Source organism: Perna viridis, chromosome 13, assembly GCF_037379345.1.
Source record: "Perna viridis isolate PV_CMFRI_1.1 ecotype Kerala chromosome 13, ASM3737934v1, whole genome shotgun sequence".
Taxonomy (NCBI): domain Eukaryota; kingdom Metazoa; phylum Mollusca; class Bivalvia; order Mytilida; family Mytilidae; genus Perna; species Perna viridis.
This window is the reverse complement of record NC_142457.1, coordinates 6955162-7027250: the sequence shown is the minus strand read 5'-3', so window position 1 is coordinate 7027250 and position 72089 is coordinate 6955162. Positions and strand designations below refer to the sequence as shown.

Sequence of the window (72089 nt, the reverse complement as noted above, 5' to 3'; positions counted from 1 at the left end):
TCGGGGGCAGTTTCCATATTTATCATAGACATGACAGGTGCCATGCCTTTCTTTGTCAAGAAAGGGCTGATCGTGTTTACTCTATTTTGATGCATCTTAGATGCAGATTTCATGTACATGGCTTTCCTATATATATATATATATATATATCCTCAATCACCACTTGCCATGGCTGCCTATGCTCTTTCTAGATAAAACGAAAAGTTTCATCATAGCAAGTTTTTGCGAAATACGCGCATTATTGGCATACCTGTTGTAAGATCAGCAGCAGTATGCTGATCAGGAGCTATAGAAGTGACCCTAGCCTATGGTTCTGCACCTAGAATGTTTTGAATCAAATTGTTTATCTGAGAATTCATTTGAATCCCGGAGTCGGAGTTTGTAGTGCCAGCAGATGTTCCCATCCCTTGATTGGGCTGTGCAATAGGTCCAAAATGTTCGGTGAAATGAACATGAGATAAGTCGGCAGAGCTTGCAGAGTTATTAACATTAGTCGAAGCATCAGAATTTCGTTGTTGCCTCAACAGTTCTTTTGCTAATTTAGTGTAGTCAATTTTTATTGGTACAATTGTTTCACTGACTGAAGGCTCGTATTGGGGTTCAGGTGGGGTGACAACAGATATTGATGCTGAAGATGTAGATGGACGGTAATATTTTGAGTTTCTTTTGCGAAATTTTGAACCTTTCCTTTTTGGTCCCATATTCCCACTGTAATTGAGCAGTTCAATTATGTGATCTGTAATAGAATGAAAACAACCATAAATCATTTCATTTTCAATAAAAATGTTATTTTCCCCCCATACGTTGTAAAAAATAAAACATATTTTCAAAATGTTCGAATTTTTTTTATCTACAACATATTTGTCTAGTGTGGTGTACGCGTTTTTCAACAAACAATCGGCCTCCCAACGGGGTCATATTGTGTTTCTCTAATTGCTTACATATTCCTTCATTCTTATAAAGCTGTCTTTATATCTGATCTGATCCAAAAAAAAAAGAATCAGCGTTTAGCCAGATCCATTACGATCAGTTTTGCTATATAGATGACGTATTATCGTTAAACAATCCTAGTTTCATGGATTTGATACATCGCATCTAGCGTAAAGAACTTGGAAGAAAAAAATACTACAGATACTTTGAAGTCAGCATTATATCTTGACCTACACTTAGAAATCTTTGGCAAAGGAAAAATATTGACCAAACTTTAGGACAAATGATATGACTTTTCAAACCGAATTGTCAACTTTTCTGTCATCTATGGCAACATCCCTTCAGCACCTGCGTATGGAGTTTTCATTTCAAAACCCATACTGTATGTAAGAGCTTGCCGTTATTACCCCGACTTTCTGTATCGCGCTAGACTTCTTAAAATTAGGCTGCTGAAACAAGATTATGTTATACAAGATTGAATTCATCACTACAGAGGGTTTATGGTCGTCATCATATACTCGTGGATCGTTACGGTGGATGCATTTGCACCATGATATCTAATTTGTTCAAAGTGTCAAAGGTTACATTTCCTCTTCCGTCTAACCCGGACCTAACTTTTTATGAGCAACTCGGCGGGTATTTCTAGAAAAGCAGAAAACCCTTATCCCCTACCGTCGCACTTAGTCCATGTTTCCAGTTTTTAGTGGAGTCCAAGTTGCTCATGTACTTTTGTTACCTTGCATGCACTATTTTAGTTTATGTTCTTTGTTGTGTTTGTCTGTTTTCCATGTCTGGTCCTTGCCCCTGGATAAAATTCCGCTTCCATCTGGGTTCCCTTAATTACTCTCTTACTTTTAGAAATATATCATGTTTTTTTTTCATAATGATATTATGATATAGAAATATTGTAGTTTAGAAGGAATACCTTGTTTAATTCTTTTTTTTTCAACAGAACAGTTACTACTTGGATTGTTTTCATTTTATCCATAAAATTACTAGAATGTTGTGAAAATCAGACCAATATTTGCCATTATTATCCAACAAAATACAAAATAAAATATGCCAAAATACAGTATGCACCTGTGGTCAAATTGGACAATATTATGGTAATATAGCAATAACGTGCCATGGAGTCCTTAATGGGATACCATTGGACCAGTTCATTTGTGTTCCCTATGTGTAAGTGAAAATCGTTTTTTTAAGTATCAAACCATCTTCCTGTGTTTAATTCCTGTAAGACAAAGCATCAATGAAATAGTACATATCATTCGATGTTGTGGTGGAAATGGGGTCATTAACATAACAAAGTCAACGACAACAAATGTAATAAAAAAAAAGCTGCACGGACTCAATTAAAGTGTATAATCGTATATCTACATGCATAAACTAAATAGTATTTAAAACCAAAACAAAACAAAATAAACAAACAATATCAAACAAACACTATGCTTAAAATGTAACTATGTGTTCAACATCTGTAGCCACTTAAAATAATAAATAAATATAAATTAATCTTAAAATAATTCTATCTATAATACCCGGAATATGGAATATGTTCAATGTTGCACTTAACTTGAATATTGTGTTACTTATCCTTAGACATCCACAATTGTAATATAAGAAATTAGAAATATCAACACTGATAAATATAAAACTGATGAATAAATATTTCTTAAGGAAATAACTAATTACGCCAAACAAACAAACAAACAAACAAATATGCCAATAACAAACTGAGTATTATGGAGTCAAATTAAACTTCCTTGAACTTTATTAAGATCAGTCATCACACAAATGTACAATACATTCTCATTATTTCCATCTCTAGTTTTATTCAGAATAATACTATTTCAACAATAAGGCGAGCAATATTTGTTAACCTTGGTTCAATGAGATTGTAAGTACGAAACTTTTGATTAGACATACGCCCTCTGAATTATAATGGATTAAAAGACCGAACTTGTAACTAAATAAAAAAATAGAAAGGTGACGTGTCAACTATCCAACAAAATAATCGATCACTAATCCGATTCATAATCAAGTCAAGTCCAAAAAAAATCTAGCAAAATGGATATCACACCACCTGAGCAGCTGGCAAATGATGCTCAAACGATGACTCGATGGTTGAAACGAGAAAAGTGCATTTCGAACCACTATAAAACAAATCTAAGTCTTCCATTTACACATCACGACCGTTCTAAACACAACAAACCCGAGTGGAGCGAACGTATATCGAAGTCATAACGAGTTCGATTAAATTACTTTGTGTCTTGGGGAAAAATGCATAAACAGTTATATCGTATACATTATATTTTAATTTTTGTTAGACTTTAACCATCATACGGCTATATCTAGTTAAGTCTTGACGTGTCATATAGCTTTCGGTTTGTCTAAGTATTTCATAGACAAGTATTTGATTTCTCTCTTTGTTTCTGAAGTTCTGCTATACCCGAATTCTCCTACATAGACACGTATTGGTAAACACTGCTAGCATATTTCTGTTTATATATATATATGATATGCAAAAATTTGAATGAAACAAAGAAAAACAGCCTTACTATTTGAATTTTTAAACACTCTGTTATTAGAAGGCACTGATTGTACTGGTGGTGTGTTCACATTACATGTATATTTATATGTGTCCGGAGCAGCTGGTTGTGCAATCAGTTGCCGTTGGCTCGCTTATATGAGTAATTTAAAAGGGTGATAGTGCGTAAGTCTTTCCTACCAGTACATAGGCAGTAAATCGTCAACATACCGTACGGTATCTCTTCGCGATAGTAAATGGGCTGGAATTCTTCCCATGAAGAATCTGAATCGGGATCTCGGAGCAGAAAGGACTTCATAAATGCAGCGAGTAGGCCTGTGAGTTTGTGCCCTAGCACTCATCAACATTTCTAAAACTATGGGTAAATTGCATGGCTAGACATGTGTCCTTCGCCCAGTAAGGAAACCTGATTATGAAAGAAAACTGTAGCGTCCTGGGCGGATTGTGATAGGTAAAACTGATCAGCAACTGATTTATCAGACTGGAACATTGATGCCAAAATCCACTTAGCGACAACACCGGCAATGGAAGAGGTATAGGGTAATATGGTTGTGACGTTATCAATATCAACGGAGAATATCTAGAAGACTTATATGGAAACAGCAATTTATTCACAAATGAGCACCATCTTTCCCCATATGGAAATACGTTAGCTGACATTGATCTCCCACAAAAGATAAGAACAAATATATCAGTATTAGTAAAAAAATTGTACTGACGTACGGATTGTCAGTCAACAAGTACAAACGATTACTCAGAAAATTCAAATAGGTTTGAAGATTCAAAAGACAAGACGAACAAGCAAGATATGTCAAAGAAACACTCATATATTAAAAAAATATAAGATTTAAGATTGAAGGCGAGTGATATTGAGACGTCAGCAAGAAATTAAGACACCAACATATAGGAAAATAAGAAATTTCATGGAACATTCAGACACGGAAGCACAACGTGCAAGTTTAAATCAGAGAATAAGGCCTTTCTTTGAACTTTTTGGTAAAGAGATCTTTCATAAACATGATTAGCTAGGAAAATAGAAACGAAATATTAACCACCTAAGAGAACAACAAACGAAGGCCATGTTCAGGAAGGATTATAATGAGATTGCCAAGATTCCTTCTCTCTATCTTACATTTTATTTGTATTTAATTTGTATTTAGTAAAATTTTAATTGTGGCTTTTGTTCACAATGTTTTGTTATTATTTATATTGTTATCACATTTAGTCATAACAGAGCCACTTAAACATACATAATCTTCCAAAACAAAGCAACCAATAAATTGAAAAGAAGGCATCTGAACTCACTATCCACATGTCAGAAAAAGTCTGACCTGTCTGAACAAACCAAATTGTTAAGACTAATTCAGTCGTTCAGTAGCTGTTCAGTGATATCGGCCGTAACCATTTAAATCTAGTTCAGTCTATTTAAGTCGGTTCTGTCTTTGGTATTCGGTATCGGTTCAGTCACGTTCGGACTATGTCAGACTTTCGCCAACAATGTTGTTACGACGGTTTCAGACCGTTATAATATTTTTTAAGTCTCTAATCCGATCAAATCATTATGTTATTTATATAAAATACTTTTAACTCTTTTCAACCTTGTCCTTTCAAGACTCGTAAGAGTAGTCCAGGACGTTAAAACCCCCTTATTATTAGTACTCTTTTCAATTAAGAGTTATCTGCCTTAAGTTTGCAGGTCAATGTACACTATTTAAACTTTTGTTTTTAAATAAATAAAACATTAATACTTAAATATAATAAAGAATGTTTGGATGTGAATATTACGTATTTAAGCAGCAGTATTTTGAATGTCTTGTAAAGCTGCATAAATTGTTGTGTAAATACATGTGTGTTTAACAATAGATCCACATGTAAAACCAAATCGTGACATAGGAAAAAACGACATTTCACAGTATCAATTTAAAAGAAACATTATGCATCCGACGGTGTACAGACAGATATAGGTGGTAGATTAGAATAAATATATTTCTCTATTTCATTTATTCTTAAAGATGAATTTGTATAAAATTTGAGAAATGTTTGCAAATAGATAGGGCGCTGTGTTTCATTTTTCGCCGAAAGTTTGTATTTCAAGGCACGTAGAATACTGTTGATCAAAGTCAATTTTACACTATGTGAGGATAATTTGTAATTTGCATAATTTTATTGACTGAATTTTTGTATTGATTTTAAAGTAATCTACATTTAACTCCTTGACACGTTTAATAAGTTACAATTATTTTTTGGTCACAAGTCCGATTTTGACTTTATCATTCGTTGACTTTAAAAACAACCCTACCCAAACCCCTACCAAAATATTGTTAAGAACTCACCAAAACACATTAGACGTTACGTCAACAGATCCGTCTAAACACCGCAAAGACCGATTAATTTGCACAAAGACCAATAAGGCCAATAAAAAGACATTTTGATATTGTGTCCACTTCTAGGCACAAAATGATACAGTTCGCCAGGAAAATTGGTAATTGTATGTTCTCGCGAAAATTTCCTTAATCTTGCATATATTTGTTGAATATTTGATGAGCCATCCTTATTATTTCTCCTTTTAATGTTTTGTAAACGTGAGTTTCGCATTCATAGTTTAATATTTTATCGTCATTGATGGTTTGGGGCGCTAATATTGTAATCTGATATATGATACATGTATGCAAGGGTTTATGTAAAATAGCGTCACTCTACACGCAAAGAAGTGGAAAGCTGTAGTGAACAATAATTGTATGTATTTGAATATATTTGACCGTCATTAAAGGAATACAGTGGCAGATCCAGCTGAATCTGGGTTCTGGAGCCCCTCTTGACCCCTTTCAAATTTGTTACATTACCTCATCAAGAAGATCATTAAATCATTAAAAGATCCCTTCAACTGTTTTGTTTTAAATTACGCGATGAATTGAAAATATCATGTTATGATCCGATGAAAATTTACAAAACACATTTCCCCCTTACATGTACTTGACATATTCATTATATTAATAAACACGAAATCTTTCATTTCGATAGCGAGAAATAAAGTTTCAAATCGACTGTTCATATGATAATTACACCGTAAATCATTATAAATTAATTTATTACATTATATGAACATATCGTTCATATCTATTGCTTTGATATGTTTTAAATTAAAGATTGAAGCATGTCACAGCCATTCCTTTCTTAGGGTATATTGCGATATTTAAAAACGTTAAAAGAAAGGTGTTGGGGTACAGGGCGATGTTTAGTAAATACGAATACCTATATAGAGTGAACTCGGCGAATGACTGCTTTGATACTAAATTATTACACGAAGAAAGAATGTTGCCTGAAAAAAGTATAGTGATCTAGTGCATGTCTACTGCCTTCAACTGCAATCAATATGTGTTATAATATACCGAATATCATTAAGTTTGTGATCGGATAAATTCTCAAGAATTTGTACGGATTATTTCTGAAAATCCCATTTTCTCCATCTCTCTCTGTTTGTGTCACAAAGGGGAAAGTAACTTAAATCGTTACATTTCGGGCGAGAAGTATATATGATCTGCATCGGTATAGGGTTATTGTAGTGGAGCGGATATGGCCGATGATTTTCATTTGTAATAAATACTTGATAGTTACCAGAATTATATTAAATAACAGTCACATTGAGACAAGCATTTGCTTTACTTTGTTTTGTTTTGTCTTGGTTTGGTTTGTTTTATTGTTGTTGTTTTTTTTAGTTTTACCTGTTTGTAACTTCCCTGAACACCTCAGTACTTTGATCATTCCCAGAAATTTATTAACGCGAGGAGCGGTCTCAAGATTTCTTGTTAGTGTAAAATGCCAAACAAAACGTGGGAAAATAAATTTGGACATAGAAATCGTGACAAATCAGGATTTTATGCAAATAAGATTATTTTCCCCAATTTAAGGGGGAAAGGGGGGAGTTGACGGCACCAGAATGCAATACATCACACGTGGTCTGTTTAGACTAAATGATTTGCATGCACATGTATATTTAGATATAATATTCATAACTTTGTTTTACACTAAAGTACTAGTATTCAAAAGGAGATTAGCTATAATTAAGCGCATTTTTTTTTATTTAGTTAGTCGTATGCAGACACTTTGCTTTCAGAAAGGTCGAGGTTTAAAACAAGAATTTCGAATTATTTTTGGACAACATGTAATGTAGGAAGCTCGGGATTTAGTCTTACAAACGTGTACATAAAATATCTATAGGACAGTAGCAACTGTAAATGAAAAGAATACCTGAAAAGAAAAAACAATGTAAAAAAAAAGTGTCGTCAAATCAAATGACATTACACATAGTAGTATTTGGTTTTGAAAACATTATTGAACATTCATTTGTATTTAGGAAGTTCTAGCAAGTAACACGTTTTTAGTCGTTCTTCAAATTATAAGTTTGTATTGTTTAAACATGCAGGAACAATATCAATACCATTTTGCAACTCCAATCATATTGTTGAAATGTATACAAAATGTACCCTAAAAACACATTTATTTTCAATACAATATATATAATGCATGTACCGAGATCTTCCTCTTTATTCGTCTGAGTGTTATTGATATGAAGTTTTCGATGAAACACATGCACAGCTTATCGACAATCGCAATATTTATATGATTTAGAATTTTGTGCTGAATAAATCAACAATAATAAATATGGCGAAACGCAATCAAGATGCCACAACGTCTCGACCAAAATTCGACGAGTGCAATAGCCAGCCCTGTAGACTGATTTTCTGATCACGATTAATTATATGTTGTTCATGGAAATTAGTGGAAATATTAATTTGTCATACCTTTTATAATTTATTTACTGAATAAGTTACAACAAATATGGTGTATTTAATATTTTCTTGATCTCAAAACTAGTGAATAAAGGGAATTTGGATTGAAACGATCTCTAAAAGACAATATTTTCGAAGGCTGATTCATACAAAAACCATATTTATTCAATTAGTAAGACATTATCACTTTTCACCAATGAAGAATGGTTAACATTCCATTCACCACTCATTCCCTAGTTGTAGCTTTCTAAATAAGCAGGCTGTGAAAAAAAAATTGTTTTTTAAAACAGTTCTTTCACGCAATGTCATATATTATATATTTGATTCTGATTCCTTATGTGCATGGGTACAGTACCTGTGTGGGATTAACTTCACATTTTATGGAGTATGGGACAATGGGCATGGGGAATGGGACAATAGGGAGTGGGGGACGGGCCAGTGGTGAATGGTGGATTGGGGGATGGGGGATGGGGAACGGGACATTGGGAATGCGGTATATGAATAGGTCAATTGGGAATGGGGCGAGGGAATAATATTGATTGGTCAATCAAAAATATTTTTTTTCGCAAGCAACGTACCTATCATTTTTCTATAACAGCAGTTGTACAGAGTAGCAGTTCATTATCCATTGACAATTTTTATATTCCTGTAGAACATTTGTACAATATTTAATATTTGGTCATCATATAATTGAAAATGTTTGCGCTCATATGATTTCTAAGCATATGTCATTTTTTGAAAATTTGGACTTGTCTTATGTCGGAGACACTCGCAAGATTTTGATCTAAACACATTAAACATACTGAGCAATAAAGAAGATCATTTAAAACATAAAATGCTGATTCCCTTTCAATTGGCAAAAATATGTTATTTGGGGCAACCTCGATAAGGATAATAATATTGCCATTTTTGAAATTTTAAACAACAATTTTGGACCATTTGTGAAATTAAAACTGTTCCCATCTCTACAATCTGCAGAAATATGTCATATTTTGAGAAATTGGATTGAAATTAATGTGTCAAAGATACACATATGATGCGTATTTTGACATTTTAAACAGTATGGTAATTTCAAGTGTTTGCACTCATTTTTTGCAAAAATATCTCATTTTCAAGAATTTAGTTGGAAATATATGTATTAAAACAATCAACAAAAAACTTATCTGGACAATTTTAATATTTCTATAAATAATTTTAGACTAATAGGTATATTAAAAGTGTTCGCACAAATACACAGTGAAGAAAATATGTCGTTTTGAAGATTTTAACTGAAATATGAGTAACGCAACCTCTAACCGGATACTAATATTGCCATTTTTAATAATGTAAACAATAATTTAGGACCATTATAGAAAAAGAAATTGGTTGCACCCTTACAATCTACATAAATATGTCATTTCTGAAAAAAAAATGAACTGAAATTAATGTGTCACAGTCACGCACATGACAATTTTAACATTGCAAATAATAATATAAAACCATTAAGGATATTTCAAGTGTTCACACTCATTTAATTTTCCAAAACATCTCATTTTCAAGAATTTAATCAGAAATATATTTATCGCAGCCATGAACATAATACTAATACAGACAATTTTAACATTTGTTATAATATTTTTTGTGCGTAAAATTACAGATTAGATACTGTGAGCAAGTTCACTTAGAGAAGACCATTGATTGTAATAAAATTTAAAGTCAAGCTCTAAAGCTTGATTATACTAATTTTCAGTATCAAACAATGACTATTTTCTTGTACGCACATCTAAATGATCAAAATGCCTTGATTAATTTAGGATGGTTGCGCATACATGATATGTGGACAACATAACAAAAGAAAATAGAGACAAAAAAGGTTATTCATATACATTTATAACACGAAACATTTTAGTAGGAATCTAATAATATCTTTAAAGAAGGTAAAAAAAACCGTGCCGCTACTTGTCAATGCAACTTGATATTGTTCATTCTTTTTACTTTTCAAAATCAAAAGACTTCATTGACAGAGTCATTGGACGAATCTTTATTTCCCTTCGATCATGATGGTTCAATGTGGTCAGGGAATTATGTTTAGTATTGGAAAAAAACACTATTTAAATTATCATACAAAACAAGACAAAGGAATGATATGGTTAAAGAGAAGGTTCTTAGCATGATTTATAACTTTACACATAAGACGAATCCTGCAGACAGAAAGGAAACTGAGTGAACAATTATTTTTATCGATATTTATAGGGGATTCCAAAATTGCTTGATATCGTTTCGCAGATTTGTCTGTTATGACACCATTTGGATGTTTTCATGTCATAATAGCGTTATTTGTCTTGCTTGATAGTAAGGAGTATTACTTGAACTTCCTATTCAATAATGTGTTTGTCTTTTTGTGAACTGGTTACAATCAAACAATTGGACAGTTATTTGGAATGGAACTTTCGAGGATGCTCCAAACCTGAACCATTTTGTAAGTTTAGTTTACTTTTAATATTTTCAATTAAGTTTCTTCTGACCTACTTAAGTTGAGTATGTTATTCAGCCTTCATACACATTTTTTAAAAACATCGAGTACACATGACTTTTTGTAACACAACAGAAAAGGAAACTGCTCTTCAGCTAATACAGAAAACCGTACGCAATTATATATATCGTTCTGTTCAATATGATTTTTAACTAAGTTGAATTACCTTCTCTCATTTGCCTTTACAATCAATTATCCAGATCACACCCTACTAAGTATCAAACTTGTAAGAATCAGGAAATGACGGATATTTGACGATTATTTTCGTATTGACGTTTTCGTTTATATCTTGTATTGTATTAATTTTTTTCATCGTAAATATGCTTATTTCGTGTATTTGTTTGTCAATAGATGAAAACATTACACATACGTTTACTTCCAGTCGGCTTGATTCAAACAGAATAAAGGTAATAGAGACTGAGGTGTTTGAATATCTGCCATCCCTTAGATATATGTAAGTTAGTAAACTGTTACAATGAATTTTTGACGTTATAGATCATGTGTCCTATTTATCTGATCGGAATTGGTGTAGGGCTAAAAAGAATTCTTTTGGTTATTTGCTATAGTTAAAGTGCAGTGATACTTGGAAAGTTTATAAAGGGTAACAACACAATTACCGAACACTAATCCCCGGTCCAAAATATATCTGACAAAATAGATAGTACACCATCAGAGCAGCTAGTACCACAATAGTCATGTCTTGGTACAGGCATTTCAAACGAAATTGTGGGTTAAATCTAAATTTTACTGCGCACCAAACCTCCTTCTTCCGTTGCGGCTTAAATATTCCGCTGGTGATTGAAAAGCATTTGTATGATTAATTGTCATAATCGGTAAATCAGTGTTTATATCAGTACAACACAAAATTTTATAAAGCAATCATTACTCATTGTTTTAGAAGAAACTGACGCATTTCCTCAAATCCCTGATTCAAGAGGATATTTATGAAATTCAAGGAAATCAGAGTAGTTAGTACTTGCTCTACAGTAGCAAATTAGTTGTGATATATAAACACCATATGCAGGGGATGTATATTGCTGCACAGGTAAGGAAATTTCATAATTTTAAAACTAATATCGTCTTTTTTATCTTAAATCTCAGTACTGAGATGACCACTGTTGTCGAATTGGAGATATAGGTGCAAAAAATGTTGGACAAACTGTGTCTGTAGTCTCCTAGTTGAGCTATAAATTTTTATGTCAATGTGTGTCAAAGAGTTATCAAGGGAACTAAGATTCTAGGGGAAATAAAAGGAATGTGCACAGACAGAAAACACAACAAAGCAAATAAAACAACCAAAATAACACATACAAAGTGACAAAAGTGAATTAGATACTCGGACTCACTCTCTAAAAACAGGGAGCATGGATCATGTTCCTTGGTAAGGTAACAGTCCTCTGCTCTCCTAGAAACACCCTCTGAGTTTCTCATGAAATTCAAATCCAGATAAGACAAAAGAGTAAAGGAAAACCATGATACGTTGAACAAATCAGTTTCCAAAGTGCAGATGGATACGAGGTAACAATCCACGAGTTTATGGTGACGTCCATAAAACTTCTCTAGTGAAGTTACAAATTGCCTGCAAAGTTGAGCAAATTCTGACATTACGTATAAGTTGTGATATGAAAACTTTATTAGTAGGTGCTGAAAGGGTGTTGCCACAGACGAAAGGAAAATTGACAGTACGGTTTGAGAAGTCATCGTATTTGACAGATAGTTTGGTCTAAAGTTTATCCTTAATAATCGATCTCTTAATGTAGTTCAAAATTTGAGACTTCACAGTGTCTGTAGTATACTTTTTATCATGTTCTATGGGGTAGATGCGATGTATAAAATCCCTGAAACTAGGATTGTTTGCTTTTAACACGTCTTATGGATAGTAGAAATTGAGATAAACGGAACTGACTAAACGAAGGTTCTTCCTTCGGATCAGATAAGCTATAAAGTCAGCCTCTAATGAGTTAGCAAGTATATGAGCACAATTTATTCCCGTTTGATAGCCGACCGTTTGTTGAAAAACGATTCCACAACACTGGACAAATATGTTGTAGATAAAAAAATCAGAATTTTGAAAACATTTTTTTTTCGGTAAACGTGGAAGATAATTTTGAAATATTTCAACAAAGTGAGGAATATCTACCATCAACTACATATTTATATTTAGATGTACTTTCTTTGTTTGGAGTAACAACTATGTATAACGTTTTCGATTTGGAATTTTGAAAGAGTATGGTAAATGCATGTAGCAGTAAAAAGAGTTTTAATGCTGTTGTATTAAGATTATGAACTTGAATAGATGGTTTCCAGAAGATCTTTCGAGTTTTTTTCAGGATCCGCATTGAATTAATACCATTACAGAAGCAACAGATGTTGTGGAAGGACTGGAGACCTTTTTTGACAGCTGTGAGTATAGGGGTTCACAATTTTGAAAAAGTTCAGTGGTACTGTATCAATTGCAGATCCAGTTATATAGCGTTGTTTGTATGGATTTTAGTCGAGTTAAGGAATCCAATACATAGACGTTAGATCACAATCATCGTTTATGGTAGAGACCAAAATATGATAGCACAGGTTAATGGTTTTCCGCTATCTCTTGTATGGAGAGTGTAGTGGCAGTATTATTATTATTATATCTGTTTAATTCCTTTTCATATAATTACAATTGAAATTGGTGTGACATCGTTGAAATGACACCAGAAAAAAAACACAAAATTTCAAAAAGTTCTAAAAATCATTTTCTTCTGACATTTTTAAGCATTTCTTTCTTATTGGACAGGGCAAATGATAATTTTAGGAACTTAGAAAATACTGAAATTTGTAAATATGTCTTCCGAACTTTCTTGTTTTGTTTTTGTTTTGTTTTGTTTTTTTCCAACACACAAACGACATACTTTTCCAAAACTTCCAATTTATCTATGTTTGAATATTGGAAGAGCTTTTGAATAAAAATTGAAATTTCGTCTTTACTGCATCACATGTCAAATAAAAATTTGAACAAAAATCATCTGACGTCTGATTTTGGTAAAAGTGTTATTGTTACTAGTGATACTTTAGCTTATGATCTTGACAACTCATTTTAGAATTCAACAAAAAGGGTGGTATCTTTTTTGTATTCGTTATATGGCACTGTCGTATGGTTCGTTCCTATGGATGTTGTCAACGGATACTGAAGACTATTACAGTTTGAGCCATTTCACACCTGCTGGAACATTTCATTTTTTTTCTTTACATTTATCACTAGCATTTGATTTTAATTTACCTGAAAATACGACGGATTTTATAATTAAAGAATGTAAAAATATATACCTTCAATGGAATTAAATAATGTTATACCACTCTTTGATATTTACTCATTCATATTCGCTTGTATACATTGCCATTGTATAAAACATGACAAAAAAGATCAGCAAAAATACGTAAGTCAAATGATTCTGGTTGATCACATGCATTTGTCAGATTACAAATATAAATGTTTCATTGATACTTTGTAGGAAGATTCAAAGGTCCATTTGTAGAACGCAATCAGCGTAAATTCAGAAAAAAAGGTAAAAGAGCAGCAATTATTACATTGATACGAAATGACGTTCATGTGATAGATAAACCTTAGGGAAAAACTAACAGCATAAATGTTGATTTCAATTTTAAACATTGAAAATGGGAACAATACATAGAGAAACTTCAATTCAGTATTCAGCCGCGCAAACTAAAAGCCCAACTTTATTTTTTAAACCGTACTTGGTATACTTTGCAATATAATGCAAGGTGAAATAAAATCCAATGTATATAATATTCAATTTAAATTTTACCATCTTCTGGTGATGTTAAACATATTTAGACGTTTATATATATATAAACGTCTAAATATGTTTAACATCACCAGAAGATGGTAAAATTTAAATTGAATATTTCAGATAACTGATATCCTTCCTCAGCATATTACTCATAAACCTATATGAGCAAAAAACTCACAAAGTCCAAGATCAAAAGAGATTCAGAAGCTGAATCGCGTACGCTGTGGGTTTTTGTACCTTTATCAAAGGCTCACATAAGCAACTGATGAGGAGCCTAAATGAAAATAACAAAGAGGGTCTTTTATCAAAGTTATAATTAACTGTGGAAAACAATTTAAAAAAAACTAAAAAGTCCAAATATAGTAGTACGGCGTATTGATGTATAGCAAGTAGTGCTATACCAGCCTTAGACCAAGACCTAAAAATGAATTATTTTTTCTCGTTAATTCCATCTGGAGAAGTTGTTTGCAATTTCTTCATCCAAAAGCTTTCCCGAGATACTCTTACATTTTGACCAGTTTTTATTATGTTCTATGATCGTCACAATAATGTTGTGGAGATCCTCCTAGGTGTTGCCGGCAGATCTAAGATGGCGACTTAGAGAGAGGTCTGGTTTGCATTTGTAGTCACTGCGATTCATACGCCTGTTGAAAGGTTGTTCTGTTTCGCCAACGTACTGCACACCACATTGGCACTGGAGAAGATATATGGTATTTTCGGTTTTGCAAGTTACGTTTTTTTATCACCAATCTTGTATTGCTATTCGTACAGGAAACATGATGTACGAGGACAAGTCAACGATTCAAATGACATTGATAAGCTTTGATAATAGATGTGTAATTCATAAATGCAAACATCATTAAAGTATAAAAAAAAACATTGAAGTGATCGTCAATAAAAATACAACAGCTCTGTGAGGTAAATACTTTTGATAACGAAAAGTGGCAATGCTCTATCAATCCACCTGTAAATCTTTAAGGAAATTTAAACTTATTTTTGCTGTCCGCTTATGTTATGATATTATATTGCACCAGGTGGAAAGACGCAAATATAGAATTTTGCTTTCGTCTGTCTTCCTTTTTTGTTTTTGTTTTTTGTTTGTTTTTGATTTTGTTTGTTTTTGTTTTTGTTTTTTTTTAACTGAAGATACTGATGCTTGTATAAAAAGCAGAGGACGCTCACCCTACAAAACTTGTATGGTATAAACTAACAACTTATACCTTATACCATCCCCACATCCCAATCCAAATTTATAACTTCCTATTCCCAATAGACAAATCCTCATTCTTTCATGCAATTACAATTGAGTATTTCTTATAAATTATTTACATAATAAAACTTAATTCTATATTTCTTAATTCTTCAGGATTTTAGCGGCTATTTTAAAAAAAATATTACATACACCTCTTCATATCAACACCATATTTCAATACACCTTCACCACCTCCATCCCCATTCCGCATTTCTCTGTATACCAAGAAATGATCATCTTTTCCTATATAAGTTCCGTGCCAGCGCACCTGGACAGTACTCTCGGTTTTATGTGGAGTTGCTCATTTACATACGTTGCTTTGTAAGTTTTGTTATGTATATTCTATTTATTTCATTGACAGTGTTGTGTTGTTTGTGTAGCATTGTATGCGACACTTTTTAAGTATTAGATAGATATTGAATATGCTTCTAAATTTTGCTGATGATAAATGTATTATAATTTTGGATGTTGTATTATTGATCGCAATTATCAAAATTGGAGATGTGACGTTCTTTTGGAAAGCAAATAATATAAGTACAACAAATGTGGAAAAAGATTGTGTTGGTGTTATCTCTACATTTTAACTTACATGTAACATATAAGTCAGGTCATCAGTTTGTATTGCCGGTATTTAGCATAGTTATAAATGAATGATAGCTTATTCATAAATTTCCCATATGATATTTTAGATAATTTAAATATTTTATATAAACCAAAGAAACAACTGTGGGCATAAAACATAAACATGGGAAAAACACTGCATAAAGGTCTTAATAGTACACATTTCACAGTAATGAACCATTTGCATTATATTAGTATCCAGTATTATGTAACAGAACCCAAACTTTGTAAAGTGTTGAGTATGTTAAAATATTATGCGATTTATGAGCTATAAACCTTTTATATAACGTTTAAATATTTATTTCGTATGTTTGTACGATATAATGAATTGTACAATGTATTATATGACTGTAATAAAGCAGCTTGTTCGTGGTAATTTATCTAATATAATCTATTTGGACTATGACGTACATGTACTAAAGGAAAAGGTAAGTATTGAGCTTATATTTCTATTTGAACTGATTAAGCTCTGAATCTCATGAATATAATGAATATGTGTTAATAAGGTATTATTAACCTGTATAGCCTTCAAAAGCAGCTCATTGTTATCCATTTTAGTTAGAATTGGAAATTAAAACAAAAATAACTTGAACATACTCAAGACGGACAAATGTAAAGTTATAACTTCAGAGGCACTGTGAGCATGATTTCAGTCTGACAGGAAGTGTTTTCCAATAAAAAAATTCAAAAGAGACGAACTTTCGGGCTTGCTTGCTAAAAAAAAATACATAATTCGATTTTATTAAAACCAAAGCGATTTGTTTGAAGAAAACTAGTGTATCAGTTAAGATTATCATTATACAAAAATGGCTAATGAATCACGTTTATTGTTCCATTAAAACAGTATACTTCAATGAGTGGCAATCGGTTTCACAGATATACATCAAACCCTTTTTAATCATATTTGTATCTTTATTTTAGAAACCAGTGTGTAAACGTGTTAAAGATTGCTTGATCAGTTGTAATGATGAAAGCAAAACGCAAGGTTTGAAATAAATATTGATTCTGATATAACGTCATTTGTTATGGTTTCAAATAGTGTCTCAACCCACAATAATAATAATTTGTTTGTGCCTTAGCACTTAAATGTATTTTATATGATTTATACCCATGACATTTTACAAAAACTGACTTATCATATAAATTATTAAAAGCAGCTAAATGTTCCCTTCCAAAACAATCATATTAACACTGATGGTTTGAAATATTTATATCTTATTATGGCGTATTAATACTAACTACCTTAAAGAGTTTTTTATATTGAAAATGTAGATATAAAAATATCGTATTATCCGCTTTTAAACACGTCTGCGTTTTCCTATTTTCGGTGGGTAATTCCCTTTCGGTGAGTTATTAGCCAAATCAAAAAAACAAAAACAAACAAACAAAAAAACAAACAAACAAACAAGCAAAAACAACAACAAACAAAAACAAAAAACAAACTAAAACTTAAATTCATTTTCTTGATCATCCTGTTTGAATAACGATAAAGGTAAACATGAACATTAAATCGAGTTAATAAACTTTTTCTTTTGAATGAAAAAGTGGTTATACATAATTTTTTTTACTAAAATGGCTGTCAATAATCACTACACAATATCAAAATGATTGTCATCTTCTCATTATTCCTCATACTTTATAAAAAATAATTCCAAATCATCTTCAAAATTTAGAAAAGAAGATATTTTCAAAATACTGGAATTTTTGATCGACAACATATTTGTCCAGTATGGTGGACGCGTTTTTCAGTAAACGATTGACATTCCAATAAGAATCAAAATTGTGCTCCTCTACTTTATAACCTACTCTTTTACTCTAATGAGGTCGAATGTATAGCTGATTTGATCCGAAAGAAAGAACAACATTAAGGTTGGTCCTTTCATTTCAGTCTCCACTATATAGATAACGTATCGTTAAACACTTTTAGTAAGGATTTAATACATCGCATCTACCCCAAAGACCTACGCTTAGAAATGTTTGGTAAAGGAACACTGTTGACCAAACATTACGACAAACGTGATCACTTTTCATTCTGTATTATTATTCCTTTCACATGTGGCAACATCCCGACTGAAACTGCTTGTATAGTCTTTATGTCACAACTCATATGTTGTGCCAGAGCTTTCTGTAACTACGCAAATTTCTTTTGTATCGCGCTAGAGTTCTTACAATTAGGCTTCTGTAACAGGGTTAAGTGGCTACAAGATTGAATGCATTACTACAGAAGTTTTATGGTCGTCATTATGAACTCGTTGATCGTTACGGTGTATCCATCTGCACCATGTAAACTGATTTGCTCAACGCGTCATAGTTTTTCTATACTTTTCCGCCTACCCCGCATTTGATATTTTATGAGCAACTCGGTAGGTTTTTATAGGAAAAAAACAACAGAACGCTTAACCTATCGGTGCACCTGGTCAAAGCTCTCAGTTTTTATTGGAGTCCCAATCGCTCATGTACTTTTGTTACCTGGTATGTATAATTGTTGTTTATGTTCTTTGTTGATTGTCTGGTCCTTGGCCTTAGATTACGTTCTGTTGAGTTTTGTTAGAATCTTGGTTCCTTTGATTACTATCTTACTTTTAAACAGGTATCTAAATAACTTGTTTATTTTTTTAACAGAGCAAATCAGTTCCTACTTGGATTGTTTTCATTTTATCTATAAAAATACTAGAATGTTGTGAAAATCAAACCAATATTTGCCAACATTTTCCAACACCAGAAACTTGTCAAAATACAGTATGCACTTGTGGTCAAATTGGACTAGATTATGGTAACAAAGAAATAACTTGCATAGGAGTCCTGAATGAGAAACCATTGGACCAGTTCATTTGTGTTCGTCATGTGTAAGTGAAAAAACCTTTTTTTGTTATTTTTAAGTATCGAACCATCTTCCTGTTTTTTTAATTAATATCTCTAAAAGAAAGCATTATTGAAATAGTACATATCATTCAACGTTGTGATGGGAGTGAGGTGGGGTCATTGACATAACAAAGTCAAAGATAGCAAATTTAATAAAAACAAATACACACTGCACGAACTCAATTAAAGTGAATATACGTATAGCTACTTGAGTACATGCATAAACAAAATAAAGCTAAAACATAACAAAATAAACAGACAAAAAAAAAAAGGTAAATCATCATATTAAAAATGAAGAATTATTTCCTTGGAAGTGTCTTAAAGGAGTGCCAATGTGTTTCACCTTTGCTAAATGAAAGACTTTAAGCTAATGTATGCTTAAAATATCACCATTTCGTCAACATCTGTAGCCACTTAAAATAATAAATAAATATTAAATATATAAAATTAATGCTATCTATAATATCTGGAAAAACATTCAGTGTTGTACTGAACTTGAATATTGTGTTACTTTTCCTTAGACATTCACACTTGTAGTCTAAGAAATTAGACATATAAAAACTGATGAATAAATACTTCTTAACGAAATAACTAATTATACAAAGCAAATAAACAAATATACCAATAATAAAGTGTGTATTATGAAGTCCAATAAAACTCCGTTGATAATAAACTTTAGTAAGGTCAGCCATCACACAAATGTACAATACATTTTTTCCGTCTTCAGCTTTATTCAGAACAATACTATTTCAACAATAAGACGAGGAACATTTGTTAACTGTGATTCAATAAGATTGTAAGTATGAAACTTTTTGTTAGACATAAAACCTTCTATACTTAATAATAAATTGAAAGGCCAAACTGGTTGCGAAATAAAAATAACTAGAAATATCAAGTGTCAAGTATCTATCCAATAAGTATAACAACAAAATAACCGATCACTTACCCGATTTATACTCATGTTCAAAAACAAAATCTGGCAAAATAGATATCACACCACCTGCGCAGTTGGCAAATGATGCTCAAATGATGACTCGCTGGTTGAAACGAGTATTGCGCATTCTTGACCATTACAAAACAAATCTAAATCTTCCATTTACACATTGCGATCGTTCTAAGCACAACAAACCCGAGTGGAGCGAACGTAGATCGAGGTCATAATGAGTTCGATTGAATTGCTTTGTATTGTTTGTATTTTGGAGAGAATACATGCATTAAAAGGTTATATCGTGTACATTATTTTTGATTTTTTTTCAAGACTTAAGCTATCAAATGGCTATGTCTAATAAGGTCTTGACGTGTCATGTAGCTATCGGTTTGTCTAATCATCCTAGACAAGTACTTAATTTCTGTCTTTGCTTCTGAAATTCCGCTATACCCGAATTCTCCAGCACACATGCTTCAAGTGGCACCGGTGTAATCTATTAAGCGAAGGGACATCTGATAGAAAACCCAACAGAAGAATAGTTTTTTTTAGATTAAGTAATAATGTGTTAGATAAGTTTCCTATCTTTTCAGTTTTGGGACGAACTTAGCCGTGGAGGGGGTTAGTGTTACATGTTAAGGGTAAGACTTTTAGGCTTGACGTAAAGGTTCGGTAACCTATGGTTCTACTCAAGCACTTTCTTTTTGTTTTTGTTTCTTTATAGCTTGAGTTGAACATTAATGTGAATGCGGTAGACACTCACAATTAACTCATTATGTATATTTGTGCACGCCATTGTTTACAATTATGTATTCTGGGAAAGTTCGTACAAACAAGTTTGTCCTCACTGTTTTCCCCCGCAGTCAAGTATTCTCTTTAATTTGTCCTTTCCATTATAGTCTAGTTTCTCACCCGTCATTTTGTGTGTAAGGGATATATTATTAACCCAGAATAAGTTCCGTTCAACCCATTTCCTTTTATTGTATCGTGTATCCGTTACAAGGGCTAAATACCTGAATAACCCTTTTTAAGTGGCCAGAACCCTCCAGCACAGTCTTTCTCAACCAACGACCAGGTTGAATTATGTTCCTGTGTACGTCTCCCAATTATACATATATACGATCGTAGTTTACGACCTGTTGACCTGATCCAGTTCCCACGTCAATAATAATCCCAGTCCGCGAGAGTAGTCATGTTTACTTTTAATAAACAAACCAATCTTGAGGGTCCCTGATTATTCTCAAACGCTCTGGTGGGATGTCATAACAAATAATTGCTATTGTTAGTTATATTTATGCTGTTTGTTTATAGGCATAATAAGCAATATAGTAATGTTCTTTATGTAACATGATAGTTGGAATCAGTGCCATACCGTTCAGCTACTTTTGAGTATATTGCCACGCTACCAGTGCATTTATAGTATAAAGGCAATTTTCTACAGTGATAAAGACCACAGCCCTAACATATTTACACACTGACCTAAATACTCCCCTTCCCGAAACAAAAAAAAAAAACAATACAGAACTCGTTGACTTGAGTTTTGATTGATACTGTTGGCATTACTTGCATACATGAAAGTCATGCTTACATGTTTTCTTAATAGGTATTTCCACTAATTTGACCCACAAACGGACGTATCGATAGGGTCATCTGTTTGTTATATGTAATGACTACAATTACAGTTGAAATAATCCTAAAACTAAGGTTCAACTCATTTCGTTTTTTTTTTTAATTATAGTCGAAATGAATGACTTTACACATTAGGCCTTTAATCATTGCAATGAAAATCGAGTTATACATTCAAACATACATTAGTTACGAAAAAATGCGAATAGCTATGATTATGAATGAGAAGAAACCTTTGACTGCCAATTGTCGCCCATTGATTTCTCAGCTGTGTTTACGTTTCTTATAGCTTATTCCAACATTTTTTTTATATTTTGTTATATAATCAGAATAAAAAAATAAACTTAATGTATTTTGAATTTTCAAAATGTAAATACTTATTTTTGGCAATTTTAAAGTACTGAATAATACTTGCTATATTGACCGCTAATGTATCATAACCATTGTCTATCACATACCTGAACACATGATATAGACATATCGTTCATACCTGTTGCTGTGCTATGTGTTTAAATTTAAAGATTTAAGCATGTAACAGACATTCCATTCTTATGGTATATTGCGCAATTTAAAAACATTAAAGCAATTGTGCTGTTTACTGGGGTATAGGGTAATTTATATATAGTAAATACGTATACATTGTACCTATATAGAATTGACCCGGCGAACATTGCTTTGATACTAAATTATTACACGAAGGAAGAATGTTGCCCGAGAAAAAATATATAGTGATTTAGTGCATGCATACCACCTTCAACTGCGATCAATATTTGTTATATTATACCGAAAATTGTTAAGTTTGTGATCGGATGAATTCTCAAGAATATGTTCGGATGATTTCTGAAATTCCGACTTAAGTCGTTACATTTCGGGGCGAAAAGTATATATGATCTGCACCTGCGTAGCGTAGGCACACATTTATTTTCAATACAATATATCAAGTCCCTTGATATTGTGTGAAGCGATTGCGTTGCCATTTAACGTATAATAAGTGACACAACAGGTTATGCAGTGGCATTGTATATTTTTAATATCATATGCATTTTACATGAAGTATAGCAGTTGCGGAGATTGAAGGGTGTTCGGAGTTTGAAAACTTCATTTTATTGGAAAAGCTTACTTTTTTATGCAAAAATGGAACTGCTATTTTTTTTCTCCGGTCCAACCTCTTTTGTTTAATCTCTTGACCCGCCAATGATGTCCCATATCTTTTCTGTCCCATTTATCTGCTTATCGAAAGTAGTGCATATACAATGAGATAAGATCTTGTGGTATATTGTTCATCTCAAATAAAGATATGACCTGTGAAATATATATGAATGATTTCAATCTCACAAAAGCATCGAAGTAACTTTCGATCGCTGCGCTATCTATTGAAGATAAGATTTGGTGTCTTATAATGTTTGTTATACTTTTAAGCGTCGGGTAATATCAAAGTATATTTTCAGATACCTGGATAATAATAAAATTAAAGAAATAGAGCCAGGCGCATTCAAAAATCTTCCAAATCTAGAGTTACTGTAAGTAATCCAATAGTCATTTCTGTCATATTTTTAAAGCTTTGAACAATGGTGTTGTATAATCATGGATAATTTGTACCTAGATCTTCCTCTTTATTCGTCTGAGCACTGTCGAAAAGAAGTTTTCCATGAAACGCATGCACAGCTTATCGGAATCGCAATATTTTAATGATTTAGAATTTAGTGTTGAATAAAACAACAATAATGAATATGGCGAAACGCAATCCAGATGCCACTACCTGTCGACCAAAATTCTGCGAGTCCAATAGCCAGCCCTGTAGACTGATATTCTTACCTTTTTTCATTTACTTAGTAAATTACAACAAACATAGTGTATTCAATATTGTTTTGATTTCAAAACTAGTGAATAACTAATCACCAAAGAATAAAGGGAATTTGAAATGAAGCGATCTCTAAAAGTCTTCAAAGCAATATTTTAATGATTCATATAAAAACCACATTCAATCAATAGGAAGACAATAGCACTTGCCACCAATGAAGTATAGTTAAAATTATACATGGGCTTTGTGTTAAAATATAATAAGATTCACCACTCATTCCCTAGTTGTAGCTGTCTACAAAAGCAAGCTGTTAGACAATTTGTTTTCAGACCAGTTCCTTTACGCATTGTCATATATAATATAGATAATTATGATCCCTTATGTGCATGGATACAGTACCTGTATGGGATAAACTTCCTGTTTTATGGGGTATGGGGCAATGGGCATGGGGAATGGGGCAATAGCGAATGGGAAATGGAAAAATGGGGAATGAGGGATGGTTAATGGGACAATAAGGAATGGTCATTTGGAATGGGGTATATAAATAGGACAATTGGGTACCTTTCATTTTCCTTTACAGCAATTTTACAAAGTCGCCGTTCATCATTCATTGACACTTTTCATATTCCGGTAGTACATTTGTACAATATTTAATATTTGGTTATTATAGATTGAAAATGTTCGCGCTCATATGATTTCTAAGCATATGTCATTTTTTTTTAAATTTGAACTGAACTAATTTTGTGTCGGAGAAACTCGAATGATTTTTTATAAACATACTGAGCAAAACAACAAGATCATTTATCACATTAAAAGCTAATTCCATTTCAATTGGCAAAAATATGTCATTCGAGGCAACCTCGATAAGGATAATAATATGCCATTTATGATATTTGAAACAATCATTTTGGACCATTTTTTTTTTTTAAATTCCCACCCTTACAGTCTGCAGAAATATGTCATTTTTGGGAAATTGGACTGAAATCAATGTGTCATAGCTACCCATATGATGCCTATTTTGACATTTTAAACAACAAGGTAATTTCAAGTGTTTGCACTATATGAAATATGAGTGATGCAACCACCAACTTGATATTAATATTGCCATTTTTAATATTTTAACAATACGTTTTACGTTGTAACATTGCAAATACTAATATACAACTATTTATAAAATTTCAAGTGTTCAAACTCATTAAAATGTGCCAAAAAATCTCATTTTTAAGAATTAAATCAGAAACTTATCCATCACAGCCATCAACATAATATTGATATAGACAAGTGTTCTCACACATACAGTTTTGAAACCATGTCATTTGTGAAGATTTCTTACTGAAATGTGAGTGTCGCAATTACCAATCGGATACTTATATTGCAATATTCAATATTTCTAACAATAATTCGGACCATTATAGAAAAAAAAATATGTTTGCACCCTTACAATCGTCAGAAATATGTCATTTTTGAGAAATTTTACTGAAAGTAATGTGTCACAGACACATACAGGATGCTTATTCTGGCGATGTAAATATTTTAAACAATGATACAAGACCATTTAGGAAAATGCAAGTGTTCGCACTCATTCAATTTGCAAACATATTTTTAATTGTCAAGATTTTTGTCTGAAATATATGTTTTACAGCAATCAACATATAACTTATTTATATTGATATTTTGTTACATTTTATACAATACTTTTAGACTGATAGGTTTATGTATATTTAAAGGTTTTGCACACCTACACTTCACACAATTATGTCATCTTGAAGATGTTTGAAAGATGAGTGTATCAAACACCAACCGGATACTAATATTGACATTGCTATTATTTTGAACAATAATTTTGGACCATTATTAAAATTAGAATTGTTTGCCACTTACAATCTGCAGAAATATGTAATGTTTGAGAAATTGGACTGAAATTCATGAAATTCAGCCACACATATGATGATTATTTTGACATTCTTCTTAATTTAAAACAATCGAAATTGTTGTATATATATATATATATATATATATATATATATACAACGTCTCAGAATGTGACGACTCTATTCGCTACACTGTTCCATTGGATCAAATTGATACAGGAAAGATAACGTAATCTTATAGAAGGGTCTGAAAATTTGCGAAGAAATTTTTGGTCGTTCCCTCCGCGGGACTCGAACTCGTACCGCTGTGACATCTATGGCAACACCGCCTGCACTAAGTCCAGCGCCCTAGACCACTCGGCCAGCTAGGCTATATAAAACATATAGCTTTCGCTGGCCGGGTCATTCCTCCTCGTAGGATTAATCTAGGGCTGTAACTTAGTACACGATGAATGGTAGTACGGGACAGTTCATCTAGGTGTTATTATGTAGGATAGAGGATCAAATTAATGATGCATGTCACAACAAATCAATATTATACAACGTCTCAGAATGTGACACCTCTATCCGCTACACTGCTCCATCGGATCAAATTGATACAGGGAAGATAACGTAAACTTATAGAAGGGTCTGAAATTCCCATCGATGTTAGAACTGTCAAATTTGCGAAGCAAATTTTTGGTCGTTCCCTCCGCGGGACTCGAACTCGTACCGCTGTGACATCTATGGCAACACCGCCTGCACTAAGTCCAGCGCCCTAGACCACTCGGCCAGCTAGGCTATATAAAAAAAAATATAGCTTTCGCTGGCCGGGTCATTCCTCCCCGTAGGATTTATCTAGGGCTGTAACTTAGTACACGATGTATGGTAGTACGGGACAGTTCTTCTAGGTGTTATTATGTAGGATATATATATATATATATTTGGAAATTTGTTTCCCGATTTTAAATTTGAAATCAAACAAGAATATCCATTTTTAAGAATCATTTTAGAAATTAAATTCATTCACTATTTATACTTATACATATATCCATAGTTTAAAGAATATTTTGCATGATTATTTCTCGTGTAGATTGGGGTGTTGATATTACATGTAAAGAATGCAATATCCCTTGATTTTGGTAATTATCGAACTTGGAGGCGAGATTCTAAAATCGATATTGATTGCACGAAAACTGTTTGCATCCTAATGCATTATGCGTGTTTAAAAAGAAAAAAAGAAAACATTTACTTTGCTTTTTCCTTTCGAATTGGAGAATAGGCATTGGACAACAGGATATAATTCGATGCAATGTGGGGAGTGGAGCAATGGGGAAAAGGGTTATGAGGAATAGGATATATGGCAATTGGGATGGGGAATGGGCCATGGGAAATAAAGCATGGGGCTATGGGATAAAGGATGTGGGGCAATGGGAGATGGGGAATAGGGCATTGGGGTATGGGGCAAGTAGGAACTTTATCCCATACATGGACTGTAATTCTTGTCACATTTTACAATCTTTCCATTACAAGGTTTCGAAATGTCCTTCGCGTGGCAACGAAAACCTGTTACATACAGCTAACTTTTCTAACAGTTTCTTTTTAACATGATGACATTGTTATCCTTTCGTCCACTGAAATTTGTAAAATACATTTTTGCAAAACTGTATTAACATAACCAAGAAGAGGACTAACCTGGGTAAACTTATTTTTTTTGTGGGTAAAATTACAGACTAGGTACTGTGAGCAAGTTCACTAAGGGAAGACCCTCGATTCTAATGGAATTTAATGTCAAGCCCTAAAGCTTGATTATACCGATTTTCAGTATCAAACAATGACTATTTACTTGTATTCACATCTACATGATAAAAAAAACCTTGATTAATTTAGGATGGGTTGCGCATATATGATATGTGGACAACATAGCAATAGAGAATAGAGACAAAGAAGGTCATTCCTATACATTTGAAACACAAAACAGTTTAGTCGGAATCTGATAATATCTTTAAAGAAGGTAAAATATCGTGCTAATATTTGTCAATGCAACTTGTTTATTTTAATGTTCACAATCAACAGAATTCATTGACTGAATCATTGAACGAATCTTTATCCCCCATTGATCATGATGGTTAAATGTGGTAAGAAAAAAACGTTTAGTATTGGAAAATATTATTATTAAATCATTATACAAAACAAGACAATGGTGTGGTTAAAGGGCAGATTCTTAGAATGAATTATAAATTTACAGATAAGACGAATCCTGCAGACAGAAATGAAACTTTTATCGATATTTATAGGGGATTATTTGTTAAAACATCCAAGATTGCTTAACATCGTTTCGCAGATTTGTCCGTTATAACATTATATGGATGTTTTCAGGTCATAATAGCGTTATATTTCCTGCATCAATTAACACGTCTTAGTAACGAGTATTACTCAAACTTCCAATTCAATAATGTGTTTGTCTTTTTGTGAAGCTGGTTACAATCAAACCATTTGACAGTTATTAGGAGTGGAACCTTCCAGGATGCTCCGAAGCTTCACTATTTGTAAGTTTATATACATTGTTCTGTTCACTTTGATTTTGAACTCGGCTAAAATAAATCAAATTTCTGTTCTCCGAATGCCTTCACTCATTTGTCTTTGCAAATAATAAGATTGTTTTGGAATTAATTGTTCCCCAATTTTCAAGATCATAACCTACTAGGTTTTATCGAACAATCAGAATCTGGTAAGGACGGACATTTGACAGGTAATTGTCATATTGACATTTTCGTTTGCATCTTGTATTGAATTTACATTTTTCATCATATTTATGCTTCTATAATTAGTTTGATTGTCAAAAGATGAAAACATGACACACACGTTTACTTCCAGCCGGCTCGATTCAAATCAAAAAAAGGTAATAGAGACTGGGGCGTTCAAATATCTGCCATCCACTATATATATGTAAGTTAGTAAATTGTTACAATGAAGTTTTGATTTTATAGATCACGTGTCATCGAGCACTCTTTATATGATCGGAATTTGTGTAGGGCTATAAAGACTTCCTTTGGTTATTTGCTATAGTTAAAGCGAAGTAATACTTTAAAGGTTTAAAAAGAGCAACAACACAATTACGGAACAAAATATATCTGACAAAATAGATATTGCACTACTTGAGCAGCTAGTACCACAATACTCTTGGTACAGGCATTTCAAACGAAATTGTGGGTTAAATCTAAATTTTACAGCGCACCAGAACTCCCTTTTCCATTGCGGGATGAGTATTCCGCAGGTGATTGAAAAGCATTTGTATGATTAAGTGTCATAATCGGTAAATCAGTGTTTATATCAATACAACAAAAATATATAAAGCAATCATTACTCATTGTTTTAGAAGAAAATGAATGTTTTTCTTTATCAATGAAATGATAGCATTGGAACCTGGTAATAAAATCTTTCAGACATATTCCCTCATATCCTTGATTCAAGAGGATCTTCGTTGAATTCAAGGAAATCATAGTAGTTAGTACTTGCTAAACTGTAGCGAATCAATTGTTAAATATAAACACCATATGCAGGACATGAAGGTATATTGCTGCACAGGTAAGGAACATTCATAATTCTAAAACTAATAATGTCTTTTTATCTTAAATATCAGTACTGAGATGACCACTGTTGTCGAATTGTGGTGATATATGTGTAAACAAATGTTGAACAAACTGTGCCTGTAAACTCATAGTTTTTTTATATAAATTTTTGTCAAAGAGTTTTCAAGGGAACTAATGTTCTAGGGGAAATAAAGAGAATGTACACAGACAGAACACACAACAAAGTAAAAAAAAAAACAACCATAATAATACATACAAAGTGACAAGAGTAAATGATAAACCCGGACTCCAATAAAACAGGGATCATGGACCAGGTTCCTTGGTTAGGTAAGTGTCCTCTGGCTTTCTAGAAACACCCTCCGGGTTGCCTATGAAAAGTTAATTCCATATAAGATATACGAGTAAAGGAAAACCATGACACGTTAAACAAATCAGTTTTCATAGTGCAGAAGGATACGACGTAAAGATCCACGAGTTTATGGTGACGTCCATAAAACTTCTCTAGTGATGGTACAAAATGCCTGCGTATTTGGCAAATTCTGACATTACGTATGTGAGATGAAAATTTAATAAGAAACTGCTGAAAAGATGTTGCCACAGAAGAAAGGAAAATTTACAGTACGGTATGAGAAGTCATCGCATTTGTCAGATAGTTTGGTCTAAAGTTTATCCTTTCCCATCGATCTCTTAGTGTTGTTCAAAATTTGAGACTGATTGCATAGTGTTTATAGTATCCTTTTTCTCCTGTTCTTTGTGGGTAGATGCGGTGTATTAAATCCCCGAAACTAGGATTGTTTGCCTTTAACTCGTCGTATGGATAGCAGAAACTGAGATAAACGGACTAACTAAACGACGTTTCTTTCTTTTTTTTTTTTTGGATCAGATCAGCTAAAACGTCAGCCTGTTATGAGTGTAGGCATAGCTCAGCAAGTATAGAAGCACAATTTATTCGCGTTTGAATGCCGACCGTTTGTTGAAAAAGGTTTCTTCAACACTGGACAAATATGTTGTAGATACAAAAATTCAGAATTCTTGAAAATATTTTTTTTCCGGTTTGTCTGGAAGATAATATTGAATAGTTTAACGACGTATGAGTTTGTATGGATTGTAGTCGAGTTAAGGAATCCAATACATAGGCGTTAGATCACAATCATCGTCTATGGTAGAGACCAAAGTAGGATAGCTCTGATTTATGATTTTACGCTATCTCTTCTTTGGAGAGTGTAGTGGCCATATAAGTCTTTTTACTGCTGTTATTTTCTGATAACAAACATTGGATGTAATATGTTTTGCTTATAAAAACAATATTGTTCTGGGCTTTATCTGCTCTGGTCTTTGAAAACTAATGTAACTGTGACACTCATTGACCTACTTTCAAACATTTCAAAATTAAATACCTCACTGCCTTTACCCACTCTGATAGAGAACTAATGCCGCCTTGTTCTCGTTTTAACCATTTTCTTCCGTAGTCGTCCACGGCATCCACGAGAACTTTAAAGTTATAATTCCAATTTATAGAGCGCGGTTTGAAGACATTAAATTTTGGTACGCATTATATCGTTATCATGAACTCGTGGATTGTTATGGTGTATCCATCAGCACCATACAAAACTGATTTATTCAACGGTTATATTTTTCCTTTCCTCGTTTGTCTATCCCGGACTTGACTTTTTATGAGCGAGTGTTTCTAAAAAAGCAGAGGACGCTTACCCTACCGGTGCACCTGGTCCTTGCTCCCAGGTTTTAGTGAAGTCCGAGTCGCTCATTTACTTTTGTTACTTTGTTTGTATGATTTTAGTTTCTGTATATTCTTTGTTGTGTATGTCTGTTTTCCATGTCTGGTCTTTGTCCCTGGATTACATTCTTTTAATTACCGCTTTAACCATGGTTCCCTTTATTACTCTTTAATTCCTTTTCATATAATTACAATTGAAATGGGTGTGACATCGTTGAAATGACAAAAGAAAAAAAAAACACAAAATTTTAAAATGTTCTAAAAATCATTTTTTTCTAACATGTTTAAATATTGCTTTCTTATTGGACAAAGCAAATGATAATTTTAGGAACTTAGAAAATACTGAAATACAGACCATAAGCAGGAGACTATTTGTACATATGTCTTTCGAACTTCTGTAAGTACATTTTTTTTTTTGATTTTCACAGAACCCGGGCAAATAATAAAAACAAATTATCAATGTCCGCAATAGCAAATAATTTGCCAGAGTATTTTATTTATTGTTTTATTCTTAAATGTTTTGTTTTGTTTTTGTTTTTGTCTTTGTTTTTGTTTTTTTTTTCAACATACAAAGACATACTTTTTAGACTGAAATAAATTTGATTTTGAATACTTCCGATTTATTTTATGTTTGAATATTGGAAGAGCTCTTGAATAAAAATTGAAATATCTTTACTGCATCATATGTCAATTGAAAAACGTAAAAATCTAATTTTATCTAATTTACTTAATCCTGTTAAGATTTAATACTCACAATCACATTTTTGAAATCTTTGTGTATATGTACCACTTCGTGGGATTTCATTGGAATAAAATATGTCCCGACAATATAAAATCAAGATTTACAATTCATTGTAGATGTATTTCAAGTACAAGACTGCAGCTAATTGAAGAAAATGCTTTTGCCAATGTTTCATTTACAGAAGTGTAAGTTAAAAAGTTAAAATGCTTGTAGGCAGTATTATCGATATCCTTTTAACATATATTGAATTACCTAAATTATCATGTAAAAAGTGTAAACTGTCCCAAAGTGTGTTACGCGAGCATTTCTTGATTTTATTATTAATCGAATGAAGTCAAAATTAATATTTGTCCCTTCATCAGAGTCTTACTGCGAAAGTAATTTTATTCATTGACCCCTTTCAATTATCATATTGTTTAATCATGGAAAATATATGAAAAGAAGAACAAAATAAAACAATACAAAACAAAAAGACATTGGTACACATACACAATTGGATACAGCAAGAGAATAGAGACATGTCTGGCTTTACTATAATAGTATATGTTCACATCTGTTTTAAAGAATATATAATGTATAATCACTGTTAATCTTAAAGCTTGCGATAATATCATTTTTCATTTTTCTGGTCAAAAGACTAGTAACCCGAACAACCTATCTCTTTATTCAACTGATTTAATGAACACTACTCCTGCTACATTTTCATGAAGATGAACATTTACACTGCATTCACAATTATTATATCGAGGATAAGTCAAGATGAAACAAGACGCCACATCGAAATCGACGTATAAAACTGCAGAGGCTGTAATGGTTATGCGAATATAATATATAATACCTATACAGACCAATTAGAAGTTTTTTTTTCTTTTTTTTTGTTTTTGTTTTATACGTTTTTATAATACGGTCTAAGGAACCATGAATCGTCAATTTTCACTCAATCGTAAACAGGGATTTCATTATTTTTTTCTTTAATAGAACAGAAAATTGCAAAATATGATTTATAAACTTTTTTAAAATGTTTTTGTGCTTTGGTACTTAACATATCGGACGTGAGGTTTACATTAAAAAATGGAAATCAGACTGATAAGATCAATAATGTACCAATGTTTAATGTTATGGGCTTGAAAATTATAGTCTAAAGCTGTTGTATTTTTACAGAATGTTAGGTGTTGGAAAAGATCTTGTCTTTATGGATAATTCTTATTTATCCGTTTCGGGAGTAATGTATGTATTGGCTCGCTTTGAAATGATATTTCGTTCGTCAGTAAAAATATTTAAATTAATGTGAAAAGACAAGGCTTTGTTTTATACGTGGTTGAACATCGAGTGCAAAGATGGAATGGATTGGTGCATCTGAGAGATGCAGTATAAACAAATAAAAAAGCGGAAAACATTGTTTGTCGTAAAATGCTTTAATATGGTGTACCAGTTGAAATGTTTATCTTATTAATATCATACAATATTATTTTAAGTAAGCCATATGGCTGACAATTTGATTCATACACATTTAGTTAAGAAACTATTAAAATGCATGAAAAACACATACAGATTTGGTTTATACAAAATGCCACTTGTGATGCTAATAAGAAGAAACAAGTTGATTGGTATTTTTTTCTTCCCTTTTTTACATGTACAGTATGCACATATAAAAATAGGAGATGTGGTATGACACTATGTGACAGTCATCAACCAAATTTTATTTTTTCAAAGTATATCTCTTACTCCAAAAAATAAAAGTTTGCGCTTAAAGATATTAGTTTGACTTTTTAGAAACTTCGACGAAAACGGGAGATACATTAATTGTAACTGTTCATTGATGTGGCTTGCATTTTGGTTACAAGAAAAAAAACAGCTCTGGACATATTCATAACGGATTCTGTAATGATGAAAATAATACTAATTTGAATAATTTAGCAACGACGTATTTCTCCCACTGTAATGGTAAGACAAAGATAAAAAGGATAGAACATTGTCTTGTTTGAGTTCTGTTAGACTGGTTCAAGACTAAATATGATGTTTTCTTTTCGTTAGAAGTAGATTGCCGTTTTAATATTTAACAATATAAAGTTTAATTGCTAGAAAATGTTAACGATTAACAGTAAATTCAATATTGCACAACGTTATGAAATAACTTAGTAAAATACGATTTCAATTTTTAAAATGCAAAAGTTGGTTGATATGGCTAATGTAAAACAGAGTCATTGTGATATCTGTCTGATTAAAAATGATTAAAAGTGCGTGATTTCTGAAATAAAAAAAAAAGAAATCCGAAAGGAGAGGTGCGTTACAACCTGTCATTTAGGGAAAAAATAACTAAAATTTAATCATAAAATGTAACATTATTTTAAATGTAAAATTCAAGTCTGCTGAGAAAGATCCATAGTTATAAATATCAAAATGACTACACAATTGCCCCAAGTTCATTTAAGTTCACATTGTCTGTTCAATTTGCACTGTCCTTTTTAGGTCATTTTTCAGTCTGATATTTGGCAAGGAAATGGTGTCATTAGAAGCGTAACAACATAAATAATACTTATGATATTAAATATCATTTCAGATATGGCTGAATCGTATACATGTACCACGACTGAAGCAATCATAGTTACTTGCACGTTTAGTTTTATCAGAAGCCATTTTGTAAAATGGATACATTCACGAAATGGTCAGTACATCCGAACATTAAAGACGTTGTCAAATGTATTGTCGATACCATACTGTAGCCTGGAAGACAGTGGAGATTACACCTGTGTTAGATCTACAATGTATCAATCAAATCCATTTATTAACACTACTTCAAAATTGCACGTCCAAGGTAATCATAAGAAACTAGCGTTATAATATATAATTACTTTTAAAAATCTAAATAACCTAAAACAAATTACTACTGAACGTAATAAGTCGATGATTTCTATGTTAACTGTTTACTAAATTCTGCCTTATTTATTCAAATGTATTTTGTTTCAATAACATAAAAAAGTAATTGTGTCATAGTGAAGATTAAATATACTGTTATTTTACTGATCAACGTACTAATGTATAAAGTTAACAATATATTTCCCTTGACTACGTTTTTTTTTAGGCCATCCTGTTATTTTCAACAGTGAGAAACATTACTCAAAATTCGACTTGGAGTTATCTGTAACATACATTAACCCTTCAAATGTCCACACTATTGCATGGTACTTAGACGAAACCAAACTAGAAAATAGCATTTATTACAAAATAACAACGACAATGGTTCCGATCACAATATCTCAATATGGAACAGAAGTACCTGTTGATGGTTGGCAAACAAATATTACAATAGTCAATTACAATTCATTGTCAAGCTTGACCTATACGTGTAAAATTTCGAATGAATTCGGTTTAGCGAAAGAGGTTTTTATGACCAAACCAAGTAAGTATGATATATGAATGTATTTGTTGGTACATGTATGGCCCATTTCTAGGTTACTTTTTTTATACTCGTATCTCAGTAAAAGTATTTCATACAACCAGGAGCTTTATGACTAGTGATTATTGCCTTTTTTATTTCAAAATGTTTTTGGTTGGCAACCCTTCAGTAGGCTTTAAAAGGGGTGTATTAAAACAACTAATGTTCAAATGAAAGCTACCCACTGGAAATATTAACACTTAACACTTTTTTTATGTTCTCCTACCCAAAAAGTATGCTAATATTTTTGACAAGAATATATACTTTATAGACAGTCAGAAAATATCCCTCTATATATAGCAGGTCAATTTTTTCACAGGAAATTCCTCCATATGCTTCTTGAAAACTGTATTCAAAAATGAAACTGTGGATACAAGTTTCCACTGGAGAATTAACACTTAACATTTGAAAAGTACGGGAAAATTTCACGCCAAATGTTTAACATTATAACCAACTACAAACAATGAATAGCGTACGAATCGTTTTCGGACGTACAATGTAACACATGTATTTAACCAGTTCATCCAGATCAGCTTTAGTTAAAATGAATTTACTCCCTGCCTGGTTTTTAGACAGATACATACTTCTTACCCCATGATTACACACGTGGTCCGAATGAAAGATTCCATATTTTTATTTTATATAATCTCGTTGTAGTACAAATACATATACAACGTCAAACTTCATGCGACTCATCATCAAAAGTTGAAATCAAATGCAGTTTAGAAGCATCTGGAGTGGTGCCAAAGTTTTGGAAACATTCCAATGGTGGTAAAATTATCCGAATACTGACTGGAGCACATTTCAATAGTACCTATACTTTGGTAATACCGTTCTGTAACTATCAAGATATTGGTGACTACACATGCTACTGGAAAACAGATATTCCTGGGAAAGATCTTGTAAATAAAACAGCAACTCTTTCTGTTGATGGTAACCACAATTTACAAATGATAAACAAAGTGATGAATGCTAATGAATTTAACGATATTGATAACGAACAAACTGCAAAAGTGAAAAAAAATCTAAATTTGATACTGATAAATGAAAAAGAAATGTGATAATATCAACTCAACGCAGTTCTTTGATAGATACATTTGGACAATTTGCGATATCAAATCCTAACAGTGACCTCATTTTAATTGCACATGATGTAACATATTAATATATAAATCATTGAAACATTTGTCTACGAATGAACTTTTTTTAAATTTGTTACCTTCATACAATTAAATTTTCAATTCAGTTATGTTTAATTTCAGGTCCTCCAGCGTTACTATCTCACGTGATAACAAGATTGGAAGATTATACAACGTTGTCGTTAATGTTCTATTCCCAACAATTTCCCATAGAACCAAAGTGGTATTACAATGATGAACTTATTGTTCAAAATTCAAATTTCCAGCAAACTACAACGTTCTCTACTGTGGAAGTACAGCAACATAGAATTAAAACCTACGTTAATGGATTAGTTAGTAACCTAACTTTAAGAACGGAAAAGAATTTATACGGCGAATACAAATGTGAAATTCGAAATAGTTATGGCTCAGTTAAGGAGTCATTCATCTTAAGCAAAGGTAAACAATCCACATGTTCAAAGTACTTAACATATCGTGTACATTGTGGTAGAGAATCTGCTAACTTAAACAGCTAAAATATTCAATCAATTCAATATAACTGCAAACAAATCTATAACTTGATTACTGTTAAAAATTCATTTAACGGCACATTTACAATTTAAAACAAGATACCTTGATCCTCTCTAATTAAGTCGGCAAAAGGAAGTTTTGCGACTTATTGTATTTGCTCCGTTTCTTCTTATTATTATTATCATTATTATCATTATTACAATATTTTTTCCTGCACGTAAAGATGTCCTGGCGATTTCTCGGAGACGATTTTATAAACATTAAGCATGCTCAAGGGGTGTGCAAGCTACTTTCAGAATTTCAAAATGGTTGCCGATTTCAAAATGGACGCCAAAACAAAACCCGGAAAAATGAAAAAAATATATATATATGAAATTAGTGGAACTCACAAACAAATGAAAAAAAGTGCTGTTCTCGACTTGCTAACATCAAAAACGTATTTTTTTTATAAAAGCCTCTATTTTTTTCAAAATGATCCAAAAATCGGCAAAAATTTAACATTGTTTGATTTTATTGAAAAATGAATTCTATGGTAAACATTACATTCTTAAGTCAATGGCGGTTTCAGAATTTGACTTAATTCGACAATTTGCCGGTTTTTGGCGTCTTTTGTGTTTTGCTTGCAAACAAAGTATCACTTTTTATAGTTTGTTATAATTTTGTGCTTTGTACATGCATGTACCATAAGGTTTTCATAATTTTATTCTATAACTGATCCCTGACCTGTGTTGGTAATGCGTATTTTGTATTTTTGTCGCAACTAAGAAGTCCTTAACATTCACGTAACGTATCTTCTTGTTTGGCGTTATGAAACTTTTTCAATGTTTTAATCACTTTAGATATTGGTTTCGTAGGGAGGATTTTGAAGCTAGCCGAAATTGTAGCATACATTTTGAGCAAAACGGATAGTCGCATTTATCTTTATGCAGATAATTGAGTGTTAATTCATATACAATTTCATCCCGTCTTGGTAAATAAATTTTATCACCGATATAAATAGTTCTGTCTGTTCCGGAAATGTTCGTATGGAAAATTTACCCGACAAAGTCTTTGTGTGTTAATTGTATCACGAGACGGATGTTGAAATCGCAATTGTCAGAAGGTTGTTCAATGAAGTACATTACCAATCTCTTAAATTGGCTAGTATATTGAATGACATAGAAGTGGTAAAGAACCTACTTCTGTACAATCAGTGTTTATCAGTACCTGTCGACACATGTGGGCGAAATATCATCATTAAATCACCTATGACTATAGTTCGCTACGCTAGTGGTAGTACTAAGTTCTCTGATGCATGTATACTCGTAACAGACTCCTGCATCAGTGGTATGAGGAAACGTATCTCAGATATCTTCAAAGAAAAAAGTGAAGACAAAGCACATCCTAGATATGAAAATATTACACTATTTTTTGAAAATATTTCCAGGGTTCATAAGTTTAATTTGTTTTGTGTTTGTATTCAAATTTAGCTCTATATATAAGTTTATACCTTAGCTACTTACATTATATTTTGGCAAATATTTATCAAATAAGAACGATATACGATCGAGATCTTCTTTGACGAATTTTATATCATTTGGACAAAATATTTGAAAATAGTAAACTAATACAACTATTGAATCACATATACCGTTTTTTATGTTTTATATATCAAGGATAATCGTCTTACATTTACAATATATGTTAGAATCTTATTACACGACGTTCCTGATTTCTCTTGATCCATTTCAAAACCGTTTTCGAAAACAACTTAATTAATGTACTTATCTTTCTTTTGTAGCATTTATCTGCTTTTTTATTACCTTCTTAAATGTTAAAAGTAAAGAGGGGCATGAAGTAAACAATTGATTATATGTGTGTGTATGTTAGTCATAGATTTTAAACTAACTTCATTTTGAAATGTTTGTTTAGTATTAGACCATCCAATCTACGATGACTTGGACGTCTCAACAAGCAGCAATATTTTAAATCCTGTTGTAATTGGATGTAGTGTTGGTGTTAGTTCCATTTGTCTTATATCCGTCATTATTGTCATCATAAACCGGCGAAGTCGCACTCCCCAGGGTAATGTGTGTAGTGAAAAGGAAAAATTATTTTTTACTAACAAATATCGGTAAAACAAATAACGAATGATTACTTTACATAATAATACATAGATAAAACATAGATAAGAAACACATAGTAATCATATAATTATTTTTGATACAGATTTAACAATTCATGTTTAAAGTAAAGTGGTATTTATATATAGATTTTTTTTTCATTCAGCTAGTAATAAGTAATGCAAATAACTACCATAAAAAAAACATAAATGTTGTTAAAGAACCTAACAAATAAACACTTCTCCGTCTAAGAATCTGGCAAAATGTGTATAAGGTGTGGCACATGAAGAAAAAAAAAACACACAGACATTTTATTGTATAATTCATTATTCTTACCTCATAACCCAAAGTGTTTGAAAGGTTTGCCTTACAAATACTTACATTATGACATCAAATATATTGTACACGAAATCATAATCGAATTTAGTAACTCATTTTAAAAATTTGGCATTTTAGATAATCATAAAAAAGTTATACATGTGTCTATTCTAGTTATAAAGAGTAATCAACGAAACCAAGGTTATAGCGGTAATCAAAAGAATGTAATCCAGGGACAAAGACAAGACATGGAAAACAGACAAACACAACAAAAAACATAAAGTAACTAAAATCACACATACAAAGTAACTAAAGCAAATGAGCAACTCGGACTCCACTAAAACCTGAGAGCATGGACCATGTGCACCGGTAGGGTAAGCGTCCTTTGCTTTTCTAGAAAAACCCGCCGAGTTCCGCATAAAAGGTCAAGTCTTGGGTAGACAAACGGTGAAAGGAAAACTAAAATCCGTTGAATAAATCAGTTTTCATGGTACAGATGGATACACCATAACGATCCACGAGTTCATGATGACGACCACAAAACTTCTGTAGTAATAACTTCAATCCTGTAGCAACATAACCCTGTTCCAGAAGCCTATTTGTTAGAGTTCTAGCGCGATACAAAGATCTGCGTAGTTTAGGCAAGCTCTGACATAACGTATGAGTTGTGATATGAACACTCCAAAAGCAGGTGCTGAAGGGATTTTGCCACAGACGAAATGAAAGTTGACAATTTTGAATAAAAAGACATCACGTTTGTCGTAAAATTGGTCAGTAGTTATCCTTTACCATCGATTTTTAAGTGTAGGTCAACATATGAGGCTGACTTCGCTGTGTCTTTAATATTCTTTATCTCAAGTTCATTTGGGTAGATGCGATGTATCAAATCCCCAAAATTAGGATTGTTTGAAGATAATACGTCATCTATGTAGCGGAAACTGAGATTAAAGGATCTAGCTGAACGATATTCTTTCTTTCGAATCAGAACGTCAGCATCATAAGACTGAAGGAAAAGATCAGCAAGTAAAGGAGCACAATTTGTTTGCATTGCAATGCCGACCGTTCGTTGAAAACACGTCCACCATACTGAACAAATATGTTGTCGATTAAATATTCCAACATTTTTTTGTAAAAACCTTCTTCTGTATATTTGGAAGATGATATGGTATTTTTTATTACAAAGTATAAGGAATCTCTACAAAGACTATATATATATATGTATCTAGGTGTACCATCTTTTTTGGAACAACGATGTACAAGGTTTTTCAGTCGGGATTTTAACTGAGTATTGGGGAAAGAAGTGTACAGTGTTTAAAAATAATAGGTTTTAATGCTAATATATTCAGATAATAGTCTTGAACTAATTGTCTCGAAAAGATCTTTCGACTTCTTCAGGACCCACATTGAATTAATACCACTACGGGAGTAACAAGTATTGTGGTAGGACTGTAGACCCTCTTTGACACTTGTAGTATAGAAGTTAAAGGTTTGGTGGTACATTTTGCAGAACCAGCATTGAAACGTTGTTTGTATGGATTCTTGTGGAGATAAGGAATCCAGTACATAGACGGTAGATCACAATCATCGTCCTTGGTAGAGAGACCAAAAGAGGATAGCAAAGATTTATGGTTTTCCACAATCTCTTCTTTGGAGAGTGTGGTAACAATATAGGTCTTATCTTTACTATTTTTTTCTACGTCTATCTCTGATAATTAATAAACATCGGATGTAAAACATTTTGCAGACAAAAACAATGTTGTTTTGGGCTTTGTCTGGTTGTACGACAACATATTTTTCATGTATAGTAGGCTTTGTTTTTGCTACATCGGGTCTTTGAAAACTGATGTAGCCTTGGCACTCCTTGACCTACTTAAAACTTTCATTTGTTCCAAAATTAAAGACCTCACGGCCTTTAACCACTCTGACAAACAATCAATGTCTGCTTCTTCTCGTTTTATCCATTTTCTTGCATAGTCCTCGACGGCATCCCTAAGAACTTTAAAGTTACAATTCCAATTTATGGAGCGTTGTGCACGGTACTTGAGACCTTTAGAAAGGATATAACATAGAGATTCGTTTTCGATGATGGTTAAATCTCCCGTAACGACGTGACCAGAAGGACCATGTTTGAAAGGAAAGTTTTTGTCACGTAGTTTAGCCTTGACGTCCTCAATATCGAGGTTCTGCAATAGCCGTTTATAATTGAAAAGACGCAATGGGTGATGTGTAGGCATATGAAATAGTTGGTATGGATTTATCTTTGAAATATGGGGGAATTTTGTTGGTAATGTTTTTTGTCATGGAGGATGTTAGCCAAATTAATTGCATTTATACTTTTGTCGACAAATGGTAGTGGAAGAAGTGATCAAAAATGATTGCAGCAAGTCGGTATAATGATCATATAGGGTCAGAAACATGAGTGTAAAGACTTGTTTCGTAAAGGGAGTGTAGTAAAGTTATAGGTTTAGAATAAAGTTTGGTCATGATGAGATGAAGTCCAAGAGATTTTTGTATGAAAGGAAGGAGACCATTTATCGAGACATCATGTAACTTAGGTGACGTATAGTAGCGATGGCCATGACTCCTTTCCCGTCTTAATTTTTGTGAAATAAATTTATCATATTTATGCTATTGTTATACTAGCTTGAAAGGTTTCCTATACTTTTGATGTTGTCATTGCATCCAAAAGATATTGCAGTACCTAGTCTGCGTATCCAGTAGTCCTTTCTTTCGCTATGATAGTTTTTACTTAGAACTAGAGTGTTCGTAGGATGGTATTTTTTTTTCTAAAACTTTCATAGAGAGGATTGAATGATCTTTTGATTAAAGTTTTGATAAACTGTCGGCAATTTAGTGGTGTTAATTCCCGAACGATGACCGCACATTCTTTTGTTTAACCGTTCTTGCGTTTCTCCGACATATATTGAACCACATAAGTTGCATTCTAATCCATATATTACGTTTATTGATTTGCAACTTAAGTCATCGTGACTTCTTGTATGAAATTCATTGTGACTTCTTGTATTTGCAACTTAAGTCTTCGTGACTTCTTGTTTAAAGGTTTTATGTATTTCAGAAAGAAGCAATGCAACTGTCGAAATGAGGTAGGTTCTATTAATAAATTCTCATCATTGCTCCTAATATACAGCCATTACAGCTTTTTTCTGTTCATTAAAAATGCGTACTCGCGTTTAATCGCATACAATTGTATTTTTCTTACTGAAAGACAGAAAAAAAAAAAAACCTGCATTAGCTAATAGTATTTGTTGATGTTTATTTTTCTTAATGTAAGTGGTGTAGTTGCACTAAACTGATTTTTTTTTTCAGAAGCGTTGATATTGACTATGATAGTATTCGCATGTCTGCTCTACCTTCATCACATCATGATTATATACATGCATGTTAAAAGAACGTATAGTTTTAGTCTTTGTCAAATCAGTAATCATATGTTGAGAGCAATAAATTGTGTAAATGAAGTTTAAGATATTTAAGCACCAAAATAAACAAACAAAAAAAATGACAGAGATAAATAAATGTTCTGTATTACAAATAACAATTCAGAAGTTCAATTAAAACACATGTTCAGTTCATGTAAATTTAGTTAAATTTGATTCACAAGTATTTCAAATGATTACTGTTGCTATTTGTGAGTGACGTTGTGTTATTTTAATTCAGATTTCACTGTATTCATTTTCATGATTACTGTTTGTTTGTTTCTAGTGTTTTCGTCTTGTGTTTAACAGCTTGTTTCAAAATACATATTTTGTTTCTGATAAAAGTTTTTTTTTCTGAATACTAAACATGCCACTAAAGGAATAACTAATATAAAAAATGAAATAACTATGCGTCTAATATCCACTGGCAAATTCACAGTGGCTGTTAAAAACTAAAAAGGTGTGTTCAAAGATGTCTTAATGTGTCTAAGATATAGTCACTAATTGTGTTTTTTTTCAAATTCTATTTTATATGTTGAATCAATAAAAAGTTAAATTTACACAACATTAAACAACATAACAAAAAACACGAACATAGATATTGACCAGGCGCATCGGTAGGGTAAGCGTCCTATATTGACGTCTACAGAGTTGCTCGTCCAGGATAGGCAAAATTGATAACCTAAAATAGTGTGAAGATGTTGGTTTCTCAAGGAACAGAAACACACAACGTAATGTAAACTTAATTGTGACAAGTGGCCCACGGTTCAAAAAGTCAGCATAGTTTTTTTCAAGCTCTGACACAATGTATCAGTGATACAGCTATTTCGTGTGCAGATGTTGAACAGGTCTTATAACATATGATAGATTAGTTTACAATACGAAAAAGAAATGTTTATTTATGTTATTATTTAATCTTGACTTGTCATTTTCCATCGATCTCAAATGGTAGGTAAAGTTATGAAAGTTATTTTATAGTGTATGTAGTGTATTTATTCATTCTTCTTTTGGGAAGATGCGATGTATAAAATCACTGAATCCAGGATTTTTCAATGGTAGAACGTCATATATACAGTTGAAGCTGAGATGAAACGAACTAGAAACATTTGATAACACCATTAATAAAATGAGCCTCATAGCAGTGAGAAGAGCGGTGGAAAATTGTGCCAATTTGAACTCCGACTGTCTGTTACAAAACACGTTCGACAAATATGTTGTCTTTCTTTCAAAGTTCCGGCATTTTGATATAAATATAGTTATTATGGTGGTGTATCAATGGGAATAATATGCTTTTGAAGTTGTTGAAATAACGGTAAACTTATCAATGTAAGCAACTATTAAATTTCAGGTTATTGATTTATATGGAAACGTTCTGTCTACAATACATAAGGAACGTGATAGTTTTTATTACGTAGCACCATATACGAACACTATATTCTGCTGTGACATGACTGGCAAAGTCATGTGGAATAATACATTCGCTACAAGTCGTTTTCCTTTAGGAATCACCACTGATTTTGAACGACACGTGTTTGCTACTTGAAAAAAAAAAAATAACTGGCAGCAAGATCATGCTCTTATATACAAAACAAAACAAAAATATAGAAATTTCAAAATTTGATGGAATCTACAAACCGCGGGCTATTTTGTACAGTAGAACTTTGAATGTGTTCGTTGAGTCAGGTGGAACATGATTTGTGTCTACAAGTAAAAGTTCAAAGAGTTTACAACTCATTGAAATGCATGCAACGATAAATGTCCATTATTCATGTCCAGAATCATATGTGGTACCAAGCATATATCTTTTTTTAATTCATATGGCAAGATCCTAAATTAAACGCCTTTTCTGGTCCTTTAAAAATGGATAAATATCAGTTTCGAAACAATATTGTAAAATCTGAATTGTGTATTTAAATGAAGGCAGATATACAGGTAGTGAAATTTAACACATATGAAACTGACTAAGAATGTTTGTTTTAATCATCCAGTGTTTGTTCATTTTTTCATTCAACAATCAGGTTCATAATCGAAAATTTTAGTATTCATACAAATATTGTTGTTATCGTCTCATTCTTCATAGTGATTTTTCTTTAACTTTGGCATAGTTGGGTCATTATCTACTCTTATCACATTATTCCCGTTATTTACATTATGTTTCTTTTTTTTCATTCAATCGTTCATTGCCCTTTTGATTCGATCTGGCTTTGTTCAATTAAGAAATAATTCGTTGATGGGGTAGATTTGTACTCATTTTAACCTGGATACGGCATTTATATTCGAACGACAGCGAGATGTTAAATGGGAATATAAATGCCAAACCCACGTTAAAATGAGTAAAATCTACCACCGGAAGGAATTATATCTTTTCTAATATGACAAATACTGTATTTTTTATGACAAATTTCCCTAGGCGTAGCCATAATAACGGGTGTTCCGTTTAACCTCCCCCGTATTTCATTGTATGTGTAAATGTGTGTATTTATGCAATTGATTTAAATTAGATAGCCTCTCAGCCGTTAAATTATCGCGTAAACGTTAATAAACAGGTGCTAAAGGTGGTGTTGTACCAATATATACTGCTTGACGATATGAAGACGTCATACTAGATTTAATATTCTTTTCTTTTTTGGTTTGTTTGTTTTTGTTTAAACAGGTAGCAACTATATTCACAAATGACAAACACATTATACAATATATCGTAAAAGCGGCATCTCAATTCAGACGAGATATACGTTGTAATTATATTTAAACTAAGTTCAAATTGTGGTTTCCGGAGGAAAACAATTCAACTTTGACAAAATAATGCGCAAATGACATTTGTATTTGTTTGCGATTCAGGTTTGATGATTTTTGTTCTCTTTTTGGACGCAGTCGGTATGGTTTCGCTGTTTACCCTTTGACATTGAAAACGCTCTTTTATTCAATAGCAAGTCACCTGATAGCAATTCTGTTTCCCGATTGGTCAAATACTGATAACTGAGTGGCATTCGGACGAAATGTATCGAAAATATGCAATTGCCATGTGTTATTTTCTTGAAAGAAATGTAGAAATTCAGAAATAAAACGAATATTTAAAAATAGTACTTGTTTATTTTCAAATGCCATTTAAATGATATGCTGTTTTGTTTTGTTTTGTTTTGTTTTTTTTTTTTGATTTCATTAATAGTCCCTGTTTGGAATAAACTTATGCCATTACTCACTGCCCCATTCCTAATAGGATACGGATTGTTCATTCACCGTTTTACCATGACGCATGTCCCATTCCAAAAAAATAAAAAAAGAAAACACACTAAAGTAAATTTATTATCATCGACATGTAATGTGTTACGAAATGCGCAAGGTTTTGTACTGTAACGACATTAAAATGTTGCAGATGGCTTTTGAATTTCACGCAACACTGGCAATGTGTATACTAGTCATTCCAAGCTGCATGATACTGTGAACGATTTTTTTAAATGATCCAAAATAACGTATTTACATATTTACTTCCTTTAGTTCATATTTAAAAGGTAAAACGTTTATTTCCGAATGTTGTAATTACAGATGTATTGCATGTCCATATATTAACTTTTGTAATATAAATGTTTAAACCCTAAAAGAAGCATTCATATGAGTTTAAAAAGAATAGAAACTGTACCCAATTTCTAGTTATATAGAAAATGTGCTTCATGCAACATTTTTTCCCCTTCTTTAATGAACAATTACTAAGTCTTTGTTTTATTATATCGTAAAAGCAAAACTATTTTTAAACTACAATAACCAGAACCTTACTACTAAATATTAAATATGTTAATTAGAGACGAACCGCGATTCATGTAATTCATTTTAAAATTCAAACTTCTTTTCGATAACTTTTTTAAACTCTTAAAATTACTCCCATAAATATATGATAGGTCTGTGGCATGCGGAAAAAGATAGAACTGATTTTTGGATTGACCCATCAAAATAATTCCCTCGCTTCATTTCTCATTCCCACATTCCAAATCCCCATTCTCCATTTCCTAATTTCATATAGCCCCATTTTTATGACCCCATAATCCATAAAACGGGAAGCTTATCCCATTATTTATCGTAACGATGCTATTGCAGGTTGGGATTGGTTTGTTCTTTAGTGTCATGACAAGCTTCAACTTATATTTTGTGCTTTAGAGTTGATTATTTTTTTTTCTGTAAATGATTGTTTGACATTTTAGACGCCATTATCTTTTCAAAGCTTCAACGTAGATAGTGTGAAATGGTTTTATTTCAAAAGTCTAGGGACATTGTCAGATTTTTTTGTTTTATTGTTTTATTTAAATCATTGTCTAGAAAAAAATACCATCGAAGATAAGACATGTAGTTTCGTGACAATAATAACAAAAAAGAGTGATAAATCAAAACCTGGGAGCCATTCCAAAATGGTTCCCAGTCTTTTGGTCCTGCTGAGCAATTTGCTGCCATACATAATACAGAAACAAACAAATTTTCACTTTTACCAAATTGACTTAAACTTTTTGTTTCTATTCAGAGAGAATAAAATTAAGCACAATAATCCTAAGGGGGCAATTCCTGATCTGATTTCGACTCTGTAACGTAATACTTTATTTCTTCATAATGGCAGATTATTTTTTTATCTAATTCATTACTATGTAAAAAAAAAATTGTATTCTGCGCTTGACATCAGTTTTTGTTTTCTAAATTTTGCTAGTTTTGTAACGATTTTGCATCCAATGTTATTTATCTAATAGTCTGTAGTTGTTTCACCAGCATGATGAAATTTAAATCCGTTAATTTGTGATATCTAGAATTGCTTACGAAATAATGTAATGAAATACGAATGACGACAGCAGTTAATTAAACAATTGAAACCGATTTCACTCAATGTTATCACTCTCCAGTGGTAAAAGGTCATACCAATCAAATTAATTTGAAAAATATTAATTTCATTTAAATTTTGAAAATAATATTATGAGACAGGTGAAACATAATAAAAAATCATGCCACCTTTCAATTTGAAAACACTGTTTAAAGAAGATACATATGCGTTTTGATTTGTTTTGATTGTTTCGTTTTATTTTGATTTTATCTCATTTTGAATCATAAAGTTTCGATTCATTTTGCTGCATTTTGTTGTGTTATCGTTTGACAAATTAAATGAAAAAAAACTGTAGAATTATAGGTAAAAGAAACCATGATTCTAGTGGAAATCTAAAGAATCCAACCTAGGGGTAAACTTGAGCAGGAACAACAGACAAGTATGACAAAGAACATGAAATAACCATAAACATCTGAGTGTCATATTGTTGACTGTTTTGGTCATTCCTATTATGAGAAAAGCTATGATTCGATTTGTATTTAACTATTTTAGCTAGCGAGTATTTTTTCCTAGACTGAATTGGTTCCTTATTGCATTTACAAAGTGTACGAAAATGAAACAACTTTGATGCAATTTTTAAGCTTCCTGACCTGAAGCTACAAACCACAAATTAATGTTTTTATTTCTCGCAAATACAGCCGTTTACTCTCTCGAAAAAATATGTGTGGTGTATTTTGTGTTATTATTATCGCTTCCTTGGCGAACCTTAAGGCGCTGAAAGAAGCTTTGCTGCTACAATATAACCTGAAAGAGAAAATGACATTTTATTACATACAAGGTCATTATGAATCTGTACAACTGATGTTAGCTATACTTGGTACATAGGCCTTTTTGACAAGGAATGAACAATTGGATTGTTATATGTTATTTGTTGGTTATACAGTTGACATTTGTTTAAAGTGGATACATTACAATAAAAGAGTTTGTTGTTGAATGAAATTAATCATAAAGATTTTAAACAATTCAACTATAATAAATGCTTTTTTGGGTTTTTTTTTTATGATCAAAATTTAAAGTTCATACTGAACATATGTGTTGAAACTTGTCTCAGATGACAAAGCATTATATATGTTCATGTTCATGTCAACATACTTTAATGTTATTGGTATGACCCGTTAAACACATGGATTTTAGGATAATATTGAGGGAATAATCAAGGGAACCAAAGGAATAGCGGTGATCAAAGGAATATGATACAGGGACAAACATAACAAAGAACACAAAGTAACTAAAATCATATATACAAATTTGAAAAAAAGCAAATCGGACTCCAGTAAAAACTGGGAGCATGGATCAGTTACACCGGTAGGGTAAGCGTCCTCTAGAACCACCCAATGAGCTGCTGTTAAGAATAATATACTGTAATTTCTGTCAATAGTGGTTTTGTAAGGAAAACACAGCACCAAATTATCAAACAATAAAAGAAAAATGGACCAAATTCAAAGCATGATATCTATAGTTAGAACTTGTATTTAATTCAGCGTCATTTTGTTTCTTGAAATAAAATGTTTCATTTCATTTTTGTTGCGTTAGGCATATTAGCTTTAATAACGTTTCACCTACAATTCACCCTAGGCATCTTGATTATCTTGCATTTTACTAGAAAACATCACTAACAACCTGTTCTTCTTCTTACTTCATCCGAACATATCAACGTTATTATATTATATCGAGCAATTAAAACAGATGACAAGCATACTGGTGTATTTACAAGCTATAGCAGTTTTTTTATTATTATTGTTGATACTATAGATCCATTATTTTATGTCTGAATCTAGCAGAGTGGAAAGCAAATCGATTTTATTATGCACTGGTATTATGTTAGCTTCTAATGTGAAATTCAAAATCAATATTTGTAATGATGAAATCAAATACACTTATTTTAAATACCAAACCATATGTTACAATAGGCAATACTGTATAAACAAAACAGGAATATATGGTAGGTAAAAAGGGTTACTCGTAATTCTAAAATAGAATACATTATGATGAATACTAAACTAGTGACAATGATCCTTTTTATATGCATCATGTATTGCCGATGTCACAAGAGAAACGGTAAGTACAACGTTTAATTTTAAACGAAGTATTAAGTGGTAAGATTCAACACTTCATGTAGTACAGCGTAGAATATGTATTATAAATAATTATATATTACATACTATAAACATTTTAGCTGTAAATACATGTAATTTTATAAAATACATCTCAATTCTTTAATTTTTAATGTCCAATATCATTTTGGTTGATGATCCACCATGCTTTCTTTGCATTGCTCGACTTAATTGTGATATTTCCAAATCACTTAATCAAATGGTTTCATTATTGTATATTATGCCTATTATTTTACATAAAAAGCTCTAATTTATGTCTTTTGAGTTGTCGTACTTTTAAATGACCCGATGTTATTTTAATGGGGTAAATCAACATATATATGTACCAGCATTTAATTCTTGGCAGGGATCTAAAACTGTATCAGTAAATCGTCGATCACAGATGACTTTTGAGCACAAAATAAAATGTGTATCCATTCATCATCATATGGTGTTTTAATTACAACTGATTCATTGGAGCAACTACTTTGATTTCTTTGAATACCATAACTATCTGCGTAACAGACTCCTGGATCAGGGGTATGAAGAAATTCGTCTTAACAGGTCTCTTATTAAATTCTTTTTTTTTGTATATAAGTACTTGTTTGAAAAATACTCAGTTTCTCCTAAAACATTGAGTAGTGGTTTTTTTTGTTATTTTTTGCTGAGGTAGGCGTTGATTTTCTGATTATAACAATAGAATGCAAATGTTTTTCCATCACCACTGGTATAGTCACGCTGAAATGGAAGAAAAAGGTTAACACTCTGTAAAACCTAGATTTATCCACCATTTAGTTTGACGTAACTGTAACATGTCAGGGCCATTTCGGTACCAGCTGCTCCGGTGGGTTATATCTATTTTGTCAGATTTATTTTGGACTTAATTTTATAGTGAATTGGATTATTGTTTTGTAATTTTGTACTCTTATCTTATTTGCCCATTTTCAGCCGTTTTATTGTTTTCGGGCTTTTTTACTGTGATTTGATTTGTAAGTTATGTAAATCCGTCAAAGGTTAATCGTTTTGCTAAACCAGACAACATCCATGTTTAAAATTTATATTTTCTAATTTAATGAAGGGTAAACACAGAATGACCGTTTTGATAAACTTTTGGCAACAGTCGAAAAAATAAGAACAAAAAACCATTAATATGATATAAACAAATAAATCCTAGCCACGAATTTAAAAAAAAAATACTTAATGAAAGTGCCTAAAGCTAATAATAAAAAAATAATAAAACACATATAAAAACTACAGAAAATTAATTTGTAGACATTATGAAAACTCATCATCTATAATTTGTTTGTCAGAATATTTCCTATTAGATATGGATGTCGGGAATAAAACTGTTTAGGCAGCGTTTGAGGAAAGTGAACGTCTTAAGAAGTCAGATTAGTCGCTACCAGCTTTGTCATACCTAAACAACTCTGACATATAAACACCACGTGCAAGACTAGCTCGTATATTACTGCACAAAAAAGATTTTATAGAAATTTATACATTTTAACTTTAAATTCATCTCGTTTGTCATGCATTATCGCACTGGGATGACTACTGTCGTCAAATTCGAGCTGAAGATCTAAAGAATGACGCAGACGAAGCCGTGTCAGTGGCCTCTTCAATACCTAGTTCTGGTAGATAAATAAACCGAAGCCATTTTTCAAATTTTAGGATTATTATTAAGGAAACACGATATGATATTAAGGAGATAGACCTAGGGTAATGTACATACGTCTAGAAATCAGTGATATGTTTGTACCGTATTCAATTTCACCAAACCCTATCAAGCTATGAAATCAGTCCAAGTTACTTTGATCCTTACATGAGATTGACGTAAAATTCTGAATACAAACGTTTCAGTGATTTCTAAGAGTTGTGTCTCTTAAGCAACATTATTACACTATCTAGCCTTTTTAACATTTTTGTCTTTCACGACATTTTAAAAGAATTATCATAAGAATAAGAAACCTGATTGTCTAAGAGAGGACACAACTAGTGACCATTGAAATTTTCATATTTTATTGAAGAACTATGCCCCTAAAAGTTACAAATATGTTGTCGAGAGAAAATTCTAGCATTCAGATCACTTGTTGTTCAATGTCGCAGTTTTTGTTTTTTGTTTTCTGTTTTTTTTTTTCTTCACCGCGGACAACAATTTTGGTTAATCGTTCAGAAAGCTCTTTTGTTAAACAAGTAGATGATTTTGCTACGTACCTTTGTTTTTTTTTTTATATTATTGCTGGCTTAATAAAGTTTTCCATTATTATTTTTGTAACAAAATGAATCAACACTTTTTGAGACAATCGATGCTACAAGAAACTGATCATTTATCAGAGTGATATCATTCATATATATAATTTTGGTTTTAGACAGTTGTGCATATCCTTGGAAAAGAATAAAGTCAAATTGTTATTTGTTTCGCCGATATAAGGTTTCGCCTGATACAGCTTTCGTAAGTTTATTGGGATTTGTTTTCAGTCCGCGATTAATATAAAAAGAACATTTGGTAAAATGTAACAGATGCATCGGCATATGACTTTGATAGTAAATATTTTAAGAGACCATCCAATACTCTTAATTAAGTGTTAACACTACTTTGAATAAGTTTAGCAACAATGATAATTAACCAATGATGACAATTGTTTAATACAAAACTGAAAGTAAAAAGTAAAAAAACAAACAAAGATATACATTAATGAAAAACACCTCATGACTATGGACGGGAGTATGTCTACACTGGCCTTACGTGTATCTAACCAATATTTTAAAATCTAAAAAGATTTCTTAAACGTCGACTAAAAAAAAAACAAAAACAAAAACAAAAAACAAAAAAACAAAAAAACAAAAAAAAACTTAAACTTCAAAAGAGTCTTGTAAGTACGTGCAATGTGTACATAATGGAAACGTCACAAGGAAATTAATGTCGTCCCTTTGATATTCGTCGCAAACTCAGTTCTGAAGTGAAACGATTTTAGAATGCCAGAATTTTAAGTCGCAGGTCAAATACATATGAGATTTAAAAGATCATTAAATTCAATGATAATTTTATTTGAAACTAATATCAATAGTTAACGTTTTCTGCTACTAATCACAATTGAACTCACTAAATTATTCATCCAATTCTTTCCATGAAACATCTCAATGAACTCGGTACAACCAAAATGAAAAAGCCACTAATAAAATTCGGACACTTGCAGTTAAATTAAACTGAACGTTTTAAAGAATGACAGTAACGTCAGAACCTTTGATATTATGATTCGGTCAATAACTCACATAAGACTTGATTCGAAGCATTACCGTCAGGTATTAAATGGACAAGGACTAGAATATTACAATACTAAAACGATGACCAACCTTTACGAACGTAAGTGCTTCCTAGATTATACATTCATACAAACACTTGGTTAGGGACACAATTATTAATTTAAGATCCTGTGGGTGCTATTGGTTATTTGCAGCATCATTTACGATGTACATGTACAGATATTGTTGATATTTGTAACATCAACATGTCTGATGCAAAATCAAATATATGAGGAATCTATTGTCTCCATTAAGTTCTGATACAGTATTACAAATCCGAGTAAAAGGGCCAGTTGGGAAATGAAATTACCATATGAGAGAGAGAGTGCTTAAGGAAAACACCTAGATATTAAAAGTAATAGAAAATCAAAATCATCTCCTATTAGATTTCCAAAGAGAAAACATCAACTTTGTGGAAAACCATCCAGTATTAAAACAATGTCACATTTATAATACTGTTTCGAAAAATAATTACTACATAATATATACTATAAAGATGTTATATGGTGCTTACATTGTTTAAGGTACTCTGTGCTCACCGGAAGGCCTACCTGGCGAATCTTGAGACATTGGAAGAAGCTTTGCTTTTACAATATGAAATTAAACAGATGAAAACAGGTAAGTAAGGGCTTCTTTTACGGTAAACCGTGTTCAGACATACTTGTTAGGATTAAGAGATGTTGACAATAGTCGGTGTTTCGTAATGGGCATGTCTACAATGTGGCATTTGTTTGGAGAGCATTTTATGTGAAAAAAATGATATCACTTAGAAGTACACACAAGAACGATTTCAGAAGCAGTATACTTTCTATTTTTTCTATTATCTTATGCTTATTATCAGTATAAATATCGACACTTTAGCATGTGTGGTGTTTCTGCCAGTACATAACGTGGTTATTTTGTTTATTTATTTATTTTCATTTCTTATTCATAAATATTCGATTTGATATTGATAGGTCTACACTTTATTGTCGGTGGACGTAATATAAATCGTTATAAACCTGGTGGTGACTGGAGATGGATAAAGAGGGGTAACATGACAAAGATGACCTATTTTGCCTTCGGTAGAAATCAGCCTGATGGCACAAATGCTGCACCACAAGACTGCATGTTCTTCTATTCAGGTGACCATGATCAACTTCATGATGTATCTTGCCATGACATAAGTTTTAATGGAGGATTTATTTGTGAAAAGTAAAGACATAATCTAGAAAAATAGTATCTTTATTTCATATCAATCAATGTTGTCACGGTAAAGACCTCCTGTTTAATGGGTACCACATGACTTCTTACATTTTAGGAACTTCTCATCAAATGTAAAACACTGAGTATAAGTTTAAAAAAGTAAACGAATTCAAACACACATTTTTTTTTAAATCAGGTTTCTTTTTCTTTCCCATTATATTCTGCAAGTTGATGTCGGATATTGTTGGTCAATACACTATTTGTTGTTTTTCAACACTACATGATATGTGACAAACCATAAAGAACCGGAGAGTTGAGTAACTCTAGTTTGATATGAGTCGTTTCTTTTCAACAAAGGCCTTCTTTGGGTCCTGGAGTAAAGCTTAAAGAATAATTTGATATATCCAAAACTCTAATACTAAGACTCTTTAGTTGTAGCTGTTACTGGATATCTTAATGCATTAAACTACATTTAATATCATGAATCCCATTCAGTTAAAGTATTTGACTGTTAATATCAATAGATAAACTTGTATTGTGTTGAATACTATTTTCGTAAAACAATATAAAGAAAACAATAGAATAAAACCTACGACAGATCTTCAGGGATACTCATAAGATAACAATACGATGTGGTTTCTGCATTTGAAAAGACAATTATTTGATCCCTGCATCATCGGTTTCCAATAGCAAATTTCAGTATGTTACACATACACAAATATGAAGACCGGTACAGACTTGACTTTACCTTAGATTTGTTTACAGCACTCTTCGAAATCGGCTGTATTTCTATACCGACCGTCAGTTGGCGGATTTATACAAAACGACGCTTCTTTACCCGATATTTCACAAAATATCTGCCTTTACAATGTTTATTTTCAGTGCGTGTCAATGAAATTGTAAGTCAATGGCCCAACATGATATGGAAAATGTTGTTTATTTTTCTTGATTCTGATGGTGCAACTGACACTTAATAACAATACGATGTTAATTAAGTTGTTGTAACTGAAACGCCAATACCAAAATGATGAAATAGTCGGTTATTGTACAGTTCTTTAATTTTACAAACTGATAAAATCATCCAATTTAGGACTTTGTTATACATTATATAAGTCAACGAAACATAATCTAATCACTTTCTTCTGTACAAATGTGTAAACCGTCAGGAAACAAATATAATAATGAAAAAGTGCAGATTTGAAATGCGACAAAACGAGAGGCTCCCAGGAACCTGAATCGCTCACCTGGTTTATTTTTTGCCTTTGAAGGACAATACATTTAACAAGTAGTTCTTCAACAATATTGACCCAAACAAAAATTGGGTAGGACTTATCATTAGGATCATTTTAGCAATGGAAGGTTTCTTTCTATCTATCATAGTTTTCAAGATGTTGGGTGAAAACTGTAAAAATACAAAAACATTAATTGAAAAAAAAATAAAAATAAAAAACAAAACAAAACAAAAAAAAAACATTTTCAACCTTTCAAGGGCAGTTGCTATTACAAGAAGTCGGCTGATAACATTGATCCTGTCAAGACTTTTGTAGGCCTTATGATAAGGATCATTTTAGCAGTTGAAAGAATGTGGTTAACCTAACGGTTTTAAAGATATAATATGCGAAAAACTACTGTCTGACTGTATGTCAACTTTTTAGTTACGGCAGCCATGCTTTTTGGTCAATTAGTGTCAGAGGAGAAGATATGTAAAGAAAAAAAAATACCAAAAACAGTCAAAAAAGTCCAACATGGCTAAATAAATTAAAACGTCAATTGGACCACAGATAGATCTCATCATGCGGAACACTATTGCTTAGTCACACGTTGGCTAAACGTAAGAATTTTGAGATATGTGCGAAAAACTACTGTCTTACCCCTATAGTCTATTTATAGTAACGGCGCCATGTTTTCCGACGGATCAAAAATTTCAGATCAGTTTTATGCAGAATACTCCAAGAGGCATTTATACTAAGTTTATTTCCAATTGGTCAAGTAGTGTAAGAGAAGAAGATTTTTTCTAATTGTTACCGGAGACGACAGACGCCAAGTGATAGCAGTAGCTTACTTGGCCTTCGGCCAGGTGAGCTAAAATACACGAAAGAAAGCACACATTTTATGGCATAAAGTATAACATTTTTATATCTTTATTTTTATATAGTTATATAACTGACTAACGCCTAGTTTTCTTTTCGTTTGAAATTTAGGAATATTACCATTGGTGTATAAACTAGCATGTGAATTTACAAATAAAAATAATTATCTTAATAATTGACTAATAAATTAAAAGAAGGTTGAATATTTTCACATTTAGTTCAGTACTTCTGTAGTTTTAGATTATAGGTAATTTCTACCATAAAGGTAGAATGTTAAAGCCTTTGTATAGGTCGTTATTATCAGAAGGCTCTTCCCTGCCCACACTAAGTTCAATCTAAACAAATAAACTGCTCACAATGTTCTTTGACTTTTTGACACTTTGTTGTGAACAAATTTAAGGTGCACATTCAATTTGTGAGTATATGTGTTTGTGTTTATTTCATTAAAGATTAAAATTACTTGTAAGTAGTTCTAATATAAATTAATTTTGCCATATTGTTTATCGTTCTAAAAAGCTAACAATTAAACTAATGTAAAAAGATAATTGTGCCACAGGAATTATGCCCTTAATTCAAAAGTTGAACGGTCGTCTTCATAAATATATGTATTGTTATGGTGTGGCCATCTTTACCATAGAACATACATTGTTTGTCTGTTTACTTTGCTTAGAGTTTGTTCCTGGACCTTGAACAGTCTGATGTCCATGCTTTTTCTTAAGTTGATAAACACTTAAATTCTTGGATTTTCTGATACATGAGACCTTATCTTAATTTTTTTTTAAATTAGTTTTTCGTGGTTTATGTATGTAGACATTATCTATCGAATGATACGATATTTGAGACGTTATAGTTGTGCAATCGAATTCGACTTTTGACCAAAAAATCAAAAATCCCATTGTTTGCATTTTGTTTTATTCTGACTACGAAATTCGCCAAATTTCACCACAAGGACCCCAGATGATGGTAAACAGAAAATACCAATAAAGCCATTTTTTACTGAAGAATTAATACTTTAGGTGTTTTGACATTTAAAAATATGTCAGTTTAAGCAAATTTTCGGGATAGGGGCAATTTTTGTTTATTTTACTGCGCAACTCGAAGTGTAACCTTCAATGTCTTGGTATCATTGTAAAGGTGGGACATGATTTTTCAATGTGTTTAGTTTGTTCACACATGCTATTCTAGGAAGGCTTAGACTCTCAAACAATTTAGTCACAAAAATTTTGGCTTTTTGACCCAGTTGGGAACAAATATAGGCTTATACTAAACAAAAGGAATCCGAGAATGTTCTTTGGCGACAAATCGATTCAGCAATGGGAGGTATAAAGGTATCTAAAAATCACCATGAAGTTGATGGGTGGGGGATTCACGGTGGACCCTCGAAGTCCGTGGACTATAAAGTATAATGATTTTAATATTGCAAAAATAGTTGATGATCATTAACAATAGATAAATGGAATTAAGATAGAAATCACCATATGACATGGAACAATATCATCTACATTGTATAACTCACTGGAACATTTGATTTTGAACTTGAGATAACAAAGCAATACATTATGCGAACAAATACAATTGTTTCGAGAATTAACGCCAAGACAATCTTTCCTTTCGTCGTCACACGATAGAATTTGCTACTACATATTACTGCAATTGAACAAAAAATGTCAACTTCGGCAGATCGTTAATCCGATGTGAAATGAAATCTAATTAGTGATATATAGTCTTAAGATAGAAAACTTTATATCGGTCAATCATATTGTGATTGACCGATATAAAGTTATAAAAAAACTTACAACCTAAGTTGTGACATTGACAATGGCTGAACATATCTCTGATTGATAAGTTTTTTTGAAAATATCCGAGCTCCTCAGAGGAAGACCTTGCAGATATAAAAGGCTTAACAGTGACGGATCAACTGTGAAATGTATGCTACATAAGCTGGAGATGTTTGTATATTGCCACTAAGAAAGGGAAAGTTTACAATTGGGAAATCAGTTACCATGTTTTTCATGAAGCTTTGATTTCAAATGCTCTGAGTTATTTTTGCATGGGGCAGAATAAGGTGTTTTGTTTGCGCCTTTTATTTCAAGTTTATTTGGGTAGATTAGGTGTAGGTAATCCCTGAAACTAGGATAATTCAGATATAACACATCATCAATAGAGCGGAAACTGAAACGGAAGGACAAACCTATGCATTCTTTCTTTGAAAAAATGATGCTTAATAGAAGAGCAGGAATGGAGCAGCCGAGGTTGCGCACAATACGTCCTGCAGGTTTTCCGATTTTATATTTTTTTTTTATTTTATTTTATTTCATTTTATTTCATTTTATATTTTTTTATTTTTTTTATTATTTTGTTTTTGAGTACGTCTCCCTTAGTCAACAAAACTGTGGTCGAAAAGAAATTCAAACAATTTATAAACTTCAATAATGGAGCACTGTTTGTAAGAATCAGTCTTTTAAACTTTTACATTGTGTTGTTGTCTACCAGGATTTACAATCCTTAATGCCATCCAATAGTTGAACTAAACATTACACAGATAATATCAAAGGAAAATATGTTGCTTGAGCTATGCGTAGATCCCGCCTAATACAGGCATCATACTCTATTACATGTGTTTTTCGTAATTCCTTAGGCGTATTGTTAAAATCATTTATTGTTCATTTGAGTTTGTTCTGTTGTTTTGGAAATGTGTTGTAATGCTATTTTTTTATTTTGTTGTTTTTGTTTTTTGTTGTTGTTTTTTTTTTGTTGTTTTGTTTTGTCTTTTTTTTTTGTCAGTTTATGTTTATATTTTTGTGACGAATTTTACTGTCTCCCGAATCTTTTTGATTTGAAGACATGACCAACTGATACTTTTTGATATTACCGTTAATCATACCTAAATGTTGCCCACACCCAGTTCGTAAATGTATTTGAATTTTCCTGATACATAATTCGAGTGTATTATAGACGTTACAAAGTGAGCATTTATAATAACATGCTTTAAACTGCTATTGGTACATCATAGCAAGTTTTTGTTTGGCTTATAATCTTTGTTCTTGCTTTGTATTTGACACTCTTCGCTTTTTTAAATCAGTGGCCTGCGTTCTCTTTACAATAAAGAATTCGATAGTAAACTCAAAGTCGGTACATGACTAAACATATTTGTTTTCAAATATCTATTCAAGCAAAAAAAAAAATATTGATTGTAAGACTTACCTGACCCGTACACGGAGATGTAACGCATTTCAATAGAGGTCGATATGCCCTCAATGTTCCATGCTAACGTAAACTAATGCCACATTTGAGAACCCTGTAAATAAATAAAAAAAAATAAAATTAAAAAATAAAACAAAAAACAAAAACAAACAAAAACACAAAAACAAACAAACAAAAAACAAACACAAAAAAAAGAAAACAAGACAAAAAAACCCAGAAAAAACAGTATTTTTCGGATTAAAAAATGATTGTACTTCTTTTTGGCTATTTGAATTTAAAATTAAAATAACGAAAGGCGTAGCGTTTTCATGTTGGGTCAATACTATCCCAAACTGTTCAGTGTCTTTTACATTTACATTCATATTTATCAGTGCTATGACAAAAGAATGATTACAACTGTACAGTTTCGGTGCAAAGACGTATTTATCGTATACCATAAATATTTTGACTACGGACTTGTTTTCCTACTTTTTTTAAAGTGGATGTATTTCCTATATAGATAGGAGTAATTTACCGAACTTTCCCCGTGTAACAAAAATAGTTCTGTGGCAACATCCCTTCAGCACCTGTGTATGGAGTGTTCATATGACAACTCATGCCAGAGCTTGCCGAAACTACGCAGACATTTTGTATGGCGCTAGAACTCTAACAAAAAGGCTTCTGGAACAGGTGTATGTTGCTACAAGATTTAAGTCATCACTACAGATGTTTTATGGTCGTCATCATGAACTCGTGCATCGATATGGTGTATCTATCTGCACCATGAAAAATGATTTATTCAACAGTTCATAATTTTCCTTTTCTCGTTTGTCTACCCCGGACTTGAATTTTTATGAGCAACTTGTCGGGTGTTTCTAGAAAAGCAGAGGACGCTTACCCAACCAGTGCACCTGGTCCATGCGCCCTGTTTTTAGTGGAGTCCGCTTTACTCATTTGCTTTTGTTACTTTGTATGTATGATTTTAGTTACTTTAGGTTCTTTGTTGTGTATGTCTGGTCTTTGTCCTTGGATAACATTCTTTTGATTTTGGCTAGAACTTTGGTTCCCTCGATTTCTCTATTCAGCATACAATGCATTATTATACAACATAATATTACTACACGTGTCTGAGTGTTCTCCTTTAAGGACTGTAGCGAACATGTTAATCTTTTAAAAACTTAATTTAGAAAAATCTTATGAGGATATGGTGTTGTATTTATTTACATATTGGATGGGTCTTTATATTCTAGTATTTTATATTAAGCATTAGCTAGGGATAAGATATGAATATAAAGGCAAACCCGTTTGTAAATGATTACTACGCCATACCTTACATGTATTATTTATATTTTTATGACAAAAAGATTATTTCTGCATCTGAATCGAGTAGTATTGGGTATTGTATTGTTTGAGGTTGCACTCATGGTATAAAACCATTGTAATCATCACGCAATTATATCAATATTTCCCTCGAAAAATAAAGTTGTAGTAAATTGTTTATGCCAGTGTTCTTTTTATATTGTACTGATATTTTTAAACAGATACTTAAACAATGTTAATACTTACCAACGACAAAGTAGGGTCTATTAGTCTCCGACAGGTTTTCTGTCGATGTATACTTCAAGGTTTTCGATACCTGCAAAACACATTCACACTATACAACACTATATGACCCCTAAATGTTACCTGTATAATACGTGTAATACTGTTATAAAGAAATCTACTAAAAACATTTAAACGACATAATAAAGAATGCAGTAAAATGAAAGTAAATAATACAGACTTGAACTAATAGATTTATCATGTGTAATTTTTGAGAGTTGCCAAAATCGAAGAGAATTAAGAAAAAGGTAATGAAACGACTAATTTGATTTCTCTGTCTACTAAAGTTGTATTACCTTCTTGCAACATTGTTGACAAATATATCAAAATTATCAAACTGCGATATAAAATACAATACACATAATCACCATATAATATTTCCCAAAATATCTTAGTCCCCTGTTTCCAATACAAAACTAAGAAATTGCCATCCTTATTCCGAAATTTCCTTCACTTTAACATATAATGAGAAGTTAACAAAATTTTAAAGACTGCTAAACTACACGTTATCTTGATTACCAAACTTGAGACAATATGTCTTCTTTATTGACTCATTGAAATAACTTTTATATAAAAGTGTTTTATGTTTTTCTCTGTCAAAGAATCAGTTAAATACGTTTTAAAAAGAGATTTTATCTTACACAGAATGGTACTTAGGCACTGACCATTTTTATACTGAGGGGTGTGGGGGTGCTGGGATTTTCAATGATAATGAATAATATTTTTTCTGCGTTTTTTTAAATTCTTATATTTTTTGTCAATTGCAAATGAAATATAATTTTCAGAAATATGGGAAAAGGAAACTTTTTTTTTGGCAATCAACTTTACAATACGATTAAATGGAAAGTATTATATAAATATTAAGGGAAGGCATATGAAAGTAAATATTCAGTTCAATTAGATATTTTATTCTTGTTCAGACCAAAATGAATTAATTAGATGACATTTTTTTAAATAAAATGGGACGGGAATTTTAGAATCAGGATTTTTTTCACATGCATTTCTTGTATTTAGGCACTATAACATACAAATCTTTAAATTCCTGGTGACCAAAATAATGGTTCTTCTCTTAAACTGATGTGGCTATGGATTTATAACATGTCTATACATCAAATAAGGAAATAAGGAGTAAACACGACATGGCTTTGCTTGTAGCAAGCAGTTGGAAGAGGAACTGCTTTTTTTCTAAACTATAACAGAGCACAAGAAAATCTGGTACTCGCGCAGACCGAGAAGCTTCCCCCTGCGGAGGCGCCAAAAAGCCTGAGATTAGTGGAGGCCGGGAAACTTCCCCTTTGCGATAGAAAATAAGGGTGACAGGAGACAATCTTAGCGTTCTCCTGTATGTACATTGAAAGACGGTGAGAGTGTTGAATTGTAAATGACTTGCATTTGGTGTTTTTGTAATGTCATTGGAAAATCTTTACTATTTAACAGGGATTCCATAGTGTCTTAGTACCTTTGAAAGTGTATTTTTGTTAACTATGGCAAAGTCCACGACGTTGATGTACAGGGGCTATTACTATTCTATGGACTGCTCCATTATGACCCGTAACCTGGCAATTTAGTCAATACATCGGCTGCATCTGAATCTGGCGAATTCCTGAATTCCTCTGCAGTTTTTGGCAGTTGCTCAGGTCGCCATTCTTTGGAAACGTAATGATGTAACTCAGGTACTTCCACGGTTTACCGGATGTTTTCAAACAGCTCATGCAAGTTGATTTAAGGCGTCTGCATGCAGGTTCAAGGTTAAAAGAATAGGCCCGCATCAGCGCTAAGCTAGTCTTTAAGGGCGATTAAATAATGCTCAGAATCTTGGCGGGGGCTAGAGCACTCTGCCCACAGAGCAACTTGGTTGTGTGCTTCAGGTGTTGGAATGGAGAAACTCAGGAACAACCCTGGCATTTTACATGTTAGGGTTTTCAGCGGTGCAGTGTGCGTGGAATAGTGTTACGTTCCTTGCAAGTACAATTACCCTTCTGTCGTTTTCTACTGGAGTAGGAACCATTGGGCTCCGCCGTAGAACGCTTTTTAGATTTCATCCTTCGTGATTGGGCAAGTATCAACATCAAAGTCTTCTATAGGAGGTAGATTAGGAACATCTTGTATATCTTCTCCATTTAAAAGTGGTCCATCTAGGTTTGTTATCACATTGCCATCTTTGTCTTTCACTGATTTAAATGTGTTGGTCTTTTTATAAGCCAGTTGGCGTGTGATGTTGTACACAGTTGTAGTGTCATTTTTGCATATTGCACTTTTTGTTTTTGAAGCGAGCTCGTTGATGTATGTTCTTTTATCCTGTCTGGTCTGTCTCTTTACTTCTTTCCTAATGCTTATGTGTTCCCTCGTTAACCATTCTTCCCGCAACCTTTTTCCTTACCTGGTCAAGTTGTATCTTAACAAACCTGCGCTTCTCAGTTGTCTCTATTGTTTCGAGACAACCAAAACTTGTATACCTTCTTACAGAATACAAGTTTTTTTGGTATCTATTGTTATACGTGGACCATTGTTTGTCTACTGCCCATCTTTCTTATGTTATACTTTCTAATATGATCTTGTATAGTTGCGTTGACTATCTTGATCTTCAATGTAGCCTCTACAAGTTGATGATCAGATGCTGCAATGTATATCAGCACCTCGATGAGCCCTAATGTTTGTTATGCTCTTTCTCCATCTTCTGGCGACTGTTATGTGGTCTATCCGGTTTCTAGTTTTCATTTCTTGAGATACGAATGATGTGTAAAAGATTATTACTCCTTTTGGAGTTAAGCACAATCAGGTGATAAAGGGCAAGTGATTCTTTACATTTCTGACATACTTTGAGGTGAAATATTGCATGAAGTGATTCATTGACTTAAGCCAAACTTTAGTATTTCATTTTACCATAAGGTCAAAGGTAAAGTTCAAAAATCACACTTTGTTACAGGACGCTCCGCCTTCGTGTGAAATACCCACATACCAAATGTCAGATGTCTAAGTAAAAAGGCAAAACTTTGTGTAGTATTTTGCCAGTTATAACTTTGAAGATATAATTCCAAATAATGGATAGTGTTCACGTTATTTGGTCCATTAGACAGGACCGTACGGAAATATTCGTTTTCGTTGGTGTTTAAATCTACGCGACCAGAAGGATCATATTTGAATGGAGAGTTTTGACAAGAACAGTCAGGTGGTTTAGCCTTGAAGTCCTTAAGGACAAATGCAAACTTTGTATTTGTTAAACTTTTTATCTATATTAAATGCCTTATTTTAAGTAGACGATTAAAATACCCAAAAGGGAAAGTTTGCAATTGGTTGTGGCCATGTGAAGTATGTATAACCATAAGTTTTGTTTTTATTATTCAATAACGCTAATATTCTTGCATTTAATGAAATCTATGCAATATTTCATTCGTTATATAAATGATTTGAGTTTGGGGTGTACTGTATCTATCTTGTATGCACTTACTTGGATGTTTTATACTGTGTGGTTCGTAGTAGCAAAATGCAAGACCAAAGTGAGTATTCGTCATCAAAGGTTTAGGTAAAGATCATGACAATGATGCAATATTTCTTGGCAAACATATGGTTTCCTCATAAATAACCATATCTTTTATTCGCTGGTACGGCTGGAATCTCGATCCCTGTATTAAAAGAGCTTATAGTTTAAATCGGCCGAATCAATTAGTCATTAATTGTATAAAGAGTAATTTTGATAAAACATATCTTTAATCCTGTAGACGAATTCAATATTTATTTTCATTATTTTTATTTACAATACCTTATCTACAAAATAACATCAACATGTAAAGAGTTAATTAAAGGAAATGAAAATGTTTATACTTACTTTGATTAAAACAAATGGGAATTCATTTGGTAGTGTGTCCAAAGACAGGTTTCTAGCATTAATGACACAAAAAACGGAACAGAAATGTACCCAATATTGTTAACATCAGTCTTGAATCCTCTTGTCTCGACATTTTGTCATATGATTGCCATGACACTCTCTTTAAAGCTTTTCATTAATAGATTTGTTATGCATGTTAAATTAAAATAAAACCAAGATTCTAGTGTAAATCAACAAATGTAATCAAGGGATAAAAACCAGACATGTAAAGCAGACCTACACCGAAAAAAAAAATTACCAAAATCATACTTACAAAGAAATAAAAGTAAATAAGCAGCTAAAATTTCACTTAAAACTGGGACATTGGACCGGGTAAACCGGTTGAATGCATGTTTAAATTGTACATTTGTATCATTCAGTCATTTCATTTGATATTTATATTCATGTTGCTCCAAAGCTCAAACTTTTTAAGGTTAAATTCAAAACTTGTAAAAACATTTTGTTAACATAAAAAGGAATACAAGAACGACACATCTGATGAAATCAATGTTGGCCTTAATTTCAGATTAAATGTATATATTATTGTTCATAAGTAACCAAGAAGGGAAAGCTATGAACCTTACTCCCACTGTACCATTCACAATTCATCATAACTGTAATACTTAATTTGCATTTTTACCTAATTCAGGTACTGTATTTTATATGGAAGTTAGACTTCCACATATTTGTTGATCAATTGGGAAATGATAGCCTAACGATACTGTCAAGTAAAATGATTTAAAAAAACGAATAAAATAAGTCACTGCAATTTTAAATTTCGTTACCTGTTTCGGGATCCATTGTAAGCATTGTAACACAAAAATGGCGATTGAATTAAGTTACTCAATAAGAATATATGGGCACAAACGCACTCATTGATACACAAACATTATAAATACAATTAGATGCGTTGTAATTCAATAGTGTTTACATATCTTATTTAAGTGTCCGTCTCTGTAAGAATCAGGCAGTGGATGAAACATGTCATGGAGAAAACACCATTTCTATTTATATTTTTTTTAACTATTTGCACAATTAGAATCAGTGAACAAAGACAAAATACTCCACTTTGCACTGAATGCACCAACAATGAATATATCAAGGGCAGATTACTCTGTCAAAAACCTTATTCTATTCAATACATTCTATTGAAATATTTCTGAGCAAAGCCAATGATGCAGAGATCAAATAATGATCTTTTTCAAATAGAGAAGGCATTCTTGAGTGAAATCATATTGTCATATCCGTGGGTTTTAGAAATGCATGTTCCTGATTTTGCCGATTTTGCCTGATTCTTACAAATGTTTACACTTAAATATTCAATCATGAACAGAACACCTTCAAGATATCATACAGTAGTTTTTTTTTTACAAACAAGGGGTGAATAGGTAATCAGGAGAACCAAGATTCTAGCGAAAAACAAAAGTGTGTATCCCAGGGACAAAGGTAAATGAGCAACTCGGACTAAAAACTGGAAGCATGGACCAAGTGCACTGGTAAAACGTAACTGTACATTTTTCTTTTTTCTATAAACACCGTCAATTTGACATAAAACGTTGTTTTTTTATGACTTACTGACTAAACGTATGCATCAATCAAACTGGAAACCCTGGAAATAGTTTCGCACCATAAGTTTGTCTCAAATATGAATGTTCGACAGTGACGCCTGCTGTCTTTTGATTGGTAGCGTGGATATGAAATTATTGTGTTTACTTTATGCGTCCTACTTTTCAAATTTATGAAAATCTCTTTCAAAGTACTTCACTATATTGTCTTTTGATACACATACCTCAAAAATGTTTTCAGCAGTTTTGTATCAACACCAGAATGGCCACAACAGAGATATCAGTTATGTCACCCGCAGCTTTTCGAAAGCCGAAAGGAACTACGCCACACACAAGAGGGAATTTTTGGCACTGAAGTGAGTAGTGGTGGACACATTCAAAGACTACCTTCAGGGATCCAGATTCGTTGTGATGACTGACAACAATCCACTGACGTATGTTTTAACAACGGCGAAGCTAGACGCAACAGGTCACATATGGTTGGCATCGTTATCAGCTTACAACTTCGATATACACTACAGACCAGGAAGAGCCAATGCTGACGCAGACGCCCTCTGCCGACTTCCACATAATGCTGATACACAGACCTGCGACATCCCAATAAGTCTGTCCAAGCAATCTGCAGAAACGTAGTAACACCAGGCTATGTGGAAAACCTAGCCATATCGCCAGATGTGATTGTTGATGATACGGATAACAAAGGAACCAGTGTTGGCAACATCATTGACTGGAGTAATGCGCAGGAGATGGATCCAGAAATACAGCCTTGGATGGAGTTTGTACGTCAGAACAGGAAACCAAGACTAGACGAAATTGGACCGAATCCATTCATGCGCCAGTTCCGACATCTGAAGATGGTTGATGATGTTTTATACAGGGAAACTACAGTAGATGGAGAAGCCTGGAAACAATTGGTTCTACCAGAGATCCATGCGTCAACTGTGCTTGAAGCTATCCACAACGACATGGGGCATCCAGGAAAAGAACGCACTCTATATTTGCTGAGAGACCGCTTCTACTGGCCCGGCATGTATAAGGATGTAGAAGGGTGGATAGAACAATGTGGACGCTGTATCAGAAGGAAAACACCAAACGCACAGAAGTTACTACTAGATAAACATCACAACATCAGCACCACTGGAACTATTATCGACTACATGTCCCTAGAGCAATCCATAGGAAGAGTCCAGAATGTACTTGTGATTGTAGATTACTATACTCGGTATGCCCAAGAGACACCAACTCGCAATCAGATGGCCAGGACAACGGCAGAGGCACTCTTTAATAACTACATGGTACATTACGGAATCCCTCAATGTCTTCACTCAGACCAGGGAGCCAGCTTTGAAGGGAAGTTTATTAAGGAGCTGTGCAGGCTTACCGGCATGAAGAAATCCAGGACCACCAGTTATCACACACAAGGCAACGGTATGACAGAGCAATTTCACCGTACCATCCTGGATATGTTAGCATCACTAGAGAACTACCAAAAGACCAACTGGAATAATACATAGCACTTCTAGTCCATGTACGCGGCATGAAGTAGTTTTCGGACTGAGAGATGGGAATCTTCAACCCAGCACGAAATATATTCAAGAACTAAGGGGCCGTTTTAGCAAAGCATACCAACTTGCGGATGAACCAGACAAGAAAGTCAGAGAAAAGCAGAAGAAAACCTATGACACCAATGTTAGAGGAGCTGCAGTTACAGTTGGTGACAAAGTCCTAGTCAGGATTGTTGCATTTGACGGCAGGCACAAACTTTCCGACAAATGGGAAGAGGAACCATATACTGTCATTGCAAAACCGAATTCCGACATTCCAGTATTCACCGTCCAACGTGAAGATGGTACCGGAAAGAAAAGAACACTTCATCGGAATTTACTTCTGCCAATTGGATTAATGTATGACAGAGATGTGTCAACCAAACCAGCTGCTAATCAAAGACTCTCACCGAAGAAACAAGAGAGACAGAAAGAAGACATGTGTCACATTTGAAGGGAAATTTTATTGTTTCTTTCTCTTGACAGCCAGATTTGTGATTGATTGGCAGACATATTAATTTCTAGTCAACTTTATTAATTTACTTTGGTTTTCTGCATTTATTTCTAGTGGACAACTTTTCTGTATTTGAGCTTGTACTTAATGATGAGCTGATGATGTAGATACCACATTTGTAACTATTTGTTTCTGACGAGAAGACCTTTGTACCATGTAAATGGTAGGTTGTGTTGCATGTTTTATTTATATGTATTTTTGTGCTAAGTGTAGTGTTTTCAGCATAATTTGCTTATATGTGCATTTTAACAGCTTATTTGTCTTGACAATGCATATGTTTCATCAATAACTTGTTTTTTTCAAAGATGTGCATTATTATCTAACAGGTGTGCTTATTTTCGCTAACCAAATATTTTATGCAGTTTATATTTGATAATGGTGAAGAAAATAGAAAACTAGCACTATTTTCTATTGACTATGAGACAGACATGTAATTTTGACAGATTTGCCTATTTGAGTGCTAGAGAAATCTTTCTTAGTACTGATTATATGTATTTAACTTGCAGGGTTACTAGTATATATTTATACATTGTAAATGTTTATATGGTTGGTTGGAAATACAATACACATCTTGAATCAACGCATCGAGTTTTATTTATCCCTAAATGGTGCTACAATCACTAGGTTACATTCAGATGTAAAAACAGATGCGTCTAGCACTGTTATACAACTGAGCTAAGAAATTATTAAAACAAACACCATATACAGAGAGGTTTTGTATATTACTGCACATAAAAGGCAAATTTAGTGTTCATAAGAGATATCAATTATATAGAATGTACTGTAAAATTCAAAATTAGGAGGGATAATTCTGTAAATAACACTAAATAAGTAAACCCTAACCAGTAGAAACAATTGGATTTTCAATTATCTCCTACAACCATGCATGGTTTCACATTTCATCATATATAACATATACAGCACCTTAATAAGAATAACAATATGTGGCCTTTTTTGGTATATCGCATATTACAAAATTTGCATAATTCTTACAAAGACTTCTTTTTGAGTATTTTATCATAATACAGTATGATATTACAGAAACATAGAAATTCAAACAAAACACCAAACAACAGATATATTTTTAGGGATGAAAAAAAAACAGGGGAAATACAGAAGTACTGGTCATTGGATCTCATAATGAAAACACCTAACCTTTTGGATGTAGGACCTAATAATTTGACCTATTTTCTATTAGTAAGTATGTCCATAAAGGCGGAAACCCTATATAAAAGGTTTGTAAGTTAAATAAACAGAGACATATATTTTGAAAGCTAAGATAGATTAGAAGCACTTTTATCAATGAAAAAGGTCTAGTGCTTATACAATGTACTAGAGAAGAAATGAGCATTGCTTAAGAAGCGATATATTAAAAGGTGTAGGGGCATTAAGCTAAAAAAACTGCCTAAAGTATCATTTTCACAATATTTTACAGTAAATATTTTCACTTTCCCTGACCTTGTTTCGTGGGCGAAAAGATATGACCAAAAAAAGTGATCAAAAAGTACAAAATGTTTTATAATATATTTATATTCTCTCCTTCCAATTCAAGAATTGCCCGATGTTCATGTTTTCTCATTTGTGTTGGATTTAAGTTCCCGAATGCACAATAAATCATTCAACACGTTATACTTTGTGATTAATTTTCAGTTGTATTTTAGGCCTATAAGATCATTTCTGCCTTGTTGTACGTGTACGCTTAAATATTCTCTCACTGTTAGTTTTGGCCAAAGGGATAGGAAATGCGGGCACAAATAATGAAAAATCATTTATTGTGAGACAAAAAATATTTTAACAATTGCTAAGATGGTTCTGCAAAGATGATGTTTTTACTTTTACAACTTGTTTTAATGTGTAATTGTTTATAGTTGACTAAGCTATTTAATCAAATACCTATTGTTTTCAAACCTTATATTTTTCTACTAACATAGTATCGTATTTCAACATGAACTCGCGGATCGTTACGGAGAATCCATCTGCACCATGAAAAATGATTTGTTCAATTTGTTATACTTTTTCGTTCCTCTTTTGTCTACCCCTCACTTGACTTTTTATGAGCAACTTGGAGGGTGTTTCTAGAAAAGCAGAGTACGCTTATCCTACCGGTACACCGTAATTAAACAATTATTTTATTTATTGATATGGATACCCGAACCTTTCTAGTGTATGGCAATGGATCTTTCAACTATGCCTTTTTAATTCATTAACGGAAACAATTATCGCTGACATGAATGTCAATTTTAACAGATTGGATGCAATTCATTAGCAAAACTAATTGGTCATCGACTAGTACACAAACTAGCATCAACACTGAATGTGAGACTCGCAAGAAATGATAAAAAAAATTCTTATTTAAAAAAGTTTATGAAAGTTAAAAACCAAACCGTTGTTAGTCAGTGTGATATAACCAAATCGTACAAAATCAAATCAATCATTGTAAACCCGGAAATATTCTCATGACATGCTGCAAACCGGGAAAATTCAGCAGCATAGTCACACAGAGAAACACACCCCTTAGTAATGAATAGGTTTATAACTGGGTCTGTTTTCATACAACATATGTTTTCACAGGTACATGTAACAGCCACTACAAAGTGTTACAAAATTGTTTTGGTGTAAACAAGTAAAATATGTATGTATCAAGTGCGCCTGACTTCTAATGGACGAATTATTTCATGTTTCATATATGCATTTTTATTGTAAGGTAAAGGGGCCTTATCGATTATAATTTCTGGTTTAAATTGTAAGCTTTTAAACCTCTACGAAAAGTGGATACAAATCAAATATATCTGTAGCACATTTTAGCATGCCATTTTAATCAAGTATAAAATTACGTCGGTTAATGTCAATAACGATGTTGACGACTGTCTTATGCCTGTCTAATATGATAAGGAGGTGGTAAAGGTTTGATAAATATACCTTTCACGCATTGTTGTTTACCTATCATATTATTTTCGACAGTTTATATATGAAAGTGTCAGCAGGTGACAGCGCCACAAAACTTGACAAATACTTAAGTCTGAAAATATTCATTTATATTCATTAACCCTCCATGGTAACTCCAATCAAACTATTTGAAGCGGTTAAGAATTTTCGGTAGTAAAATATTTGGACCTTGAGGCGTGGTAAAAACAAAAAACGTTTAGGGCGTTGAAGGGAAAATAGTAGTGTTTATTTCTCTGCATTAGTGCATAAGATTGATCAATCGTGTACCCTATTCAGATAAAAGGAAGCAAAACTTTGAAAGGACAAATTGGTGTTTCTCTCTCAGATTCTTAAAGGATTAAAGTTTAAAAAAAAATAAGTTTATTTTTTTCATCCTTCAAAATGCAAAGATGAAAATGAAAAAAATAAAAAGAATGCATATTACAAATGAGTGCAGAACCAAAAAAAAAAAACAAAACTTCCGGTACCTTATTTCGTCTGATGGTGGTTGGAAAAAAAGATGGTCAACCTCTATTCCCATAGTGATTTTTCGATCTCTGAATGATAGTACTACAACAGAATAAGTTTTTTGAGTCCTAGTTAGAAATTACTGAAAAACTTGAAAACGTAAGTATTGTTGGCTAATGGAAAATAAGTACTACCGTTTTCCCTAAAGCTAGTCACATCCCAGTTACATTGTCATACCGGTTAATTTTGTAATTGATACTATATACGCGTTATACATTTGTAAGCGATATGCACCAATGTTTGATATAGTTTTTTTATTAAAAAAGTGTTATCGTTTCTGAGTTCAATGCAATAATGTTCCACACAACAGGTTGTACTGT

The 72089-nt window shown here is 32.5% G+C and overlaps 2 protein-coding genes and 1 long non-coding RNA gene across 4 annotated transcripts; all 3 read left to right on the top strand.

Annotated features, from left to right (window-relative positions):
* The first annotated feature begins 16792 nt into the window (after positions 1-16792).
* On the top strand, positions 16793-28016 carry LOC148599409 (uncharacterized). The gene is made up of 6 exons (XR_015918056.1): positions 16793-16872; positions 17366-17429; positions 20034-20102; positions 23306-23377; positions 27399-27522; positions 27888-28016. It is a non-coding gene; the product is annotated as an uncharacterized LOC148599409 (long non-coding RNA).
* A 3145-nt stretch (positions 28017-31161) lies between these two features.
* On the top strand, positions 31162-45652 carry LOC148599408 (uncharacterized). 2 transcript variants are annotated; one of them, XM_088558867.1, is made up of 9 exons: positions 31162-31233; positions 31695-33522; positions 34139-34393; positions 34661-34978; positions 35672-35947; positions 36277-36591; positions 38575-38727; positions 42160-42187; positions 43533-45652. In XM_088558867.1, the coding sequence occupies exons 3-9, from the start codon at positions 34141-34143 to the stop codon at positions 43543-43545; spliced, it is 1356 nt and encodes a 451-aa protein (XP_088414993.1). In that variant the 5' UTR covers positions 31162-31233; positions 31695-33522; positions 34139-34140; the 3' UTR covers positions 43546-45652. The 2 variants fall into 2 exon arrangements, with proteins under 2 accessions (XP_088414993.1, XP_088414992.1); XM_088558866.1 differs by lacking the exons at positions 42160-42187; positions 43533-45652 and having other exon boundaries at positions 38575-40160.
* A 3642-nt stretch (positions 45653-49294) lies between these two features.
* On the top strand, positions 49295-53984 carry LOC148599407 (perlucin-like protein). Its single transcript, XM_088558892.1, has 4 exons — positions 49295-49430; positions 51835-51917; positions 53293-53386; positions 53725-53984. The coding sequence occupies exons 1-4, from the start codon at positions 49358-49360 to the stop codon at positions 53964-53966; spliced, it is 492 nt and encodes a 163-aa protein (XP_088415018.1). The 5' UTR covers positions 49295-49357; the 3' UTR covers positions 53967-53984.
* Positions 53985-72089: the final 18105 nt, after the last annotated feature.

What these genes read in the sequence shown, in the direction of transcription:
- LOC148599408 (XM_088558866.1), top strand. Translation starts at nt 34,141, where the DNA reads ATGGCTGAATCGTATACATGTACCACGACTGAAGCAATCATAGTTACT. An exon ending in AGCAACTCTTTCTGTTGATG is followed by an intron (nt 35,948 to 36,276) that starts GTAACCACAATT and finishes GTTTAATTTCAG; the next exon opens with GTCCTCCAGCGTTACTATCT. An exon ending in GTCATTCATCTTAAGCAAAG is followed by an intron (nt 36,592 to 38,574) that starts GTAAACAATCCA and finishes ATGTTTGTTTAG; the next exon opens with TATTAGACCATCCAATCTAC.
- LOC148599407 (XM_088558892.1), top strand. Translation starts at nt 49,358, where the DNA reads ATGATGAATACTAAACTAGTGACAATGATCCTTTTTATATGCATCATG. An exon ending in CCGATGTCACAAGAGAAACG is followed by an intron (nt 49,431 to 51,834) that starts GTAAGTACAACG and finishes TTTTGGTTTTAG; the next exon opens with ACAGTTGTGCATATCCTTGG. An exon ending in TTTCGCCTGATACAGCTTTC is followed by an intron (nt 51,918 to 53,292) that starts GTAAGTTTATTG and finishes ACATTGTTTAAG; the next exon opens with GTACTCTGTGCTCACCGGAA.